This window comes from Crocodylus siamensis, chromosome 2 (assembly GCF_052110815.1).
Source record: "Crocodylus siamensis isolate JL-2025a chromosome 2, ASM5211081v1, whole genome shotgun sequence".
Lineage (NCBI taxonomy): Eukaryota > Metazoa > Chordata > Crocodylia > Crocodylidae > Crocodylus > Crocodylus siamensis.
The window spans coordinates 207,616,080-207,688,168 of NC_143396.1; positions in this window are offsets into that span (position 1 = coordinate 207,616,080).

Genomic DNA, 72,089 nt, shown 5'->3' on the forward strand with positions numbered 1-72,089 from the left:
ATAAGACCCCAGCCAGGTGCCTATCCAGTCTCCTCTTGAAGATTTCCAGGGAAGGTGAGAGCACCACCTCTCTGGGAAGCCTATTCCAGGCTCTGGCCACCATTACAGTGAAGTAGTTCTTCCTAATATCCAACCTAAACCTCTCCTCCCTCAGCCTGTAGCCATTGTTCCTGGTGACTCCAAGGGGGGGCCCTGGTGAACAGACTTTCCCCGAGTCCCTGCTGGTGGCCCTTGATAAAGTTGTAGGCAGCCACAAGATCCCTCCTCAGTCTCCTCTTGTGGAGACTGAAGAGATTCAGGTCCCTCAGCCTCTCCTCATAGGGCTGGCCATGGAGGTCCTCAACCACACAAGTGGCCCTCCTCTGGACCCTCTGCAGGTTCCCCACATCCTTCCTGAAGTGCGGTGCCCAGAACTGGACACAGTACTCCAGCTGCGGCCTGACCAGTGCCGCATAGAGGGGGAGCAAGACCTCTCTGGACCTGTTAGTGATGCCCCTGTTGATGTATGACAGGGTGCGGTTGGCTCTGCCTATTGCTTCATCACATTGGCGACTCACATTCATCCTGGAGTCAATCCTGACTCCAAGATCCCTCTTTGCCTCTGTGCTGCTGAGAGGGTCAGCCCCTAACCTATAACCATAATGCTGGTTCCCTCTCCCCAGGTTCAGCACCCTGCACTTGTCCTTGTTGAACTGCATCCTGTTCAGATCCGCCCATTTCTCTACCCTATCCAGGTCTGCCTGGATGCGGTCCCTGCCTGCCGGTGTATTCACTTTACCCCACAGTTGGGTGTCATCAGCGAACTTGAACAGGGTGCTCTCCACACCCTCATCCAGGTTGCTAATGAAGATGTTGAACAGCACCGGTCCAAGGACCGAGCCCTGGGGGACTCCGCTGCCCACACCCTCCCAGGTCGACATCAACCCATCCACCACCACCACCCTCTGGGTTTGCCCCTGGAGCCAGTTTGCCACCCATGAAACTGTGCATTTGTCAATGCCGCAGTCCCTCCACTTGGCCACCAGAATTGCGTGGGACACTGTACCATTAGTTGGTTGAATGTGTAGCTGGGTCGCAACTTAATCACACCTTAAGAGTGACATATAGAGGGGGCCTAGGAGAGTCCTTCTAGCCCTACTTTTCTATGAACCTATGATCCTGTGACTTAGGAGCTGAAGTCAGAAACAATGCATACATTTAATGAGATATTTTTCTCCCATATACCCACAGCCATGGCTCCATGGTAAGTTTACCATGTCTGGCATTGATGCTCTCAAGCACACTGAATTGTAATAGCTGAACTGCCTCCTAAACCAGGAGCATTGTAGCCACATCCATAGGTATGCTGATTGGTCCTGTCAGTAGGGTTACCATACATCCAGGTTTTCCTGGACATGTCCTCTTGTTTGGCCCCCTGTGCTGTGTCCAGGTGAGTTTTTAAAATGAGCAGATGTCCAGGTTTTTTGCTGTTACCCCTGGTCTCATTGGCTGGCTGTTTGGGAGTGGGAGCAGCAAGCAATGTAATTGCCTGTCAGGGGTCATGTGCTCCCCTCCCCATGGGCCCCGGCAAGCCAGGTAAGGAGACAGTGTGTGTGTGCGTGCGTGTGTGTGCGCGTGCTGCTTGAGGAGCAGGGCTCACGGGGCTGGCGCTGTGGGTCAGGAGTGAGGGGCACCAGCAGGGCTGGAGGGGCAGGGTAACCAGCAGGGTTGTGTGGGGGGGAAGGAGCAGGGGCTGAGGGTCGGGAATGAAGGACACCAGCAGGACTGGGGGGGGGGGGTGTCTGTGAGTCTTTTACCCTGTAGGATCATGCCAACTTTCAGGATCTCAATATTGCACTGTTAGGAGGGTGTGACACAATTGCACATATACAGACACACACATCAATTAGATGCATACACACACACTACCGGCTCAGGCACATACACATCCAAACCAGCCTAGGCACATGCATACCTATCACCAATTCAAATACATACACTATACACATACGCACACTCACCAGTTCACACACATACAAGCCACCTACACATACACACAGGTAAGTTCCTAACTTGGATGGTACAGTGTGCATGTGTGTGCTTGGGGTATCTGGGATACTTGGGGAAAGGTTCAGGTGAGAGAGAGAGAGTTAAAGAGTAGGGAGTGAAAGTTGCCAGAACCGGGATTAGAGCCAGTGTGCTACAGAGAAGCTGGCTGAGGAACTGAGGCTTGGGGTTACTTAAGGGAGACTGGGGCTGGAAACTGAGGCAGACAGCTGAGATATTGGGGGGGGCAGATAAGTGGAGGAGACAGACAGGAAAGAAACTGAGGCAGAAACCTGGTTGCTCAGGGGAAAAGGAAAAGGCAGTGGGGATAAGACAGTGGCAAAGAAACAGGGGGTTTGGAGGCAGACAGGAGCTCAGGACAGGTGTTAGAGATGACAGAGAACCAGAAGCAGGAGAGGGAGAAATGAGACAGAAGTTAGAGGGCTGAGGAGCAGAGATTGGAGCAGGGCCAAACCATAGTAAAGCAAAACCCAACTTAGGGGCCAAATAACAGTTTTATTAAACAGACAACATACTACACAGCCCCATGAAGGTATTGGTACACACACACACACACACACACACACACACACACACACACACACACACACACACACACACTGGTAGCAGGAGAAAGAGACTCAGTGGAAGGGTTTGAGTCCAGGTAGGGAAGAGAAGCAGAGTCCAAGTCCTTGGTTGAAGGGGGGTTGGGGGTGATAAGCTACCTATCCAGGCTGGAAAGGGGTCGTTGTCCAGAGGGGGGTCGCCAGCAGGGCCTCTGGGTGGACAGGTGGTGTGGCACGGTGCTGGTCCAGATGCAAAGGGCATCCCACTGGGTCTGTCTTCACTGCCCCTTTTTATTGGGGAAGACCTTGTGTGACCCTAGTGACAGGAGGCATGCCCAGGCAAGGGTCAGCCCCTGGTGTACTGAGCATGTGTGCTCCATGCAGGCATGTGCAGTTTTGGGTATCTGTAATGGTGGGGTACAATGGTAGAGTTGCTGGTTCTGCAGGGCCTTTTGTCTTTTAAATGCTGCATTCTTGTCTCAGTTCCTGGGTGAGGTCAGTAGTTCCTGGATGAATCAATGCAAGGTGATGGCTTGGTCATTACAGGCCATTCACTAGAGCCTGCTACCATTGTATTTCAGTCATTCCCAATCACTCTCATTCATCCAGGAACCAATTTATTCACTTACAAACACAGGCCTAAACTATACAATATCCATATGAAACAATAAAAATCAATACAAAAATGATAATAATACAATATACAACAGTAAAAATCAATGCAAACCTAATAATTATACAATATAAAACAGTGGATATCCAAAACCAAAAACTTGCTACCAAAATAAAAATGTTAAAGCTTATCCTAAGTCTGAACTCACTTATACTTATCTATAGGGAATAGAGAGGGAGAGTTGGTGGAGGGGAGGGAATGCATATCTATCATATATATATATATCTCCAGAATGTGGGGCACTGGCAGAACTTGGGGGGCAGAGGGCGGCAAGTCAGGAGTATGGGGCACTGGCAGGGCTGGGGGGCAGAGGAGCAGAGTGTGGGGCACCAGCAGGGCTGGGGGACAGGAGGATGTGGGTTGGGAGTGAGGGGGTACTGGCAGGGTTGGGGGAGAAGGGGCTTAGGAGTGAGGGGCAGAGGCAGGGCACAGACATATCACTGCCCCCCGCAATCATATGCCCCTCCCACTTTCCTTCCCCCCCCCAGGTGGCCTCTTTTTTCCTGCTGGCAATATGGTAACCCTACCTGTCACTCACTGCCCACATTGCTTTACAAAGACAGGTGCCTTGCTTTCAGTTTAGGAGGAAGCACAGTAAGCTCACCCTCTAGATGTGGCCTACAGCACTTTGAACATGGGATACAGGTGCTGTTAAAAATTCTACCCATTGCTGCCAGGGCGAGAAAGGGCTCAGGACAACATCAGGGTATTATTAAGCATATGCCTCAAAATATCTAGTTCAAATCTATTTCAGGTCAGCAATAACCCAATATTATTACCCACTCTTAGCATGTGGGATGGCAACTTTTCAATGAAGGTGTCTGCATCATAGAAATCATCAACACAGCTGCCACTAATTGGAAACTAGGAAGTGGCCTGGCAAGTAATTAACTGCTATTGAGGCTAACCTTCTCTTTATATGATTTCTGTGATTAACCTTGTCATTGCCAAGGTAGTAGAGCAGCATGTGCATAAATAATTATCTTCTTTATTTGTGCTATATCTAGTCTATGAATGCAGTAAAGCATATTTCAGAAGCACTCAATCTCAAATAAAATTTAAATAAACTTCCAAACTAAATGTGGGTGACTCCCCCCAATACAGTTGTTGTGCCTCCTTTTATCCAGGCTCTGTGTTAATTCAACCAATCAAGTGTTGCTACATGTGTGGCCATGAAAAATCAGCTATAAGCACTGGGAATGATAGAACAACCAGCTCAAAACCTCTTCATGATGTCCTGATTCAAAGGCAAATAATGGCCTTCCTGTCCTCCCTTCCTCTCCCTTTTGTGACTACTAATCATGTAGGTACACACAGGTGATATATAGAAATGATACAACTAGAAAGAATTAAATTTCAGCTCTGTATCAGTCAATAAATCTTCATCAATTCTAGCTTATGGAGAATGAGTCCATAGGCAAAGTTTTTGAATTTGAATAATAAACACATTTAATAAAATTATAATCTCCACATTCAATGGCTGTGAACAGAGAATGATGTTAGAGTTACTAAGTAAATTATCCATCATGTATTAATCAGTCAACTCTATTCCAAACCCCTTCACACACATTGATAGACTTTAAAAAAGCAACGGCCAGATGTCATTGAAGTTTGCCATTATGGGCTTCCTAAAATGCATCTTGCCCATTGTCATTGTATCCCCTACTCCTTGCTTGGAGGAATATAAATCAGGTACTTGTGCATACATATGGCCACTGAGTACATGAATGATTTTTGCATCTGCAAATAGGGTTCCCATATTTCCAGCATCATAAAAGAGGATACCTGGGAGGGGAAAAGGAGAGGGAGCAGGGGCATATGATTGTGGGGGGCAGGGGTAGTGATATGCCCTGCCCAGCCCTACCATCTCCACTCACTCCCAACACACAGCCTCCTGCCCACCCACCCCCGAGCTGCTGCTGACCCTCACTCTTGATCTGCCCCCCCCTGCCCCCCCAGCCCTGCTGGTACTCCATACTCTGGACCCACAGCCCCTGCCCCCCCCCCGCTTTGCTGCCCAAGTAGTTCCCACATTGTATGCACACACATACACAAACACTCACACACTCTCTGTCTTTCTCTTTCTCTAGCGGGGCCTGCATGGGAAGCATGTGACCCCTGACAGCCAGTCATCTTGCCCACTGCTCTCAGCCCCAAGCAACCAGTCCAGGAGAGGAGCGGAAGAGCAAAAAATCCAGACATTTGCTCTTATTTTAAAAACCCACCCAGGTGCAGCACAGGGAGCCAAAAAAGAGGACATGTCTGGGAAAACCTGGATGTATGGTAATGCTAAAATATAGAGCAATTTAGTACAAACAAATGTAGAAGCTTGTAAGTGTTCCATGAGCAGTTTATAAAGTTTTTTTGAAAATATGACATATCACTTTGTCAGAAGTTGTTCTTATGTGAAGCACTGGATACCAGGTACAATAGGAAAAAGTGCCACTAGCTTCAAAACTTCAAATGAGATGTCAAGCATTGGTGACCAGGATTCATATTTAATATCTGAAATATATTGGGGAATATTTAAATAATCTGTTAAGTATCATTGTGTTTAGTGATAGTGAAATTGTCAGACTTGCTGACACCAATCCATCAGCTATTAAGGCAGTGTCTCAGATCAGTCAGTCAGGTAACTAGTTTTTGCAACCACAGATTATACATGAAAGCCAGGGACAGACATTCAAAAAGCCTGTTCCTGAATTGCTTTAATCTTTGCAGGTTAGTCTAACCTGGCTAGGCTAAATCAGTTTTGTAACCAGACAGACATCCCAGAAATGCAGGCACATGCCTGCAGTGGCTCAGGCTAGAAGCCGGGGGATGCTAGAGCAGCCCTCCTTCCCTTGTTCAGCACTGAACTGAGGGGGTGCATGGCCAGGCCCCAGCAAGATGCTTCGATTAGCTCAACAGAGAATTGATAACAGTGTTTATCACCTCTAACTTAGTGTTTATCACTCCAGTAAGAAAAGAACAGAGGGACATTACCAGCTATCAATTGATTCTGTCTGTTGATTCAGTACAGACCTTAGCCAGCATGTGGTCTGCTAGCCAATACACAGACAGAACTTCAGCAAGGCAGAGGGGAGGGGAGAATTCCTGCTTAGCAGGGAGTGATGAGGGGGAGGGGAGGTGAGAAGCCTGCAGACCCTGCCAGAGCTGCAGCCAGGGAGCAGAGGGGAAGGGCCAGCCCTCCTATGGAGCTGAGAGCCCCGCCCCACCCCGACCAGCCCAGAGAGCATGCTGGGATGCTGGGGGAGTCTGATTTATCATAAATCAGCAAAGGGTTGGGAACAGACATTGCATAAACTGGTTAGAGCCAAATCAATTAAGTCTGATACTACATTCAACCAGGTTAATTTCAAACTAGTTTCAGCCATTCTCAAACTGGTTTATGTGCACTGAACATCTGTTCTGCTACAGGTTTAAACCAGTTTCTGATCACTGAAACCAATTTATATTTAATGTCTGTCCCTAGCTGGCATGAACATTGTCAAGGACCAGTGCTTAAATTATTTTTCAGGCTATTGTTTAAAAGCACAGTTAATACTGCCTGACCATATATTTCTTATGCTGCAGTCAAGACAACCTCATACTGTGACTTCATCAGGTGTTAAGTGCTAACTGTTAGTTAGGTATCCAGGTTGTAGCTGTACTGGTTTAGATGCAAAAGGAATCAAAACTCGTGGTATAGGTGATATCTTTTTATTAGACCAACTAGATGTTTGCAAAAAAAAAAATCTTTATTTGCAAGCTTTTGGGCACAGGCACCCTTCTTCAGGCATAAAAGAAATTATTGTAAAAGTTCTTCTAGGTAGAAATGAAAGTTCATATTTCATAGGAGAGTTGAACTATTAGTTACGGTTTGTATGGGAAATTTTCAAGGTGATGTAGGCCTAAATATCACTTTCTTGTTCATGATTCAGTGAGTAGCATATACTTTTTCTGAATGAGAATTAAAGCCACCGATATTACAGGACAGTATGGGTACCTATTTCTTATTAAGATATAAAATTGTGATGCTGTGGTTCTTAAAGGTCTCTTAGGTCTTGTTTGCAGAGATTATTACTGTAGTGGCTAAGATCCAACCAAGAATTTTTCTGTATCTGCATAATACAGAAAGATCATTTGCCTCCTATTTTAAGAAGTCTATGTGCAAAACTGGCTGTGGCAAAAGGACGAGTAAAAATGGAATTTGGAAAAAAATTCATTTTCCAGATTGTAAAGCCAAATTCACATGTATCAAGGACCTGGTTTCAATAACCCAGGCAGGAGCAAGAACCTCTGTCTTTCAGTATCCACTCTCTGCTACTGTGACACAGACCTATTTGGTGTGCTAAAAGATCATGTGTTAGGCCCATCACAAAATGCTATAAGGTTCCCTTAATAAGGGAGCCCACTGGGGATGCATCAACTAATTCTGAGGGACACATAAAGAGGAAACAGGACGGGGACTGAGGTCATAGGTTAATAATAAGAGATCCAGAAGGGGACATTGAGGAGAGCACACTGGCCAGAGACCCACTGTCCCTTAAATGAATTGAGAGAGCCTGCAGACATTGACCAGTGAAATGCCGCCTGGAGATGTGAGCGGAGGAATGACAGGAAAACAGCCCCACACTCACCCAGGTTCCTCCCAGCCATAGCCTCCTTTCTGGTCTTTTAGATGTCCTGACTTGGCAGAGCCAAGAGGAGAGTGACCAGGAGGTCCCAGGGCTTGGTGGGGACATGGATGGGGAAGGCATAAGAAACAAGGTGCAGGGAGAAGTGCAGTCAAACCCTCAGCAAGAGGCTCTGGAGGAGACAGAAAAGGGACTGCAACCTGGTGCACTTATGGTAGGAGTGGACCAGGGTCTCCCTCTGTTGGCAAAAGGGGAAGGTACTGGAGTGTCTGTAGAACATGCCAGATATGCACCTGTGGTGACAGCCCTGTAAAGGAGTTGCCAGCTGAAGTACCCAGTGTCTCTTGAGATCAGGTTGGAATACAGACTTGTCCAGGGACCAGGGACCCTCACCACTGTCCTCACCTAGGATATCCCACCACTTTTTGTTGGCAAGGGACATGAGGATGGGATGATGTAGCGTGCAGATTATTAGCATGTAAAGGTAGCGGCAATGGGTTGTTCAGAAGTGGACTGTCTTGATATCCCCCATCTTGCTAAAATCATAGTACAAGGAGTGCCATGGGGCCTGCTGAGTGGCCCCATGACTATCTCTGGAGGAGTGGGGAATACTGGTGGGCAGCGACTGCCCTTGCACAGGATACAGGTCAGGGCAGTAGGCAGCAGGGCAGCCTTTACCTCCTGGAGGCAGAGATTAGCCTCCAGGCCCGGAGGAGATCCTGATAGAAATCCAGTGCTCATCTCTAGAAAATAGCCAGGAGCTCCAGGGAGATGGCCAGGGGTTTGAAACAGTGCCAGATCATGGATAGGACCACTTGGTTGATGACCAGCATCTTCCCATGAGGGAGAGACACTGGAGCAGTTCTGCCCACTCAACCCAACCCAAAACACCAAGAGAGGGGGAGTGGAGCATAGGATTTACCATAAGAGACTAAGAGAGTAAACACAGGGCTGCTGCTGGAATATCTAGCAAAAAAGCAGGTGGTATTCACTGGTGGAGGGGCCTCACTGGCACTGTGGGATCCCCTCTCTCTACAGGTGGCCATGGTAGCAGATAGTGGCTGGTGGTGGGTGAGGAAACAGGCCTCCCCTTCTCCTGAGAGGAAAGCAGAGCCAGAGGTCCAGGTGAAGGTGGTGGTAGGGAAAGCAGGAGCCTGAGGCAGCTCAGTAAGCTCCTGCTGTTCCTTGGCCCAGCAGATCCAGCAGTCAGGGGAAAGTGGTGGTACCCTCCTGTGGTCACAGGAAGCTGGGTAAGATGGACTTATGGTCTGGCCTAGTAAATGGCCATGCTTACATTCTTAACTTCATGTTGAGGTATGCAATGTCCATCGCTGGTTCAGAGCTCCATGCACACAAACGTATGTCCCATACCCCCTAATCCCACCTACAGTACATTTCTATGACTTCTGCTGTAGCTGTTTTGAAGAGTGGATTGGTGAGACTATCAGAGTTTGAATGGAAAATCCCTGTTTTATCCTCAGATGTTTGTAGTCTTTCTGATATGTACAGAGGTGCATGTTTTTGTCTCAGACTATATGAGTGCATCCAGATGAGTGCGCACATGAGGTTTGCATCACCTCAGAGCTGTTTGAGGTACCACAAATTGTATGTGGCGCACGTGAAAGCATTTGCTGTGCTGCTAATTTGCAGCATGGTGCCAAAATTTGACACCAGGAGATCCCTGTGTCCAAAAAAGCTGCAGAAAAAAATGTGGTGTGGCGCAGGCAGCAGCACCATGCACTGCCAGAAAAGGAGCCTGGCTGGCCATGCTCTAGCTGCCGGTGCTGGCCCCAGCCTCCCCTACCCCACCCTGGACAATTTGCCTTGCACCAAATCCCGTGTGCAGGGGCATGCATAGTACAAAAAAACAATGGCACAAATTTGTGCCACTGCTATTTTTGCTGTGGCAGACATGCACCCCTGCATGTTGGGACATGCCCTATGAGTATATAACCAAAGACTAAGGGCAGAATTAGACCCTTAGGTTTAGTTATTTTTAGTAGTTTTGGGATGACAGTTTACCCATTTTATCAACACACAAATTAAGTCAACTTTTCAATCCTGTATACACTAAATACATGCAATGATTTACTATATTTGCACATGCAACTCTAGTAGTTGTACAAGCATGTACAGAGGTAATTCCTGTACCTATTCTTTATAAATGGAAAATCAGCTGTTTATACAATGTGGGTACAATGCGTAGAAATTTGGTTGGAACAGCAGCCTAAAAGATTTGATCACTTTTGTAACTTCTTTCAGTTGCATTAATTATCATATTTCTGAATTAGAAGAACCGAAGACTCATATTGAACCATCGATAAGGAGAAAATATTAAATTGAACTATGCTCAGTTTGAGTATTTTATAAATTAATTTTGGCTTTATATATTTATGAGAAACATTCACACAAACTCACAACTGAAGAAGAATATCTTGTAGTCAAAAGCTTGTCTAATTTTATCCCAACTATATAGTTGGTATAAAGTTGGTTCAATCAAAGATACAACATGAAACTGTTCTGAGCTGTTTGGATCATTAGAGTTCCATGCATTCTTTATTATATAAATGATAATGTTAATTATTATCATTTAATAATTATTATAATTATTGTTATAATTATTATTTTTTAAATACACAGGATCCAACCAGGATTGGGTTCTGACTGTATTAAGCAGCCTATAAATGTACAGTGAGAGATTGTTCCTTATCAGAAAGTACCTAAATTCTGAGAGTAGCATGGATGGATCTAAGATTTCGAAAATTAGGGTGCAAGTGGCATTGTGCATCATCACCTAAAGAACAAAATGTATTTTTCTCCAGTTGAAAGAAACTATTGTATATGCTTTACTAATATGCTAGGGACCTGGGGCTGTATTATTCAGTTTAAGATTGAAGCAAAAACAAGTCCATCTTTATTGGAATGGGCACTAATTTGCTATCATGCATCATGTATAAAAAACACAACAAGCTAAGCACAAAGGAATCAAAAGCTGTTGTTCCTTTAGTCTTGTAGTCTAACAAGTTCTAGAAATGTACATCCCTTTTAAGATTCCTAAAACAAAATCTAGCCTCCTTGAGCATTTTGACTGTGCAGTGCTGTAGCAGGGGCGGGGGCAAGCAGGGCAACCGTCCCAGGTGCCAAAGCGAAGGGGCACCAACAGGCACTGCCCAGCCAGCACGCAGCACAGAACAGAGCTGCAAGTGACTTGTTTTGGGGCGGGGGGTATGGGAACAGGGGAAGGGCAGCTCCTGCCACTGTGTGCACTCCCAGGCAAGCATGGAGAGAATGTACCCCACATATCTGTGCGTGGGGTGAGGGCAGGCTTGCCGCTGAGGCCTTTGCCCTGGGTATCAAACTTTGTTGCTATGGCTCTGTGACAGTGCATCCAATATTTCACTGAAAGTTATTTCCACACCTGAGTTAGCATGTCCACACCTAAGTTACTATTTTAGTTAGTGTTAAAAACAGTCTGCAGGGCTGTGAAATAGGAGCCACATTACCAGAAGCAGCTAACTGACAACAGCAGAAAGTCTAAATGAATGATTATTGGAATATCCAAGCCATTGAAAAAGGCAGAGGAGGGTCATTAAAACCTGTAGAACAAAGAGTTTACAAGGAATCCAGTCAATTATAATGAGCCGTGAAAACAAATGTTTCCCTTGCTGATTCCTGCTTAGATCTCTTGAGTGTATTTTAACAACTCCTACAGTAGCAGGGCACTGACAGCCCTTGTCCCCTTGCTTTGTGTGGCAAGCAAAATTGCCTGGCAATTGGTTTGAACTTTGGGTAGACCAGGAATCAAAGGGGGGTTCAAATGCACCACTGCACCCCATCCCACCCCTCAGATCCACCCCTGAAAGGTGGTGAGGAGAAACAGTGATGTTTACAAACCCCAGCACCCCTAAGTAGTCGCCAGGAATAGTGTCTATTGGATTCCACTAACTTTATGTATTAATATACAATGAATCATGTGACAGGGGGAAAATAAATTCTGTTACGTATTGCTTAAGAGTCCAATACTGGAAACTGGGAGCTGTTGACATCTTCAACTCCCTTTGGCTTTATTCTGGATTTACACTGGTATTATTAGGCTAGAATCTAGCTCAAACTAATCTTTTACTCACCAGTCAATGCAGGGTCTCTCTAATGTTCAAAAGGTTTCAAATTACGTTTTATTCCTATTATTTCTCATTTTTATGTGATGCTTCATTTGTTTCCAGAAGGGTCTGAAGGAGGCAGTGCCAGAATACCATGAGGGAAAATAATCCGTAATGATGGTTTTGGTCCCAGAAGAGGTCTGGGGAGATTATAGTTCCAATGCTGCTCCAACAGATGAGAGATAAAAGAAACCATCAAGATGAAAAAGTTAACAGGGAAAAAACAAAAGTGTGAAAAAATACACTACCTGAAAATTTAGAGAGAGAGGAAATGACCAAGGAGGATGGATGGAGTTTGTCTAGGGCAGCGGTTCTGAACCTTTTTCAACTGACATACCCCTTGGTCTCAGAGTGAGACTTCATGTACCCCCTTTCAATGGGAAATTAATTTTTATGTCAAACTACAAGTAATCATGTATTATAAAAACAGCAAGATACTTATACAAAAACTTTTCAAATTGTCAAGATTTTTTTTTAGGCCCTTTGACCTGTGTTAGACAATGTATGAAATACATCTCACGTACTCCCTGATGAGGCTTCACGTACCCCCTGGGGGTACATGTACCCCTGGTTCAGAACTGCTGATCTAAGTATTCTTATTCACAATTACACAGTATGTGTGAGTTTCCCAAATCACTTATAAGTAACCTGCAAAAGATTTTTTAAAATTAGTCTTATGGCTTCTTTGCTTCCTAATGATATATATGATGATATATAAAAAGTCCTAAAAGAAGCTTCCTCCCCACCTTTTTGTGGCCTTTTTACATAAACAAGTTGTACCTGAGCAACTGAACTAGTTGAGAGACTGGCTTAGTTAACTGAGTATATAACCTTCAATTCTGGACACTTTTAAATTGAGTTTACAGTATCTTAGATGTATATAACTCATTCTAACAAGAAATATAGTCATAGTGGCAAAGCTTCTGTTTGCAAACAGTATACAGAAGTATCAGGAATGTCAAGTCAAGGTGAGAGTGGGGAAGTGGAAGCAATTTTACAGGCAGTACTTCCACATGCTAAAAAAGTAAATAATGAAGGGAAAAGTATGTGCCTACTCCATCCTCATGGCCTCACCTTAAAGAAATGTTACCCTCAAGAAAAATATACTTTTTTTAAAATTCACAGATATTAGGTACGGTCATGTTTAATTTTTCTTTTTTAATGAATAAGAGATTAATTACATTTAGACATATTGAGCTCACAGAAACAGCTGGACAAATAATACAGTCCCTGGCTATACACAAATGAAGAGGCAAGTATATATAACACATACAGCACATTGTCTGGAAAACAGCCTTCAAAAGGGCGTAGATGACATGCATGAAGGATTCAAGATGCCTAAGTGAGAGGTGAAAATAAATCAAAAGATCAAACAGAAAAGGAAGGGAAGGAAAAATAAAGAAAAAAACCAACAGGAAGTTATGCCAAATAGGGCTAATATAGTCCATGCCAGTCAGTTCTGATATCTTATTCATTTTTATTAGCATAAACCATTTTTCCTTATGCCAATTTCTTCTCTTTCATTAGAAACAGAAGGACCCTAAATTCAGGAAGGTATTGAAGCATATGTTTAACTGAGTAATCCAGTGAAACTAGATGTTCAAAAGAAGTAAGTCTATTTTGGTTTAAAAGAAAAAGAAGAAAAAAAAGAAAAGGAAAAAAGAAAGCAACTTGACTTAGAGAAAACAGATGAAAGCTGGTATAAATATACATAATAAATGGGGGGAAAGAAGACAGGTATAACAATGGATATAAAGGTAGAAACTTGATAAAGGAAACAAAAGGACACAAAACAAATTCTGTGGCCAGCAGAATTAAGGACAATAAGAAATGTTTAAATATAGTAAGAATGAAAGAATACCTACAATAGTATTAGTCCATTGCTAGATGGCAATGGTAGACTGGTTAACATTAATGATAAAAGGTAGAAGTGTTCCATAAAAATTCTTGATTTATATCTGGAAAAGGCTAGATGTTGTAAGTCATAGCAGATGATGAAATATTTTGCATTCTAGCAAGCTCAGGAGGATACTAAACATTGACTACAAAAGTCAAACATTTTTAAGTTTCAGCATTGTATAACTTTTATTTATAACCAAGGTTTTTAAAAGAACTGGCTAAGGAGCTTTCTGGTCTGCCAGTGTTCATGCTGAACTAAAGTTCCCAGTTCAAGGCCATGGCTAAAAGGGCAACTGTGATTCTTTGACACAGGAGAATATCAAAGAGTAGAGAGATAATATTTTGACTGTATTTGGCACTGGTGTGACCACATTTCAAGACATTTCCACACTTCAGGAAAGATGTCAAAAAGCTGGAGAGGATGGCCCTGGGTTCCTTACAATAACATTTGTACATTTTATCCGGGAACTTCTTAAAGTCCAGTGTTGGGAGCAGGGACCAAAACCAAACAGCTCCTCCCTTAGAATGGCCACCTCACTGAGCAACAATCACACTCTTTCTTACTTGTTCTCTCTCTTATGCCATAAGTCTCTCCTAATTTTTTCCACAGTGATCTAGCTTCAATATTAGAGGGTGGAAAGTACTCCTGTGCCAGCCTCACCTTGAGACTGATGGTTAGGTCCATCTCCTAAGAGGGGGGAGAGATCAGATTGAAACCTCTCAGGCAGAGAAGATTAATCATGGGCTTGTTCTAATTATTATACAAGAAGATAGGTACATTGATGCTTTAAAAGAAAAAAGTCAGGGTGAAGGTGACTAAATCTTGACTAGTTATACTCAGGACTGCAGGGAGGTGCCTACCTTCATTCTAAGTCCACAAGATCTGGGAGTTCAGACACTTTTCTTTAGCATTTTATGTCAACTGGTTTAGGGCTCCCCATGCTCAGCATGCTAAATTAGGTACCAAAGTATTTAAAGGGACAGAGTTCAGGAACCTATTAGATAAAAGTGCCATAAAATCAGCTATTAGATAGAAGTGCCATAAAAGCCCCGCTGAAGCATCTGATCTATACAGACATTGAGCAAGCCGGGTCTAACTAATGCGATGCCTCTCCTGGCCATGCTCTGGGCTTCATGCAGGGGCATACAGAGTTTAAATTATAGCACTGTTGGAGGTGGGGGTTCATCTGTAAACAGACTTTGTTAATTCTTCTCCCCAGCCCCAACTTCTAACTTTAAGGCATGGCTAAGCTGAGAGTCACTCCATGTAATTTCCTTCTTGAATCTTGCCATTACATCCCTGGCTACCACTCTAGTCACCTAAATCCAAAACTTAAATTGTCAAAACACCTCCTTATTTACTGCCTAACTTTAGAAGTGCCTGCTTTCCCTTGGTAAAGTACCCTAGGTCACTCAAAAACTGTCAGCAGTATGTTCACCCAAATCCTGATGTCATCAAGTAGCTTGATGCCTAAACCCTGCTGAGTTTCTAAAAACAGGCATTTCTTAACCCATCTGTCCTGTACAACCTGATCTTCCAAGTATGTTCTGAGACTGGCTATTGGGTTGCACCTCTCAAAAAAACTGATACGGAGTGGATGGTGGTGTCTTCCTCCTCACTAATGGCTAGAACTTACTCGGGATGCAAGATTAAAGATCCCTCCTCTGCCTGATTTGGAGTGGTGATTTGAACCCAGGTTTTCCCCCTCCTACATGAGCATGCTAGAAAGCTAGAATAAGTCCTAAAACATCCTATTGAAGCTCTCCACTTTGTGTAAATTGTCTTGTGAGGAAAATTCATTTGTGTGGTGGTTTTGGATCTCACTTGGGAGTCCAAGATACCTGGTAAGAATAAGGAGAGGCATATCCTTTTTCAATTTTTTTTTCCAAGGAGGGATCCAACCCAGATCTAAGCTTCTAACAACCTTATATTAATGGGACTTAGATCCCATCCCTCAGTCCAACTTTGGCTATCTTAGATGGCTTTTTGCTATGTGTACTGTCTTGTATGAATCTCATTCTCCCCTTGCACTGCATGGGGAACTTAACTCATGGCTGCGAATTCCACTAAGAATTAGATATTGTGATGCTAAGCTGAAGTTCCCTTTTAGGATTTATCCTGAGATAAACACAATGGTTCCTTCTGACCTTATAACATATGTTAAGTGTCTTTTTCAATCTAAGCCAGATGCAAGCTTAGTGATGGGTAAAAAAAAAAAAAGGCAACATGCTACTCCCTGGAGAGCAAGGGCTTGTTGTGGGGTCATTTCTTCCCCTTTTACCGCATTAACAGATGAGCAGATAATGTTTCCTATTACTTTATAAAACTTAGGCTCCCAGATGGTTATGCATGGACATTAGAGGTCCATGAAGTACTTGCTGCTGGCCTGTGAAGAGCTGACTGGTTATATGGTAAGGTACTTGGAGAACCTCACAGTCCACCAGTTGAATTAGGAAGTATTAGTATCTAACTGGAGAAAGGTAAATCAGAGCAACAGCTCCTCCAAGGTATTTAGAAACCTATTTCCCAATAAGACTTATTTTGCATGCTCCTGTTTATTCCTACCACCTGTTCTCTACCTGCTTTATAGGACAAATATTGCCATCATAGAGCATGGAATGCTAACTAGTTCTGTGGATAAGGCTTCAGTACCTACCCCAAGTCATCCAAGAACCCTAAAGTAGAGCAGGTCTCCTTGTTCCAGGCTAGAGCTCTTTCCATTGGACCATCCGTCTTAGCCAAATTTCTCTTTGTCTCCTTTCCCCCTCCAATTAAATTGCGCTAAGGAAAGCCAAAGATATGTAAATGATTTTCTGATATAAAGAAACTTCTAAGGGCTTGGGAGTTGCATCTAGGTTATGTGATTGTGACCAAACAGTGAGGAGATCTGTGTTATCATAAATGGGAAGAGACTTGCCCCACAGGTCAATCGCTCTGTTAAGTTGTGCTGTATACTTTGCAACATCCTTGGAACAGAAAAAAAAACACCAATCCAGATGCTTAATTTCATCTGTGAACACATGATTAAGTTATTTCCTGGGTAAAAGAAGGCAAGCCTTCATTACCATTCTCTCAGTTATTAACATATATTCTTTCTTATTTTTCTCTCATCTCCTTTTGCCTTCTCCTCACAGATCCATCAAAATTGCTCCATTTTCCTTTACATCCCTGCCTCTCAGCCTCCAGTTTTACGGTTGAAGAGTCTATGATAAGCCTCCCATTGGAAACAGTCAGCTAAACGTCAACCAGGACTCCCACTGTGAGATAATCAGTAGAACTCTAATGAGCTGCAGGAGTCACAATTCATGATGAGTAACAAATGGTTTTCTCTCTGGGCAGCCAAAACATGCTGTATCCACAACTAACCTCTGTGCCCCAACTGGGGTTGGAGTATTAACGCCAGGGATAGAACCCAACCCCAGGACTTGCACATAGCTGCTCAGGGAGGTAGCTAGGGTCCTCGCTACTCTTGAGACTTTCCCCAAGATGATCCATTGCTTACTCACATATAACAAATCTGAAGGTAAACGGTGTAGTACATGACAGCATTTAAGATGTTTTGCTTGATAAGCGCTTCAGTGACTAATCTGGTAGTTCACAAAACTACCCCAATTTTTGTTCAGAATCTGCTTTCTGTAAAAACTCAAAGGCAAATATTCACTACAAGAATTTATAAATAGGATTTTTTTCCTCTCCAATGCATTGTGCCCCATGGTAAAGGAAAACACAGAACTATATCATTTGCTATTTTAATCCCTACCCTACAATATACTTACTCAGAACATATGTTATTACATCACTGTGATTTATTACAAGGCAATATTTCTTCATTCTAATCTTATTCTAATTATTCATATTAATCCTAGCTTTAGAGTGAATTTGGTGTTATTTGCCTAAGATGTTCTACATGTGACACTCATGTACTTGTAAGTAATTGCATGTGAAAGAAGATAGCATAAATATGAATGGTATATACAGTATGAAAACTCTAGTTAGAGACCAATATTTAACTTTAACAGAAATAACTTCAACATAACTTTCCCACAGGCAACTGCACACTGGTATTTTTAGCTGGTTGAGGCCAATGTATGTTAAGAATAGCATCCACTGCAGTGGGAAAATTTCTATTATGGGGCAGTCAGAATAACAACTTGCTGATGATACACTCATATAAAATATGTAATTATCTAGCATGCAAAAGAATAAATCTTATAAACTGTTTACAGTGGGAATTGTAAAAGGACAATGACATATTGTTGTCTTCTTTGTGTAACAAGGATAAAGTTTGGCTTATAAAATTGCAAAATCTAATTCAGAGTGTTTATGCAATGCTTCCTGCAAAAGGGCTCTGATAAGGGAAAAGCTGATTTTTAATTTTTTTAAATAATTTTATTTTTAAATTAAAATAGATATTGGGTTTGGGCCAAATGAGAGTAGTACTCATCAAACAGCCTTCAGTTCAAGTGCCCCTGTCACCATTTTGAAGTGTGGGGACAGTGACACTGATACACAAGATGCTGTGGTGCTTTAATTAGAGTAGCTCTCGAAGCCAGAGCATGTGTAAAAGTGCCCATAGAGCTTAATCCTGAAATTAAGCATATAAGCAGTTCCACTGGAGTTACTCCTGTACTTAAAGTCTGCTAGTGATAAGTGGCCTGTAGAGAATGATTCTGGTAGTTTAGAATGGTTGTTTATATTATGCAATGTGAACACCATGGTCATATACATTAGAAGTTTGCAGAGCATAATATATATCACAAAAGAAAGAAAATGATAGGAAATGTCTTAAGGGACTAACCTGAAATTTTAAACTTCAAATGGGATGACTGTAATAAAGTCAAATTTAACAAATGGTGTTTGGTCGACATACGGTAATTCATAAAAAATCTCTGTTGTGGGATCCCTGGGAAAAAATTAATTCTGCGTCTTCTCTGAAGTGTAACTGTTGTATTTCATCAAAGTTGTACTATTAGGCTAATATTATGTTGGATAACTATTGTGTTTCTTCAAAGCCTATGGCAGTGCTATAGATGATGATGGCAGTGCTATAGATGAAGAATGATGCTATAACTAGGATGGTCCAGAAATTATGCAAGAGGCAAGGATATTTTAGGGTGATATCTTTTGTTGGACCAACTCTATAGTTGATATAGGGTTAGGCAAGTTTTTGAATAAGTGGAGTTATTTAATACAAGGCATCAATGTAATATTCACTAGTTTATCATTATACTAATAAGGCAGGGAACTGGAAAACAATGAAAAGTGATATTTTCCTAATTGTCATAGTTCACACAGAACTTGTTTTAATTGATAAGTCCTGTCTGTTCTGCATGCTGTTATTGCACCGCTGTTTTTTTAAAAATTGGAGAAAAACAATATTTTTTCCTACTCTCCTCAGTAACAAAGAAAGCCTTGAATTTCGGATTAGAGGGCACAATTTAAGAGGGGGTCTTTTTTGTGACACAAATCTATAATCATTGATTTTTTTGATGTGGTATATTGCAGCTCTTTATTAAGAATATGATGACAAATAATTAGAGACCGCTAGAGACTGCTAAGCCTAGATTTCAACCGAGCAAAGCTAATCAATATCTAGGTCTGCAATTTCAAGTAATTCATTAGGCCTCAGGAAAAGCCAAAGAATGTATGTGAGAAATGTCTCATCTGGAACCTTTATACAAAATAAATGCATGTGAAGTTTATAATTATTGCAAATTAAGTTTGCTCAAATGAATTTAGTGTGTCTGTTATTCAGCTAGGAGTTCCTACGAACACCACTGCAGCTCCAAATATGATAGTGTTGCTATGATAAGCTGTATGCCTTTTCAGGGCTTTATTCAATAGGTTTTCAGATTAGCAGGGGTTGACAACTGAAGACAGGTTGTCTACCCGCATGTTTGTTCATAACTTTTAAAGATTATAATCTTAATCCCCCTCCCCTCCACACACACCCCCATTTTCATTACTGAAGAACAATAAACTAGAGGCAACATTTTTGGTGCATTCCTGGGCTTTAGTTTTTAAGATGTTTTTAGTATTTCAACTGCACTGTGTTCCCTAGTTTGCTATTTTGGTAAAATAAATTATAAAGACTTAAGACATTAGGTCCTGCCTGATCATCACTAAGTGTATACCAAAACTGATTGTTGTGAGGATGGAAAAAAGATTTCCTTGGGGATCCTTGTCTCAAACCCCTGCTCTGAAAGACCCTGCATCAAGGGTGCTCTAGTCACCAAGTTTGAACCCTCTGGAGCCTGTCATTCCATCAAAGAGGGTGCATCTACATGTGCAATTAATGTGGGAGAATAAACTCTGGAGCTTACTGTTTCAGAGCTTTTAATGTACAGTGCTTGGAGCCTGGTTGGAACAGTCGGAGCTGGCAGGGGACCCAGGAGGTCAGCCTGCCAGCCCAGGACTGCTCTGACTGGGCTCCATGTGAGGAGGCAGCAGGGGGATGCTGCCTGGAGCACAGGGTGCTTCAGCACAGGGGCTGCTTGCCAGCTAATCTCCCACTGAAGCACCCTGTGCCCCAGCCAGCCAAGACAGTGCCTACATGTGTGCTGCTGTGCACAAAAAACTCTGCAGCAGGGTAGTACCAGTATTTTACAAGAACTCCCTGGCTGTAAAGTTACTTTCATGTGCCTTAATAGGGGTGCATGTGTAGACACCAAGACATTTACTGCACAGTTAATTAGTCAACCATGCAGTAAACAGCTCATGTAAACATGCCCAGGGAGCGGCTCTTTTTTTGTCTCATCAACTCTGACCCCAGACCTGAATGCTCTGCCCCTATATCTACCCAACAGCCTGAGAACCTATGCCTATGGCTAAGTTACCCACTTTTGGATTTGTTGCTATCTATTACATAGCAACAAATTGTGTGCCTAACATTTTATTTAAAACATAGTATACACTTCCTTGGACTATCTGTATTCTACATCATTTCAGCACCCTGCAGCATGCTGGTCATGCATTTCAGCACCAAGAGTGTGTTTAGCAAACTTTTGAAAAGAAATGTGAGTACTTATGCAAAATTTACAGTCCTACTGATCCCAAGAGCAGATATACCAGTCAACTGCAGTGCAAGGTGAGAAGTGGCCAGTGGTGTCCCTCAGGGGTCAGCGGTTGGTCCAGTGCTTTCCAACATCTTTATCAATGGTTTGGATGTGGAGGTGAAGAGCTCATTTGCCATATTCGCAGATGACACTAAATTATGTCTAAGTATGTTCACACTTAAAGATAGGCCGCAGATACAGGTGGACCTAGACAGTCTGGCAAGTTGGGCATACTGGAACCAAGATGAAGTTCAACATTGAGAAATGTAGAGTGCATTTCCCTACACACCTACAGGCTTGGCAGCACCAAACTGATCAGTTCCAGGAATGAAAGGGACCTGGGGGTAATAATAGACCACAGTATGAATATGAGCCGGCAATGTGATGCTGTAGCCAGCAGGGGAAATAATATTGTGGCATGCATCAATCAATGCATCTCCATCAAAACCAAGGAAGTGATTCTTCCACTCTGTTCAGCATTGGTGAGACCACAGCTGGAGTACTGCTTCCAGTTCTGGGCACCACACTTTAACAAGGATGTGGTAAAGCTTGAGAGAGTCCAGAGAAGAGTCACCCATGTGATCAGAAACTTGCACAGCAAGCCATATGAGGAAAGTCTGAGGGATCTGGGACTCTTTAGCCTGAAAAAGAGAAGGCTGAGAGGAGACTTGGTAGTAGCTTACCAGAGGAGTACATCAAGGGTTCAGTGAACAACTGTTCACCAGGGCATCCTTAGGGAAAACCAGAAGTAATGGCCACAAACTTCTGGAAGGCCATTTCAGGCTCAACATTAGGCAAAACTTTTTCATAGTTAGGGTGTCTATACTGGGTGGTGCAATCACCTATCCTGGAAATCTTCAAGAGGAGAGTGGACAGTCAGCTTGCTGGGGTCACTTGACCCCACTTGTCTTTCCTTCCTGGTACAGGAGGCTGGACCTGATGATTTTCTGAGGTCCCTTCCAACCTTACAATCTATGAGCATAGACAGATGTCCAAAAGGCACCAGACCTCCAAAGGTTAGTGCTGACTTAGTTAAGGAGCACTTGGAAAGGCTGGATGGGTATCAATTAGCCAGCCCGGATGACTTCCATCCAGGGGTACTAAAGGAATTGGCCAGTGTCCTAGCTGAGCAGCTGGCACAGCTGTTTGAGCACTCATGGCGCTACGGCCAGATCCCTGAAGACTGGCAAAGGGCCAATGTGGTAACTTTAGGCCAATCAGTCTTACCTCTATCCCTGGGAAAATGCTGGGAAAAATCATCAAAGAGTGCATTTGTGAAGGCCCAGCAGGGGAAATGATGCTGAAAGGAAAGTAGCACAGGTTCATCACGTGTAGATCCTGCCTGACAAACCTTATAGTTTTTTATGACCAGATCACACACTGCCTTGACACAGGAGCTGAGGCTGATGTCATCTACCTGAATTTTAGGAAGGCCTTTGACACAGTTTCGCATCCAGTCTCATAGGAGCTAGCAGGCTGTGGAACGGATGCCTACACAGTCAGGTGGGTGGCCAACTGGCTTAGAGACCACACCCAGAGAGAGGTGGTGGACAGGTCATTCTTGGCCTGGAAGGAGGTGGGGTCCCGCAGGGTTCGGTACTTGGACCGGTGTTATTATCTTCATCAGCAATTTGGACTAGGGTGTGGAGAGCACCGTCTCCAAGTTTGCAGATGATACCAAGTTATGGGGCAAAGTTAACACACCAGAGAGCAGGGAGTAGATACAGGATGACCTGGACAGGTTGGATCAATGGGCGGAACAACATAGGATGCAGTTCAATAAAGATAAATGTAAGGTACTCCACTTAGGAAGGAGGAATCCCCAGCATACCTACTGTTCGGGGGATGACCTCCTCAGCAGCTCAGAGGATGAGAGAGATCTTGGAGATCTAGTTGACTCCAAGATGAACATGAGACGGCAGGGTAACGAGGCCATCAACAAGGCCAATCACACCCTGTCATGTATTAGCAGATGCATGACCAACAGATCAAGGGAGGTGATGCTTCCCCTCTTTGTGGCATTGTTCAGACTGTGTTCAGTTTTGGGCACCACACTTCAAGAGGGACACGGAGAATCTGGAGAAGGTTCAAAGGAGGGCCACTCACATGATTAGTGGTCTCCATGAAAGAGCCCATGAGGGGAGGTTGAGAAATCTGGATCTCTTCAACCTTCACAAGAGATGTCTGGGGGGAGACCTTGTAGCCGCCTATAAGTTTATCAAGGTAGGACAACAGGGAATTGGTGATACACTATTTACCAGAATGCCCCAGGGAGTAACTAGGAATAATGGGTGCAAACTAGTGGAGAGTAGATTTAGGTTAGACATTGGGAAGGAATTTTTTACAGTAAGGGTGGCCAGAATCTGGAACGGGCTTCCAAGAGAGGTAGTACTATCACCTAACCTGGAGGTCTTCAAGAGGAGGCTTGATAGTCACCTGGCTGGTGTCATCTGACCTCAGTCCTCTTTCCTGCCAGGGGCAGGGGGTCGGACACAATGATCCTAAGAGTAAAAGGATAATCAGTCTTCTTGCCTACTTGTCCCTGGCCCTTTTTTGCTTAAACCGCCTCTAAGGGCATCCCAATGAGCATGCACATGCGGGAATGTGTTTCCCATGGGGCAAATAGCAGCAGCACATATAGCAGTGGCTGCTTTTGTCCCCCAAATCTTTATCTGGGGTCCTGGGGGTCTCCCAGGGCAGCAGCAGCTCTCAGCTAACCACTTGGTCCCTAGCTGGCAACTAGAGTGTCTGCTGCGCCACTTTTTATATTTACATTTTATAGTAGCAGGTTGACACCTGGTGTCAAAAAACCCCACTGTGTTGCAAATTAGCAGCCCAGTGAAAGGGTGCATGTGTGCCATGTACAGTTTGTGGCACCTCAGATGGATTTGGGGTACTGCAAACCACATGTGTGCATTTGTTGTGACACACTCTAAGGGTCTCATTGTGAAATATGTAGAGTTCATTCTTCCATAAGGATAGATATTCACTGGACATTAGGCTGATACTACCCAAATTATTACTTACTTAAAAGTAACGGAGTTAGAACTGGAAGGGTAGTCTTAACTTTGAATTTCTTGCTTTTTAAGGGTCTTATTCTTATCCTAAATATTATTTTGATTCTGATTGGGGGATGAAATTTATGAACTGAATCCTTGTATTCTTTGAATGCCTATATCAAGGGGAAATTAAGAATCCATGTTGTATACAAATACAGTTTTAGCTGTTGTTAACTGTGACACCACTGAAATGACACAGAATTTGCTGAAGCAGCAGCTGAGAATAAATAGTTCTTTTCTTGATAACAGTCCTAATTAGGAAACACTCTTACTTTCATAATGGTTTGTATAAGTGGAATATGTATATAGACTGAGTCTTTCATCAGTAAAAAGTAGGCAACTGAATAATAATTTAAAATGTTTAAAGTCTGACAGTTTGGCTTCAGTGCTTGGCTGGTGTGACTTGTATAATGTTCAAAATGTAGCTGCTATAGAGTTGAATTGTGTGTAAAGTCTATAAAAAAAGTCACATGGTGAAACTAAAACAAGGACATTAATTACAAATAAGAACAAGTATTGTAATGATAACTACACAGTACAAATATTCAAATCTGTATGTGTGTACCAGGTGTGCATGTACGCTTGAACTTTAGCTTCCAGCCCAAGTTAAAACCCAAGTAACCTTGCCTTTACTGCTGTTTTAGCCTGAGATAGTTCATCTGGGTTAGTCAACCTGAATAAAGAACAAAACTTTTGTACAATGCAGACTTAACTGTAGATTGTAAGATGCTTAGGGAAGAGACATTAAGACTAATTTTCATGTATACAATAGCTCCTTTGTACCACTCTAATAATGTAAGGGGACTATCTTTATGCAAAACCTCCTTCTCTACTAGAATGGTGTAAAGGGGGATTAATATCAATGAAAATCAGGCCCATTCTCTTTTATTTTCCCATTAAGCATATTTATGTTGTTAGATCAACAATGTGCCATAACATTAGATGTTTGAGGATGGAAAGCTATTCCATATTTGACATCATTGCACTTGCTAGACCTTGCTTCCCTAATATTGCTTCCAGCATCACAAGACAGTATATCAATCTCTGAATTCAGAAGTAGACAGGATGGTAGGGCACACAATACATCCAGCTTAGACAGCTCCAGCAAATGACAATCAACAAAGGGAAGAGGATAAACATTGTCCTTTCTAACTATACATGTTATCTATCTGGCATAGATTATCTGGAGGCCATCTGAATAAACTATCAACTGGAACAGGAAACACTGGGACTAGATCTTTCACCTTCCTCTGATTGTCATTTTCCTATTGTTTTCTTTTTTCAGTGACGTCAACAAGCCTTTTCATTGATGTTCCATTTGGCTCTGACTATGCTAGACCCACCCGGAGAAGACAGAAGCTAAGTGTGGACTTTTCTTGAAGTATCAAAATCTCTATGTATACAGTGTTTTATTAGTATTCAAGCACTATTAAAAAAAAAAGATGTGTTGATTTCATAATGCTGCTTAATGTAAGTAAGGATTGAGATACAAATATGGCTACTCCCCCCTTCTCAAACACACATGCACACACACACACTGGCCATGTCTACATGAGATGCTGTTTGCACAGTAGCTCTTTACTACTGTGCAGTAGGGTCGCATGGCACGACATACAATGTAATGTTACTGCGCAGTAGTAATGAACTACTGAGCAGTCAGCATCACCAAAAACCTGTTCAGGGATGCTACTGTGCAGTAACCGTGGTTACTGCGCAGTCATTTAGCACTTGTGCATGCAAGTACAGGAAACCCTCGCTATTCGCGGGTTCAGCATTCGTGGTTTCAAATATTCTGAATGTCAAACCCACATCTTAAATACACTTAAAGGAGCTCCTCAGGAGCTTTGCATTTGCTGCTGCTGGGCTCCTGCCATTGCTGCCACACTCCTGCTGCCACTGTGCCCCCCTCCCAGCCACCGAGGGCACTGCATTCAGTCCTCCCTGCCCCCCACTGCCCTGCACTGTGCAGGGGGGCTCTGCTATGAGCCCTCAGAGGCCCTGATCATCATTGCTACAGCCAGTGAGTGCAGGGTTTGTTTGTTTTTTAAAGTGCTGGGAGGCTGGGGCTGGGCAGGGGATGGGTCCGGGCAGGGCAGCCATGGGGGCTTCTGCTGTGGGCCCCCCCCACCCGGGGAGAGGCAGGCACAGCTGGAGGAGATGTGGGAGAACCTGCAGCCACCTGGCTGTGCCTGCCTCTCCCCAGCAGATCTGAATTTTCAAATTGCTCCCAATCTTTCCCGAACCAATTTGGAGGCTTCAGATTCAATTCAGACCTTTTAATGAGTCCCCTGATTTGATTCAGATTCAGGGATTCTCCTCCAAATCGAATCAGGGACCAAAGCCTCACACAGCCCTACTGTGAAGTAACAACTGCAGAGTCAGGGTCTCATGTAGATGTGGCCACAGACTCTGTCAATGGTGTCATTGATAGGTATATCTACTGCAGGAAAACATAATGAAATAAAAGGTCACTACCTTGTATTTGTAGAGTAGGAAACATACACAATTGGCTACATAGGAACAGATTATGTCTCATCTATGACTTGGTTTGCTACTATCTCTCTCCTTCAGTTCCTCTCATGACTGCCCAGTAGATCAGCCTCAAATAGGAGAAGTGAAGGAGACTCTTACTTAGGCCTAGCCTGTGGTTTGGTGATTTCTTAGGAAGTGAGAGGTGTAGGTTCAGGTCCCTCTTGATTCCAACCTGAAAGCAACTACCATAACCACTAGGCTACTGGACAAGGGTGGGGAGGTATGATTGTTGCTGCCATATTTTACAACTTACAAGAGTTATATACCTTTCTAGGTAAAGAAGAATCTGAAAGTTGCCCAAGTTAGCTGGACAAGTGATACCCATCTAAATGTAGAGTTACATTTAGGCTTCTGTGTTTTGTTTCACCATTGCAAAATTAAGAGGATAATTGTTCTGTTTTCTGTGATTTCTTTAGATTGTAAATTATGTGGGACAGGGAAAGTCTCTTCTGGGACTAAACTTTGCCAAACTCTAAGTTAGTGGTTTTCAGCAGAGGTGCCATGAGACCGTTCCAGGGGTGCCATGGCACAGGGGTGCTGCCATGGCCAGGTAGAACTGCCTTGCATAACCCCAGCAGAGCCAGATTGAGAAGCAGCTGCAGTTGGAGCACATACTCTTCTCAAAGCCTGTCCTGGTCTAACCCCAAACAGTTTTCCTAGAAACAGAGGTGTACTGGGCAGCTGGGACTGTTTCCAGGAGGAGCATGCATGATCAGACCGGGAAAGACTGTGGCCCCAGCCCCAACCTTTTGCACTGACCAGCTGGAGGAATCAAGCTGGGCTGGAAAAGCCCTGTACGTGCCTAAGAAGCCAGGTGCAGGGACACCCGGGTCAGGCAGGACCACTGTCTTTCTTTCCTCCCCTGACCCTTTAGGGGATTTTTGCTCAGGACACAAAACTCATTAGTTATGCTTCTGTTTCTGCCTGCTTTAGGTTTATCAGATAACTCCAATACATGGAAAACCACACAGTAGCACCTCAATGGAAAACCACTGAAGTAAGTAGAGGCAGTACAACAGTGGCCCTAAACTGGGAGACCACAAAATTGCAAAACGTTTTGGAGGGATGCCTTGGCTCCAAAAAGGTTGAGACCCACTGTTTGATCATTTAGGCTCTATTTTTCCAGGCCAGGTATCTGTCTGGATGGATTTTTTGCAAAAATTTAATTCAAAACCACTCTGCTCTTTCCAAGAAAAAGGGTTTAATGTTTTAAAAAACCTCAAATGACCTTTCATTTGGAAGTTCTTATGTACCTAGGGTTTGGAAATTTTACAGGGGGTGGCAGGGACATGCCTTTGGCCATGCCTATGAAAACCTGCTCAGTGATGGACAAGTTATGAGCCCCTGAAAAACTGCATTTCACACATGCTTATTAAATACTGGTTAGAGTTTAACAGCTAAAACCTCTAAAGAGTCCTTCCTGCTATGCATACTCAATACCCATCAGTTTCTCTAGTGTGGGATGGGGTGGAGGAAGCAACTTTGGGCCAGGAAAGGAGAATGAAGCAAAGTGAGCAGCATGGGAAAGAGCACGGGCAAGAAGACTGGGAGTTGTGGGGAAAGGGAAATTGAGACTGATTGGCATGGGAAGTCTGAAGGGATCAATGAGAATATTGTGAATGGGATCAGAAGCCTGAGAAAGCAAATCTAGGAAGCCTAAGGAAGACAATCTGAGTCAGGGGTATTAAACATAAGAGTCTCTGGACTATCACCAGGCTACCAGAAATTATGTGGTGGGATTGGGAACGGCATGGCCTGCTGCAGAATTTGGGGTCTCTGGACTCCAGTGGACCTAGCTGTCATTATCAGAGGACTGAGTGAGAGCTGTGCAGAGATCCTCCAGAACCTGTCACTGCTATCACTGGGTTTACCACAGCTACTGCTGGCCGCGCAGATCTGGCCCAGGAGGAGCCCTGCAGTCTGGATCCAGCCCAGGTTCTAGTTGATGAAAATCAGATCCAGGATGGACTGGTGGAGCAGAGACAGGACAAGAACTCATTATAAAGGATTGGGAAGAAAGCACTGAGGCTGTGGGAAATGGGCAGAGAAATCTGAAGGCTCATTTGGAAACTTAAGTGGACTGAAGAATACTGAATAAGTCTCTGTTACTCAGCTGTCAGAAAATACCTGTGCAACCTACTACTATCCTCCTCTAGTGCTGGACAACTTAGAAGATAGCAACCTGCTACTGTTACCACTAACTCCATTAAAAAATGTCAATAGTCTGTGCATTAAATCTAAAGGTTCCGACTCCTGATTGTCTATGCGGATATACATATGATGGCAAATGATGGATTTTCTTATTTTCAATTTGTTGGGTTTTTTTAATACCTAAGAAATAAAACAGACACACACACACACACACACACACAGTCTTTGACGCATGCATTAAGACAACATTATTACAGTTACAAAATCAGGCATTCAGATGTTAGGAAATGCCAGAGTTCAGGTTGTCCACAGAACCTTAATTTGCTGATCGTGGACATATACGTTATATTATATGCCTCATTCAATATGCAGAATAAACTGGACTTTGGGTAAGAATTACAGTTGTGTAGTAAAGAATGCTCTTGTCTATAGGACATCTAACTCATTTGGTGTAGTGAATAAGGCACAGGCTTGCAGGAAAAAAGGAAGGAAAGTCTCACGGTGCGTGTCTACACAAGATGATTTACTGTGCAGCAGACTAATTTGCTACACATGAAAATGTCACCATCTATACATGCACAGCAGTTAGAGGACAGTAAACTAATTTACTGTGCTGCCGTATAGTCCCATCAGATACAAGTGGTATCCAGCAATGCAATAAAAAACAGCATTTAAACGCATGTGTAGACAATGATGTCAGGATTAGTTTGAGCTGGAGTATATTCAGTCACATTAACTGCGTGTGTAGATGTATCCACAGTTGAATTTCATGCTGGAGAACAGATACCATCCCTGCACTGCAAAGATCCTATATGATATTAAGCATGTCACATAAACCAAACTTTTCACAGGTGGTTACTGATTGTGTATACCTTATTACAACTACAGCTTGAGACCCCAGGGTCTAATCTGTAGAAGTGTTGAACATTCACAGCTGCAAGTGAAGTCACTAGAAATTGTGTCTGAACAAATGAAATGCTGTATTATGCTAACCACTCTGAAAAATCTTGCTGTAGGGACTGTAAGCAGAAAGCTAAACTAGTGGATACTGTTTAATTCATTGTGTCTTGGTTCATTATTGTTAAAATAGAGATAACATAATGTTTTTCAAGGAGTTAGATACAGTGGCAATGAGCTCCATAAAATCTGCTAAGGGCAGTAGCGTAACAGAGGCTGGGCAAGTGGTGCACATGCTCTCAGTGCCACCTAAGGGCAGGGATGCCAGGATGGAGGGCACCTCAGGGCTACTATTTGCCTTCTGCCTGTCTTGCTGCTTGCCTCTGCATTTTGGGAATCATAGTTTTGTAGACCAGCAGTGAAGTTTACTGCTGCTGGTAAGGGAACTGACCATTTTTTCTGCCACATTCAGCATTTTTTTCCCTCTAAAGGTGGCAAAAAAATGGGGTGACAGTTTCCCTACATCAGCAGCAAACTCCACTGACAGCTTAGAGAACTGTGGTTTCCTGTGCACTTCATGACACTGTCTGGCTCTCTGCTCTTGTTCCTGAGCCTCCAGAGAAGGTAGGTGTGGGGAGCACAGCGTGATGACTGGGAGAACGAAGACTGTTCTAGGTGCTTTTTTTCCATGCTATACCTCTGCCTACAGAAATAAAATTGCACAAGGAACCTTACTAAAGCTACCAAGTGCTTCATTTTGCAATGTCTATAAAATTCTTTTAATGTGATCATTGGGGGAAAATTCTGCAGTGCTCATGAATGTAGCAACTGAGCAGCTTTCAAAGCTCTCTCATGACTTATATCTGTCATGTGCTGCTTGTTCACTCATCCTCTCCCCAGGGCAAGAAAGCATCTGCAGTATAGTGTTATGTTTAGGGAGTGGATGGTTTGGTTTTTTTGGTTTTGTTTTTAACATCTAAGTTACTATGCCTTTATGTTAGAGGCAGAGAAAAGCATGTGCCTCTTGTGCATGATGTGGAAGGTATCAACACTAATTGTGGTCTGTGGTTCCTGAGAAAGTTCATTCCAGTCTTGGGCTAGCTGCTGAGTATCTTTCTCCTGCACAGACAACTTTTACCATTATTGTAAGAGCAGAATGGCACTAGAGGAGTGAAATTATAGACCAGTGTCTTCATTGTGGAGGTATCTTGGGCCCAGCTCATAGACTACCTTGTAGATAATGACAGAAACCTTGAACTAGATCTGAAATTCTATGAGAAGGCTACACAAAGAGCAGAGGACAGGCTTATGCTTACAGTAGACTGAATAGCCGAATCGCTGAGGAGATACAATAAATACAGTATTATATACAAATTAGAGTTTCCTCATGCTAAAGGCTTTATGCTCTGGTACAGGAGTTTTCAGCTTTTAATGGATCAGCATACCCCCAGTGGCCAAATACAGAGCAGTGTACCCCCGGCGGCCAGACATGGAGTGGGAGGGGTGGGGGTGGCACACAGATAAACACAAAGCAGCGGCAGCCACCACGTGTGAGCTTCCCCCACCCCCCGCATCCAGCCAGATGGGCGGTGCCTGCGTGGCAGTGCGGGATGGTGCATGGTGGCACTCCATCCATGCATACCCCCCAGGAGTGTGAGTACCCCCAGCTAACAACCCCTGCTCTGGTATATCACATTGCTGTAGTCCAGCCAAAAAAAGGGGGGCAAAAAGTCTAAGTAATTATCATCTGACATGATAGGAAAGAGTCTCCTAGATAAGAAGAAATGACAGAAAGCATTAACTGTAGGTGCTGCTGGGTGAAAGATTAACATGAGTTAGAAATCCAAGAGCACTTGTGGAAACTACAGTTGTGGGTGTATACATCCAACCAAAGGAGACTGAGTTATGGCTACAAACTCTTCAAAATGTATCCCTGACCACCAGCTTCCTTTCTGTCATGACTGTTGTTCTTCATCTACAAATATGACATACAAAAAGATTGGAGTACCTGGGGAAGAGAAGACTGAAAAGAGATATGGTAACAGTCTTTATTGCAAAAGTACTGAGAAAGGTGATCTAGTATTCTCTATGGTCATAGGGGACAGGACAAGAATCAATGACCTTACATTGCAACAAGGGTAATTTAGGTGGGATATTCAGAAGACTGTTCTGACATCAAGGTGGTTGAGCTCTGGAACAGATTAATTAGAGAGGTTTTGGAATCCACATCATTATAAGTTTTTTAAGTACACTTGGCTGGGATGATCCTTCCTTGAGCAAGGGGATTGGACCAGATGATATCCTAAGGCCTCTTCCAGTCTTATTTCTCTATTAGTCTGTCTCTGAACTGTTCATGTCCAACCACCAAGCCCTTTTAATGGCAGGGGTGTGGTTGCGTGTAGCAACCAATATTTTGGTACAGCTGCACTTCATCTGTGTATCGCTTCCAGATGATGCAGATTGTTACCACGTTACAGCTGACTTTTATCCCCCGTCCTTCCCCACCCTTTGGGGGAATAGAGTGGGTAAGGAGTAAAGAATTAAGATAACAAACTTTTTTCTTAACACACAGTCCCTCTACTCCAGACATGTGATGCATTGGTAGAGTAAGAATGGGAAGGTAACACAGCCGTGCTGTACATGCATGTATTCTACGTGCAGAAAAGTTCAGTCCCAGAGGGGACTGAATTTGGCCCCTACCCTTAACATTAAAATTCAGGGTTAGGGGGAAGAAGGCATTTATACTGGTCAAAGAAAGAAAGTATCCCGCATACTTGCATTTTACTGCTGTCAGTAATGGTGTCAGGTTAAGAAAAGCTCTCTAGTATGACGACTGATTTGTAGGATAACTGCATTTTTCTAGGTTTCCTTTGAAACAGCAACAAAACAAAAAAAGAAGCACCAAACCACAATTTTAAAAATAGACTGCTTTAAGATGTCTCCTGAAAGTCACAGGCTGTCCTTATATTGTTCAATTTTTGGAATTCTTCAGGAGTGAGAACAGACTCTGTTGTCAACAGAGTTCTGTTCACAGAAACTAGGCAGGAAAATGAAAGAAGGCTCTCTATTGTTCAACTATGTGGTGTAGGCTGCAAGAATGTGTGGGGAATGCAGTGCCTGCATGTCAGACAGAGAGAAAGGTCTTTGTGTGGAAACACTGAAGCAGAATATCAATCATATAAATAACCATTACCTCATTTTTATTTCTAATCACTGCTATCATATGTTTTTCAATCATATTCCAGTAGCAATAGTGATTATAGATTTCATGGAATGTTGTCTAATCAAACTATCCCAAATGCCATGATCAGCCAAGCTGATCTACTATGAAACACAGAGCAATTTTTAAAGTATCATATATGTGCACTCACATTTTAAAGACTTGTACAAATGTTTCTCAGTGACTTGATCTCTCCTTCATGGCAACATTTATTCAACCATGCTGCTACAATGCACTTTAAATCAGTATTTCTCTCAAATATAGGCCTCTGTTACATGCCATAAGAATTGTACATAATTTGAAATGCACAGAGGTAAAAAAAAGGACAAATCACTGAATTTGAGACATCTCCATGATACTACTTGATGCAAATAATGTGTTTTATATTATAATAGATAACATTGTGTCAGATGCAATGATGTAAGGGCATCATGCCCTGGTATGAAATTCCTCAAAATCTTAAAGCTCATTATAAGTAATAGGCCTGAATAGGGAGCATTTAAGATTAAAATTTATGTTGATCTTTCTCCAACTCAGCTCTTGAAATATAATCTTGCCCAGATCGAAAATGGCATACCTGTCATGACACAAGTAATATTTGACTTCAGATGAAGTATAGCATCTTACAGCCTGGTGCCATTCTATGTTACTTAAGGTATCTCCATTTTTCAGATGCTATGATTTTGTTTTGCTTGTCAGTGATAGGAAGAGATTTACGGGATAAAAAAAGCAAATGAGACTGGGATGAGTTTCTAGACAGTATTTGGTTACACTATGCCATGTCCTACATGAGTAGTGTTCTTAAAGAATATGTTGGAATAGAATTGTAGAGGGGTTAGCCATGATGTCCTGATCCCATGGGCTTTAATGCAAATCCCTGTAGATTTGATCTTGCACAGCACACGTGAAGGGTGTTGAAAGCATAAAATAAGCAGTGGCAAACAGTTCATAAAGAGCAATGGAATCCAATATTGCACGACTGAATTCATGGGGAATTTTACCTAAGGACTGGGACCTTGTTTAGAGCGTTGGTTGTTAGTACTGAAGTCACTCGTAACAATGACCAAAAAAAGCTTCATGTTATGTGCATGCTAGTATAGTAAGTAACTTTAGTAGCTATCATTTACAGAATCAGGTCAAAAGGGGAAGCCATTATTGCCTTACCATTAGGCAGGATGAAGTTCACTCTTCAGACTCAACTTCTCTGCTCATCATACATCCCATTCCATTTTTACATTAAGTATGTATGTGTGTGTATATATATGTGTGTGTTCTTTCCCCTTTGGCTCCCTAGTGCTCCAGGTTCAGGAAGAAAGGAAATGGAAGATGCTCACAGCTATGTCTGCTCCATAGTTTGGAGATTAGGGACCTTTGCTAAGGCATAAGGGATGTGGATTAAAGCCCTCTGAATCTGAACCTGGATTTGTTATGTCCTAAGCAAATGACCTAGTCACTAAGGAGCCTTATACTGTGAATGCCTCTTTTCCTACACTCACAGCTGTCATTCAGTCCTTCCCTCTTGACTAATGTTGCCTCAATCTCTCCTGCCTCTCAGTCACACCGCTGTTCTCCAGACCACATCAAGAAGTCAACTGATAAGGCTGTCATCCTTAACATCACTCTAGTTATATCACCCTTCTTTTACTGTCCCCTCTTTTCTAGCACATCAAGCCCAGTCTTCTTCCTGACAAACACCTTCCTTCTCCAGAAAGGCTGCACTCAATATGCCATTTTCTACCTCTGTGCTTTCTTCTGCACTGTTACTTAGGCTTGGAATGGCCTACCTGAAGAGGTCCTGTCTATTGAGCCATATTGCCTCTCTGAATGTCTATACAAGACTGCTCAAACAAACTCATCTCTCTATGCCTCAGTTTATCAGTACTCGACAACAATAAAATCACGTTCTCAGCTCATGTGAATTGACTTATCTTTAAATAATTCAGTGGAATTCTATTGATTTACACTGAGGATCTGTGCCACTATTCCAAAAATGAATCACATTATGATTATTAGGATCACTACACTATTATGTTAGCATTACATGATTCATTTAAGAAACTTGAAATACTTATAATAATTTGCACTTAATACTTCCATGCACTGTAAATAGTTATCTTACTTACTTAAAAGTAAACTTTGCTTGCTTGCATATTATTGTTTCTGTGTCTAATCAAAATTTGGCCAAAAATTACAATATGACCAAGACACACACATATACAGAATCCATGCAGGATAAGCTGTTATGGCTAAAACTTGTCAAAATGGGTATTTATTTTCCTGGGAAGTTTTCAACAATTTTTGTCATTTTAACCCATGAACTTATTATTATTTTTATGGCCAAAAAAATCCATGAATTTCCTTTTTAGTTTGATAAAATCATATTTTGTTAGATATTTGGGAATAAAATTCCCCAAATGTTTATTGAAGCTAATTTAAAAAACAAACAAGAAAAAACCCTCAAAATTTTATATCAAGAGCTAATTATTAACAACTCATTTTGTTATTTCAGTTATTTTGTTGTTGGTAGTGTTAATGATAAATGGAAATTTCAATCAAATATGCACATATTCAGTCTGGCTTAAAGGCTTTTTTATTTTAGACTAAATGTTTTGAAAGACTTTAGCTATATACATCCTCCTTTCTTCATTATAACTGCATACAGAAAGCAATTCAGTGGGGTTCCAAACTACAACTACCAAAAATCTCTGATGACGAATATTTCCTAGCTGCAGTTCATGCTACCTTGAAAAGAACATGACTACTGTTTTCCAAGCCCAAATTAAGGTTACATAAAGGTTACAAGGAAGGTTATATGTGAACATCCAGAAGATCTTAACATTGACATAACATTTATGGTGTTAGTGATGGGAAACATTACTAAATGAATCAATAATAAATAAGTAAGTAAGTAAGCCATAGTAATACCTGTAGTTTCATCTTAGTTTTAATATTTTCTAGTTCACCGTATTTTTTTGTTCAGGGGTTTGTTGATCTCCCAAAGCAGAACCAATGTTTCCTATTTTAATTACAGCATCTTCTGATCATCCCACTCTCTCAGTAGGCAGCACTGACTGGCTTCCAGAAAGAAGAAACATCCTGTGCCCACAGAGGCACAGTCAGAGTCTCCAATCATGTGGCAAAGAGCTCTGGTCTAGTGGTGAGAGCTTGTGACTGGGAGTCAAAACTCCCTGATACTGAGTTAATTTTGAGACTTTGGACAAGTGACTTAAGCTTTCTGTGTGCCAGATAAAACTGAAAATTATAACCCACATTCCAGTGATGCTGTGAAGTGAATTAACCATTGTTTTAGGTGCCTTGATATCCTCAGAAAAAAAGCTGTAAAAACCTAAAGATGATGGAGGGCTGAAGACATTTCTGCTTTTCTAGGAGCATCTAGACTCTTTAATCCTTAGCAGTCTCATACAAACATTTTGAGGGGTAGGGATGGGGAATGAGGAAGCCCTTTGAAAAGAACATTCTTATCTCAAAAGAAGTCTTACTTCCCTTCTTTCTGCTGCTCATGCCTATTCCATCAAATAAGGCCTTTCATCTGTCTGCCCCCTGCCCCAACTACTAGTACTCTTACACACTTGTCTTCAGCCATCAGCCCTCTGCTTCCCACATTCTTCACTACCCTGTGTGTGACACCTCCTCACTCTGAGCTGTATTAAGCAACATTTGCACTGGTGTTGCCAGCAACATAGTGAACATTATCCTCTGCCTGCTTGACCTCAATGGCTGTTAGAGTCCAACTCCTCCAGATGCTTTCTTGCTCGAGGGAACAGCTAGCACCTGGAAGGAGGCTCCGGTAAGTCACGTGAATATGGAACGCAAGACATGAGAAGGACTCTGGGCAGGGTAGATGAGTTGGGTCATCATGACTATTTCTCCCAAACCATTCTAACTTGGCCTCAATTTCCAGCGGTTAGAGTGTATTCCTACTCCCTGCTCTGGTGCCCCCAGTGGACCCTACTAATAGCATAAAGTATTAACCATGTTCTAATGGCTAATGTATAGCATGTTTAATATGAAAAAGTGAGATACTATATATGCAACTGTTCTGAAGAACTCACAGGGCCAAGTTTTCAAAATAACTCAGTGTTCATTTAAGAACCTAATAATAGTTAGATTTTTCAAAAGTGTTCGGCACAATGATTCTCAAACAGGGTACTGCTGAGGTGTGCCATGCAAGGTGAGCACTGTTAAGTGTGAAAACATTGTGATCTGTTGGGATCTTTCTGAGTTCTTTGCAACAGAAGAATTCCTCTACTATTTTTCTTTAATCAAAAAACAAGTGAAAATGAAGAGGTGGCACTTTCTGAGGGGTGCCCTGAGTCTGAAAAGGCTGAGGACCACTGGTTCAGCATGTAGCCTGTGACACCTCCTGGGCATGTGTACATGAGCTGCTTTACTGTGCAGCAGAGTAATTTGCTATTCAGTAAAGCAGCAGCATCTACACATTCGTGGCAATTGGGCACAGTAGATTAATTTACTGCACTGCCAGATAGTTCTGTCATACACAAGTGGTATCTGGCAACACAGTAAATTACTGCACTTAAACAGGTATAGATGATGACATCAGGATAAATTTACTCCAGCATGTGTAGATGCACCCCATGACACCTATTTGCCAGACCACTGTTTGATAGTTCTTGCTCTAATTTTACATCCTATGATTGATTCAAATCCTATAGGCATCTTAAGAACCTCTCAAAGTGCCATTAATGCCTCATGAACAGATCCTATTTGCAAGCACTTCTGCACTTCCATCACTTTGTTTTCTTTCCCATCCTTTATTTGACAGAGTTTACATGAAAAACTAAGATCACTGCATTTTGAGAGGTCTCTGGTGATGGCTGCTTGTTTCTATCTAGTGGGATCATGCCTATCATCTACATCGCTACAGAAGATATACATTTCTAGAAACAGAGGATTCAAAGTAACTGCCCTATGCTGAAATGCTGCTGGCAAGTTGTCTTGCGCTTCAGATAGAAACAAGAGTGTTGGGAGCTTTAGGCATTATTTAAATATTATATATGGTGACGTCCATAATTCAGCATATTCTGTGGTGAAACCTAGCTGAAACAATTGCTGCATAAATGTTGTTATTCCATATTCTGAGCCAGACTCTAGAGGTTTGCTTTATTTATATCACATGTGGCTGAGAGAAATAATTCTATGAAGCCTCACACAGTATATTTTCTTTTTGTGTTGCCAAAATAACCTAAAGAAATCAATGAGTGAAGACTTTTCTCTGTTGCTGAAGATTTTCTTTTAACCATTCAAACATCAGGAACATTTATTAATCTGTGCTGAAACTACAGATACAACCTGTTAGCAAAAGATAGTGGCATTTTTTATTATGCAATAGTTTAAGAAACTTGGTTCTTTAGTCTTACCTAATATCTTGTTACTGAGGATCTAATAGCCTTACAGATTAAAAATTAAATTACAAACTAAAGAGTTAAACTTCCATTTATTCACATAGGTAATTATTGACTTCAGTAAGAAATGAGAGTAGTAAGTACTTGCATCTGTTGTTCAGGTTCTGGTCTCAGAAGAGTATCCATTATTGTAATCACTGCATGGTTGCATTAGTGGGCTTATATTTAGGATCTGAATTTACAAGATACTGAAGAACACAGTTTCTGTCATTTGAATGTGAGGGCACTCAACAGCCTTGAAGGATTTAAGTCCCAAGCAAATACTGTAAAGCAGGGGTTTTCAAACTCTGTGATACCATGACCATGAGTGCTGGATGGCAGTAGTGGGGGACAGGGAGCTCGCACATGACAGCCACCACCGCCATCCACCACTCTGTACCACTACTGCAAACCGCTGCCCTGCACTGTTGCACATACCCCTGGAAAATTTGCAGCCCTGCTTTAAGTTGCTCATCACCCACCAGGAGGTTGTGACCCAGTTTGAGAACTCCTGCTATAAAGGAACTAATGAAGTGCTAAGTCCATGAAGATGCTTTCCTCAGGAAAGAAAAATGATAAAAGGCCATATATTCTCTCTTTTTTTATCTCTCTCTGTCTATAAATAGCTATCTCTGAATTCAATAGTAAAAAATAATTGTCATTAATTATTTAATATAGATGAATCTGTAGAGAAAAAAATCTTTGCAGGATTTATTTTGCAAACAGTTGAAGAAACATAGCATACATCTAAACTAGTGGCAGTCCCACCGGTGAGGCAATAAACCCTGCCTACCTGCTCCCACACTACATACAGCAACCCTGGAAATGAGGTGTTGAGGATGTCCTACCATGCTTGAGCACACTTTGGAAATCCAAGCCTTGAGTAAAGTGGCAGGGATGCCCCTATTTTACCTCTCCCACCTTATTTCCAAGATTGGTGTATACAGAATAGGGATGGACAGACAGCATTTATTGCTTGGCAACAAGACTGAGTTTTCTATGGCCTCAGTGTAGACAAACACAGAGAATCCTGTCTGCTATAGTTGGTGGTCCCAATCCTAAATAACACAGAGGAAAGGGGAGGATGAATGTCAGGCTAACTGCCTAGCCTCATAAACACCTTTATTAAGCAAAAGTCTGGATCAAAATTTTAAATTTTGGTTCCTTGGTACCTCCAATATACATCCCTGCCAGAAACTGGGGAAAAAATGCATTTCTCAGTTAGTGTAAAAAGCTAGTGAGATTCACAGGTAAGAAATATCCAACCAACCACATGTTTTTGCTTTTACAAACTTTCAGGATACTTTCCACTTACTAAGCAAATATAGTGAATAAAAAGGTATGTGAATATGATATAGTGGGTACATCTACACAAGATGCTTGAAGGCACATTGGCTTATATTTAAGGTGCGCTGGGGTGCACATCTACACATGCATGCTTTTACTGTGTTTTTTAAATGGTGAATTTAGGCTGTTTGTGCCTAAATCTGATACCTGCAAATGCAGGAGTCAAATTTAGGAGCAAATAGTTAAAGCACATTAAAAAACATGTAGATACGTTAAAGTGTGTTATCACTGTGTGTGTGGATGGACTTGGGACTAACTTTAGTCCCAAGTCTGTCCACACACAGAGAGTTAATGTGCTTTAATGCCTGCATGTGTAGACACCTGTCTAAACCTGCTTAATGTGCATTAAGCTAATGTATGTTAAATTTAGGCACACTTAAATGCACGTGTAGACACACCCAGTTTGCACAAATGACTCTGAATTTCTGTACGTATGAATCTTTGAAAATGCAAAGCAGGAACTGCAATTTGAGAAGCCATATTTAAAATAGTTAAAGCCTTTAGCTGCACAGGAGACAAGCCATGGAGGGTCAGGCACTCTGGAACCGCTAAGCCTAATTATGATCTAGGCCTTCCAGTATCTGCTGCTCTATCCCTCCAACAATTGTTCTGTACTGGCCTCCTGTGGCACCTCTGCCCCTTCACTCCCACATGTACACATACAGAAATTGCTGATCATGGTCAGGAAGTCCCCTGACATTACAGTATGTGGGAAAGTCTTCTAGGATGAACGACAACAGCTAAAGAACTCAGGCCAGAGTGTAAAGGCCAGAGAAGCATGAGAGAGCTTTGAAAGCACATTAATTTTTTCTGAACAAGGGAGAAAGAATTCTTCCCAAAGAGTTTCCCCACAGTTCAAGCCCTTGAGATAAGGAGACTTTTTGATAGGGTAAAAGAGGAGAAAGACTGAGAAATATGGAAAAATTAGCCAGCAAAATGGATGTAACATTACTATAACATGTTACCATAATGTTATTGACAGCCGCTGTAGTACAGAAAAAGTTGTGAAAAATAAGGAAGGATTCACTTAGACAGTTTCTGAGCCTCAGTTAAAAATACATTGACACAAAAACGGAGTGAGATAAATGTATAATGAATGTGAACCCTGCTCTAAGAACTTGAGCACCAATCAGCCAGGCATTCCTCATTTCTGCTTCTGGATCTGACACTATCATTACATCTGTTGCAGCTCCAACACTGTGAATATGCATAAAATATAATGATAAAAACTCATCTGAATACTGTTGTAAGCAGATGTATTAGATGTTTGTAAAATACTTTGACGATCATGGTGCATTTGTTAGTAAAATGGAAAGTAGCTGTTTTTAATGTATATTTATGCCTTCTATAAACATCTCTTTTAAAATAAAACACTAAACAAAAATGAGGAACCAAAGAAAAATGCCTCCCCATCAAAACACAGACCATGTAAGAACTACCCTTTAGCAGATGGTAAGCCAGGCTGTCTTCCTGGATGGCCTATATTATAGTTTCTATGCTAACAGGAGACACTATGTACATACAGTTTGATTCAGGAAGTGTGTTTTTGAAGGCCATTGAACTCCAAGAATGTTCCCAGTATATCACAGTTACAGAAACACCTGCTCTCAATAACCCTGTGTGGATTTCTTGTAAAAATTTTCAGAGTTTAAAGTTACCCATTTCTAAAAGAGATGAATCTGAAACAAAACTCCAAATCTAAACATCACCACACTTAATGATTCCAGCACCTGAAATCCGAAGTAGCTTCTGCATCCAGACCTGAATTTTTGCAGATAGCTGCACAATCTTTACACCAAGAACCCATGAAATGATTATACTGTGGGATATGGAACTGCACACTTGCATGTCTCATTACATTTCAATGCATGTCCATTGCTTTGCATAGTCACCTGTATTCACTGAGCAGCTCTAGGCTCTGGTGTGTTTGAAATCTTGGGATTTGGATTCTGTGGTTTAAATCTATTCTGTGATTTCAAGATCTCTGTGGGAAGACCTGCAACTGGGATGTAAATCATGCAAAACCTGTTGAATGATTGGGTTTTCATTTTGAGGTAGCACCTGAAGGTAGGAGAGGCTATTCACAATGAGCATATGCACGAGAACAACACAAAGTATTTCTAATATTGGGAACACACTATCCATTAAGATTTCAGTCAATCTCTCTCTCCATTTCTCTCCCTTGTAAGAAGATGAATACACTCAATGAAGATATAAAGTTTTGGAACTTAGGTGAGTAAGTGTGAATGGTGTCAAGGTAGACATCCTTGTGTACATACTCTACAAATGGGTCTTTGAACAGCCACAGTGTGGAGACAGACCATGGATATCCACACTGTGGAAGAGGGCTATGCATCTTGCAAGTGGCTGGGGACCGCATATCCTATGGGTGACAGTAACAGGTACCACACACTGCATCTGGATCCATGGGTTCCCAAAGCCACACACCACATGCTTCTTCCTGCACTGCATGTCCCTCCATGCACCACACACCCAAGAGATCCACCGCACCTTAAGCTCCCCAGTCACAAGCTCCCCTGCTGCATCGCACCTCTCAGGTACCCCAGGTGGCAGACTGCACCAGCCAGCCAGCCAGTGGCAGAGTTCAGCCACCGTGGCAGCACCAGCTGCTGTGGTGTGGATCACAATGGTTGGATCAGCCGTCACTGTGGTTGCAACTATTTTTGCACATTCCCTTAGATATGCAGCTCTCCCCAGCACTATGGGCTGCACTACACTGCCCCACCCCTGGGATTGGGAAGGGGAAGCTGTTGTCAAAAAAAGCCCAGAGACCCCTGCTACTTCTGCAAACCAATGGGGAAGCAACAGCTGGGTGGGAGCCCAGGGTCCTCCATTAAACCCCTTGAGGACCACAAAGCCCACAGGCTGCCAGATGGACAGAAAATAGATCCAGCTTCTCTTCATATGAAAGAATCACCTGGCACTTGCCACATATCAAAACAATTATTTATAAAAAACACACCAAATGCAAGGTCTCTGACCAAAAATTCACCAATATGACTGCCAGGGAAAAAAATAAATCTCATCAGAAAACAGAAAAATTTCAATTTTTTAATGCAAGTAAGTTTGTCACTTTTTTGTCATACCTGTGTTATCTTAGGCTGAAATCTTGGACTGTTAGGGAATTTACACATGCAATTCTAAATCTCCAAGTGATTTTAGAAAATCTTAGCTTTAAAGCACTGACTGTGGCCTCATTTCCTAAAGGTCTGTTCAAGATTTCTAGGAAAATGAGAGAACAATATAACTGAATCTGCAAGATAATTTCTTTGTGGGTGGATCCTTTGGGCCTTTGTACATGCCACGGAATTGCCCTTTAAAGTGGCTGAAATGCCCTTTGGCACTGCTTTAATGGCATTGCTGTTTGCATGTTCACTAGTGAATTCCACTTTAAGGCATTGCTGTTTGCACACTTGGCAACGTATTCTACTTTAAATTACTGATGTGCTCGGGGCTTAGCGGGCCCCATGCGGCTCAGGTGCTGTGAGACCCAGCAGCAGCCCATGTAGGCAGGCTCCACTGAAGAAAAAAAAGCAGTGAGCCTGATCTTTTTCTTTTTTTCTCACCAGAGCCTGCCTGAGCTGTGCGGGGGGCCCAGTGCTTCCCTCCATGGCTGCAGGGAGGGGGCGGGGGGATGGTGCTTCCCTCTGTGGCTGCAGCACCCCCTGGGACCACCCAGGCTGGGTGCCAGTGGGCGGATGCCACTGGGGGGGGCCCCACACAGCTCAAGGACACCTTGACCCACTGGCAACTTGCCCCCCTGCCCCGCCACTGAAGAGGCAGGTAAGGATCAGGCCCCGCTCTTGTGTACATGCCACGGGGGTTTAGATTGGTTTAATTCTCCCTAAATTGAAGTGGTGTTTTAAAAAACCCACTGTTTCAATTTAGGGAGAACTAAACCAAATGAAACCCCCATAGCATGTAGAAGCAGCCTTTGAGATGGAACTGGGTGACTATTATCAGCTCTGATTGGCTCCTGTCTTTTCCTTCAAAAATCTCTGCAATTCTCTCCCTCACTACTTCATCTAGTTTTGGCTCTTACGTTGCTTCCACCCTGTTCAAGAGTTTAGGATATTCATCAACTTACAAGCTTGGGAATAGAACCAGTTCCTTCTCTTCTGTACAAGACATATATAATTTCTCACTGATATTGTACTTTGTAACTTAATTAGTGGTGGACAAATGTTAATTAATTAAACCTCACTATAAAGTAAAAGAGCATGTTGCTTCATTGACTATCACCAAGTCTTATTTTGCCTTACAGAGATGTTGAACAACACACTAGCAGCATTAAGATTTAAATTTCAGGAGCTCTTGTTCCTAGACCTGTGCTCTGTCCACATGCCTTTTACTGTCTCTCTGTGAAATACTGCTTTCTGCCTTTTCTCAGAGCAGAAAACTTTCTAAGCCAACATCTTAAAAATACAAAATCTAACACTGAGAAAACTAGTCAGGCCCCCAAGGGGAAAATCTCTAGTGCTATCTGTAAAAGAAACTGAAACCTCCAACAGCTCCAGGTACTATTCCATCTTTCCCATGAACAATTCTCCTGCAAATATGAGCAGCCAGTGCCAATAAATACCTTTCCCTCTGTAATGCAGTGTGAGGCCCAGAGCTGGAAATGAACACATCCTTGGAGCAAGTATGTCTGATTTGAGCTTAGCAGAGGTGAAAGGCAGTCGAACCAATCAGGGATGACTTATGAGCACCAAGGGAGGAAGTCAGTCAGCCATGAGCAAATTTTTTGCTGTCTAGATGTTACTAATGAAACACTATAAAAGTGGAAACAAAGGTTGGAGAATTGGAAAGTGTGTCTCAGGGTTGTTTTTCATTGTTTCAATTCATTACTTGATATCTGAAACTTTGCCTTTACAAACAGAATACAGTGTTCTATGTTTAATATCTGCATTTAATATCTAAGCCCCACAAGGAGCTGAGGGCCTCCTGAGAGGTGAGAACAATCCAGTTTTGGTGTGAAGTCACTAGGACCTAAAGGCGCTCTGCATTTTGTAAGATCAAGCTCAATAACACATCTGAAATTCTGATGAAAATAAACTGGAAAACCCAGCTTCACCATGCCTTCTTTATTGATTTACTGCCTACATTTGAAAGGAGTGTCCAGCCTATTCAAACCCCATTGACAACCAATGGAGGTGAGAAGACTTAGCATCTCCCAAAAGTATTCAGCACCTTTCCAGATTTATTCCTTTACTTATCTCAATCAGGTGCGGAAGGTACATATTTTGGGTGTGTCTACACATTCATTAATGTGCAGTGGCTACTGCACATTTAATTTAGTTTTTGTATAACCAAGTACTAAATAAATGCACAGTAAGCAATAGCACCAGTAAATGCCTTTTTAGTGATGCTATTGCTCAGTAGCTTAATAATACTGTGCAGTAGTGTATTAGCACTATCTGTGCTGTGATGCATTTCTGCATGGTGTTATTAGGTTACTGTGCAGTTAGCATCTTACACAGACATACCCACAGATGCCAAAAATGTCATATATCCAGTCCAAGCCTAGATGGAACATCAAAAAAGCATGCCAGTTTCTATAACCAGCAACACAAAAGGAAGCAACATGTCTACCTTGGCTTCCACAACCAAAACAGCTGTACATAAGCATGGAGGTCACCCCAATGCACTGTAATTGCAATGTGTCAGAGCAAACTCAATTAACTGAGTCAGCTGGAGTGTGGTAATTACTGAGCTCCAGCAGCCTTCTACTGCATCAGTGTCCCTATGCTTAAAAATGGCCATGGGGGCATTCAAACTAAAGTTCATTGAAAGAGATGCTGTGGTGCTTTAATTCAAGAAGCTCCTGGAGCTGCTGTAATTAAAGCACTGCCCCCCCGGAGCATGTATAAAAGTGCCCCCAGTTCCCAATTTATAGCTGGAGCAGTTAAGGGTAGCTTGAAGTGTGAACTGAGTGCAAAGCTCAGACTCACACATCTGATTCACAGCTGAACACTTTAACTGCTCCACAGCCACATCCTTCACATGCTGTACATATCAGTGAGATCTGCAGCTGATACAAATCATCATAGAGCCATTGACTTCAGCTGAGCTATCATAATTTGCACACCCAGTGGGCATGTCTACACAAGACACTGACTGGGCAGTAGCTGATATGCTATAAATGCTCACATTGTTTTCTTCACAGTTTGTTTTTTGCCCATGTTCTCTTACCGGCATTAAAAATGATGGCATTGATTCAATTGCCAGCCAGCCATTAAGCTTTGTCGTGACCTAAGGCAAGTAACTCAGTTTCCTCCATGTGTAAATAGGAATTAGCATACATACTTATCTTTCTTAACAAAGTTCTTTGAAACTAGCTTATTAATTACTATTAATATTTATTACTGCACATATTCCTGTAAAAACAGATACTTCTGTAACTTTTATCACTGAAATATAGTCAGTCCTCTCGCAATCTATTTCTTTGGCACAGATTATTTGCTATAATAAGAAATAAACCAACAAGAAGTATATGGTTGGAAAATTGTGCTTTTATGTTTTCCATATTCGTTATTTTTTGCCTCATATCACAGTTCAGTTCAATGTGATCTGACACTGCTGAGGTACTCAACCCCCCACTCCTCCAAAGCAGTGTTTATTATAGAAACCCACAAACTTAACCTAACCTAGAGCAGCTCTTCCAGCAATGATATAATTACAGTAGTTATTGTTGCAATAAACCAGATGTTCCTGTATCAGTATAAAAGTATTCCTCCCTGCCCCCCCAAAGTTTCATTTGTTATATTGCCTTTTTCAGTTCTCACATCAGCTGTTCAGAAGACTTCTTCCTGGATGAATATAATTTACAGATTCTTGAAGAACAACATCTGATAGATTAAGGGTGCATACACAAATGACATTTATCATGCAATTGGGCCCCTGAAGGTGCTCTACCACTGTGACTTAACACATGTGCATGGTTGTAGAGCACTTTTAAAATGGCAAAAATTAACGCTGGTCAAACGAGGCATTAGATTAAGGAGCTCAAAAGCAGAGTGATTTAGGGAACTTGTGTTCCCTCCAGGGTTAATTTTTCACGTGTGCTACCAGCCCAGCCCAACCCCCAGACTGTCAGGGGGAAGAGGAGGGAGCTGCCAGCTTCTTTGAATGGCCAGAGTGGGGGGGGAACAAAGCCCCCCCTCATTTTGTGAGCCACCCCCAGCCACCTCAGCTGGGGTACTGGGGGAGCCAGAACAAGCCCACGAGGCAAGAGGGCTCCATTCACTTTCCCCCTGCCCAAGCTCTGGCCATTCAAAGCAGCCAGAAGCAGCCAGCACAGAGCTCCTGGCTGCTGAATAGCCAAAGCTAAAGGGAAGGTGTGGGAGGGAAGGGGAAATGGAGCCCCTTCACCACACAGGCCTAGCTCATCTCCCCACCGGTACCTCAGCTGGGGTAGCTGGGAATGGCCTGGGAGGCAGGTGTAAACAGGGTGGGGGCCTGATCTTTACCTGCCTCTTCGGCAGTGGGGCAAGCTGCCAGCAGACCGAGCCGTCCCTGAGCTGTGGGGACCCCCCGAATGGCATTGCTGTTTGCACTTTGCCACCCTTACGGTCCACTGTTTTAAAAAAAAAAATATTGTGAGTTAATTTTATTCTTTTGAAATATAGACAGTTTTGGAAAAGAGAGTCCTCTTTTTAAGGACTGTATGCAAATTTCCTAATTTTAACTCAACTTTCTACCCTATTTTAAAGCCAGTACCTCCAGGTGAGGATAGTTCAGTCTCCTTGCCCTATTAACCCTTAGTCTGCTTCCTGAAGCGGCTAAGGTACTGGTTTTTGATATCAACAGTTGTCCATTAGAAGTGGATTGACACAATTTATTGCACATATTCTGAGTATTGAACAGAGCCTTTTATTTTTTGTTTAGATGTAGTGAAATTAATGGAAATACATGAACAATGAATTTACCCAGTGAAATCATCTACTAAATTTATACTTTATAAAATGTATGTTTCCCATAGAAGAGATTTCACATGACTCTGAAACATCATGCAAATTTTCACTGATGTGGTGGAGGCCTGATTGTTGGCCTGATTTTCTAGAAATCTTTGAAAAGGATCCATAAAATATTTGAGGAAACCCAAGAGGTACCCACACATTTGGAAGGAGATTATAAGGCAGCACAATTATACAGCTACAGTTAGCTCCCCACTTTAAAAAGAAACTGTATCAATTTCATACTTTTTGCCTTTCTAATGAAAAGATGTTAGAGTTAAAATAAATAAAAAAATAAATAAATTACATGTTCACGGATCCCTGACATCCTTTCCACCACGGATGTTAGAAGGCCCTTATGTTTCCCTTAAAGGCTGTATTATTACCACTGAATACTTCCACTACCCACACTTTAGTCATTGCAACCTTTCCTCACCCACTTACTATTACAAGTGTGCAAAATACACATTTCAAAGAGCCAAGCTTTGCTATAATTATCAAGTATTATCAAGATTGAAATACTTGAAATTTACCTTTTGAGCCCTTTTGACCCAATTCAAGCCAATTTGAGCCCAGTTTATAACAAATCTGTTAGCAAAGTTAATGTTTTGAAACTTATTGACAGAGTTGCATGTTATTGAATTTTGCTTAACTGACCCTTTCATAGGAATAAGTAGTAGGATTAGGAGTACTAATAACACTATCCAAAAGATGATAGGCCTTTTTTAAACATAGTCTCTGTCTGAAAAATCTAAAATACCACACATGAGTTCTTTTAACTTCAAAATGTTATCCCCCCATAACCAAATTTGCCTCATATATTGCCCATCGCATTCCTGTGTTTAGCACGTTATGCTTCTCACTGCCTCACAGACTGCACTGGATCCAGCCCAGACTGACTCTACACACTGAATTGGGCCTGCTGGCCAACCCCACATGCCAGGTCTGGTCTGCAGGGCCAAGTGCATTGAGCAATATGGATTTAACTCATTATTAAAAGAGCTATTCCACAAAAATCAGAGAATCGGGGAGTTGAAAGGGATCACAAAGGTCACGTAGTCTGGTAGCAGTGGATCCAGGAATGGGGTAAGGGTAGAGGAGGAGAGAGTGCAGCCATGTCCCTATTTGTCTATGCCATTCATAGACAGTGAACTCTGAGCTCTCCTCCTGGTCAGTGTGGGCTCCTGCTGGAGCTCCCCATATGCAGTGAGCTTTATGAGCTCACCAGTTGATTGGCACAAGTTCCAGTGCCCAGGGGGTACGTATTGCTGCTGTTTGCCTTTCTGCCCTTCCCTGCCCCAATCCTACTGAATTCAGTGGCAAAGGAAAAGAGGGGACAAGCAGTGCCAGTGCTCAGCCCCTGGACTCTAGAGCCACCTGAAAACAGGATCCCACTCCGATCAGCTGGTGACCTTACACAGCTCACTGTATATGAGATGCTCCAGCTGGAACCCACAGGGATCAGGTGATAAGCTTTGAGTTCACCGTGCGTGCATGGCACAACCAAATGGGGCACAATCATATGGGTGCACCCACCCTGAATCCACCCCTGTAGTCTGGCCCTGTGTACAGGTTTGGGACTCACAGTTCCCAAAACCTCCCAGCCAGATGCCCATCTAGCCCTTTCTTGAAAACCTCTGTTGAAGGAGATACCACAAGTTCCCTGGAAGTTTTCAAGATTTGCTAAATTTGATGTGGGTTCACATTTAGATTTTGCATCTCTAAAGGATCTGAAGTTTTGGTTTAGGCCCATCTCCAAATGAGACCAAAATAAACTATGCTGCTTGGATCAAATCCCACTCTTGTTGAAATCAAAATTGCAATGAGATAAGCAATACAAATGAATTTTGAACAGACATATCATCAGAAGGCAGTATAACATCTTAGCCAGCTGGGATCATGCCATCAGTACTTTTGGCTAACTTTAATTTTACAAGGAAGCTCAGATTATTTAAAGGTTGTGTGCTAAACCCACAGCTATTAAGGTCTAAACTGTACTACTAATAAAAAGATCATTATAATTTCCAGTTCACCACACAGCAAAGCTATCTTTAATTACCATTGCAGTCTGATTATTTGTGTTTTCTACAGGGAACAAGTCAGCATATAAATAGTGCAGATGCTTCATAAAATGATTGTTGAACACAAGCCCCTAAAGGCTTCTGGTAATTCACAAAGTATGAATTCAGCCAAACTCCCTAGGTATTTTCAGTGAATATTACTATCATTTTCAGATTAATTAAACTGTTTAAATTGCTGAAATATGCATATTAATTCAAATAATATAAAAATGAAAATGAAAGTGGCTTGAAAAAACTAGTATAAATCCCAACTATCTGCACTGATTCAGTGGACTCACTGGAATAAATGTGAGTTGAATTACCCTGGACTGACATCATCAAAGTCATTCTGATCTTAAGGCCTTGTTGAAGTATTGAAGGCCTACTGAATAAAGCTAAGTGCCCCCAAGATCCCTGGAATTCAGTGGAAAAGGCCTTTCCAAACAGGAATAAGCAATGATAATTAAGCATAAGCAAAGTATTTTTGTTGATATTAGAACATCAGTATATCTTTATACCTAACAAATGTTAATCATTACCTTCAATGTGCCCACTATTAATTGCACATATGGAAAAATTGTAATCTCCTTTTGCAGAAGGCCTGATTCTATGAAAATCTGAACATCCTGAATTCAAATTGACATTTGCATTTTGTACCTAGAGGGATAAGACGGGGCATGTAAAGTTTCTTGTTTTTTGGGCAAGAATTATATTTTTACATCAGTATGGCCAGATAAAATTCATCCTAGAGTACTCAAGGAATTAGCTGAGGTAATTGCAGAGCAACTGGCTATTTTAAGAATATCTTTGAGAACTCATGGAGGTCTGACAGGTCCTAGACAGCTGGAAAAAGGAAAATAGTCTCCAGTTTTAAAAAAGGGAAGGAGGAGGATCCAAGGAATTACCAATAGCTATACCTGGAAAGATTATGGAGCATATCAAAAAATTTATTTTAAGCACCTGAAGGATAGTGAGGTGATAAAGAACATCCAACATGGATTTGTCAGGAATAAGTCATGATTCAGCAACATGACTTCCTTCTAAGACAAAGTAATGGGTTTTGTGGTTTCAGGGAGAACAGGGGATGTGATATACCTTACATTAGCATGGCTTTTGACACTATCTCCCATGACATTCTCATTAGTAAACAGTCTGGATGGAAGTACTGTAAGGTAGATACATAACAAGTTGGATCATAATGCTCAGAGTCATAAACAATGGCTTGATGTCTAATTAGGAGGATGTATCCTGGGTTCGTTCTTGATTAATGATTTGGACCATTGGATTGAGTGCACAGTTAGCAAATTTGCCGATAACACCAAGATGGATCAAATTGCAGATGCTTTGGAGAATATGATTAAGATTCAAAATGACCTTGCTAAAGTGGAAAAATGGTCCAAAGTTAACTGAATGAAATTCAAAAAGGAAAAGTGCAAAATTCTGCACTTAACATGGAACAATCAAATGCACACTCAAAATATAGGGAACAAGTAACTAGACTGCAATCTCCCATGGTTAAAATGGGCATATAACTGGTTGGATCATCATACTCAGAGAGTGTTCATTAACGGCTCAGCATCTAACTGGGAGGAGGTATCAAGCGGGGTTCCACAAGGGTCTGTCCTTGCTCTGGTACTGTGTTATATCTTTACTAATGACTTGGAGAATGGTACTGAGTGCATAGTAAGCAAATTTGAAGATGACACCAAACTGGATAGAGATGCAGACACTGTAGAAGATAGGATTAAGATTCAGAATGACCTTGACAAACTAGAAAAATGGTCCAAAATTAATCAAATGAAATTCAATATGGACAAGTGCAAAGTACTCCCTTATGAATGGAACCATCGAATGTACAAACTGCTTGGAAGGAGCCCAGAGTAGAACAACAAAAACCAGAAACTCCAGTGAATTTGTTTCATTAATAACAAAGACAGGAACCTGTTATAGTACTAACACTAAAGGATTGGTAGTCATTTCTCTCATAAAACCTGCTTTGTTGGGTTTCAGTATTTGTGTCAGTTCATACCATGCTATGCTGAAACTTAGAATAAAAGTTATTAGCCCAGATTAATTTTTAAATTCTTGGAATTAACGTATATCTCTTTCTCCCTTGCTATGTTGCTATATAAATTCTTTATAATTTAAAGAGTGTTTGGAATTGATTTTATACATTTTGCCAAACCTCATACCACATGCACCCTGATTTTAAATTTGTGGAGAATAAAAGAGAATGATGAAAAGACACACTATTTCAGTTTTTTAAATAATCTATTTAGACAATATTCTAAATCATAACTGTTTGTTGCAAAGAATGAACTATATTAATACATTTAATGTCACTAAAAATAAGAGGAATCAAAGCACAATTAGATACAATAATTATGCTCAAACAAATGCATTTGATCTGAAGGCCTCATTTTAAAAATAACTAAAAGCTAAAATTAAAGTCAACAGTAAAATTCCAGTTGCTGAAAACCAAATTATTATCTTTCTATCCAAGGAATGAGTGAATAGGTGCTATAGATTAAGTGGAACAGGAAATTAAGTTAAATAAATTTCTGCTACTTTGCATCGATAATAGAAATAAGTAATGCTGAATAAAGACCAGTTATTTGATTTTAAAATATGCTAGCAAAAGTCTCTAGTAACAGAGTAGTCCCAACTCTCCCAACTCAAGTAAGTCTTCCATTCTGGTAGTAAGAATCTTGTTTGAATGAAAACTGTGGGATTTGCTTCTGTGATTGCTATCTGATTGTTCAAACTCTTCTGTAGAAATGGCAAGTTCAGTTTATTGTGTAAGAAAGAGCTTTAACCTCTTTGTTTTCACTCTGTGCTGAATATGGTTCCTCAAGTTTACTATAATTATACATACTTTTAGTAGGGTTGAAGTATTGTTACAGCCATGATGGTCCAGGAAATAGTGAGAAGACAGTTTTTCTTGGCAGTATCATTTATTGGACTAACTGTATAGTTGGGAGAATTGTTAGACAAGTTTTTGGGTACAAAGAGCCCTTCTTCAAATATAATTTGTCCAGTACAAACAGAAAACCTTGCTTCTTGCATGCATAGTTGGTAAGATTCAACTATCAGGATTTTCAAATAAATGTTAAAAATCAACCTTTAAGAGTTTCCCATGTCTGACCTCTTTTGGATTCTTTGTGCTAAGAAATGGCTCATTTGTTATATTTTAAAACTTTGAAGATAGCTGAAAGCCAATGTCAAGATGCTATTGATCATACACTTACAGAATATATAGGTAGCAATTTATCAAATTTATAATTTAGTGTTATACTGTTTCCTATTAACCTTTTTCCACATAATCAGAATAGCCAAAACATGCAGCTCTGCAGAAAGCCCTGCAGGCAGCCTGACAGCAGCCCGGGATGGCAGACTCTGCCCAAGAAAAGTAGCGAGCCTGATTCTGCACCCCCTGACCCCTGGAGCCTGCCTGCTTGAGCTACATGAGGGTCTGCTGTTTTCCACCATGGCTGTTGTGCCCCCAGAGACCCTCCAAGCTGGGTGTCTGTGGGCAGGTGCTGCCTCAGCGGGGCCGCTGCTGCTGTGGAGGGAAGCACCAGCCCCCTCTGCAGCCCAGGGACCGCTCTACCCACCGGCAGCTCACCCTCCCCTTCCTGCCACCAGAGAGGCAGGTAAGTATAGGGTGTGTGCACCGGGGTTTAAAGGACCCTAAACTGAAATGGCGGGTTTAGAAATCCACTGCTTCAATTTAGGGCCCCTGTTTCATCTACATACACCCTTAGAGGTTAGTTCAGAGGAGAAACTGGCAATGGAGTTACATATTTTTGATGAAATTCTGGGTTTTGTTGTTGTGGTGGTTTTACTTACAAGACTGTACGGAGTTCTGTATTCATAGAAACATAGAAAATTAGGGTTGCAAGGGACCTCAGGAGGTCATCTAGTCCAACCCCCAGCTCAAAGCAGAACCATCCCCAAATAGATCATTCCAGCCAAAGCTTCGTCTACCTGGGTTTTGAAAACCTCCAAGGATGCAGCTTCCACCACCTCTCTGGGTAACCTGTTCCAATGTTTTACTACCCTCCTAGTGAGAAAATTCTTCCTATCATTTAACCTAAACTTCCCTTGCTGCAACTTGAAACCATTTCTCCTTGATCTGTTGTCTGCCACCATTGCCTACTTGTACATGCCATGGGAGTTTACTTTTCCCTAAATTGAAGCAGTGGGTTTTTAAAAACCCCACTTCAATTTAAACCAAAGTAAACACCTGTGGCATGTACACAAGGGTTGGGCCCAATCCTTGCCTGCCTCTCCAGTGGCAGGGGGGGAAGAGGGTAAGCTGCTGGCAGGCCAAGTGGTTCTTGAGTTGTGGGGGTGGGGGTGGTGCTTCCCTCTGTGGCGATGCCCCCCAGGCAGCACCCACCTGCAGGCACCTGGCCTGGACAGTCCTGGGGGATACTGCAGCTGCGAAGGGAAGCACTGGGCCCCCGTGCAACTCAGGCAGGCAGGCAAGCTCTGGGGAGGAAAAAAATAAAATAAAAAAAATCAGGCTCGCTGAATTTTTTTCTTTTCTTCAGTGGAGCCTGCCTGCACAGGCTGCTGCCAAGCTGCCTGTACAGGTGGCCTGCACAGCCCCTGAGCTGCATGGGGCCTGATGCTTCCCTCCATGGCTACTAAGGTAGCAAACTAAAACACCTCGGGTAAGTTTTATTTTGCTACGTCCCGAAGTCATTTAACTTGCAATATGCCTCCAACAATGTAAACAGTGGTGCCATTAAAGTGGTGAAAAAGGGCATCTAAGCTGCTTTAAAGGCCAACTCTGTGGTGTGTAGAAAGGCCCACTGAGAACAGTCTAACTCAGGAGTGGGCAAAATACAGCCCATAGGCCAGATCTGGCCTGCGAGTCCATTCCATCCGGCCCATGCCCCTAAAAAGATGTAGAAAAGTAATATTTCTCTGTCCCTGGCTCCTGTAAAAAATGACAGGAACCAAGGGCAGTAGGACCCAGGGGATGCCCAGTGGGCTCCAACAACAGCGGGCCTGCCCAGCACCTCCCTCCAGCTGGAAGCCCCAACCGTCTAGGCTGGGAGCACGTGGCTGCTCCAGTGCGGGAAGCTCAGGTAAGTGCGGGGGGGACACCGGGCAAGGAAGGAGTGTGGGGGGGGAAGCAATCCCTCCCCACCCACACCTGGGTCCCGCACTGCAGCTGCTTGCAGCCTGCATGGGGCTGCCTGTGCCTGCTCCGGACAGTCCCATGCAGGCTGCAAGCACCTGCAGCATGGGGCACCGGGTGTGGGGTGAGGGAGGGGCCACTTCCCCCCCAACACTCAGCTTTTCCTTGGGCTCCTTCCCTGTGTGGAGAAAAGCAGCCCCTTGCCTGCCCCATGGCTGGCGTCCTGCGCTGCAGGCACTCACAGCCCACGCAGGGCTGTCCGGAGCAGACACAGGCAGCCCCAGGGAGGCTGTGAGTAGCTGCAGCATGGGGCACTGGGCATGGGGCGAGGAGGAGTTGCTTTCTGCCCCCACAGGCTGGCAGTGGGGTGGGTTACAAGATGGTGCTGAGCGCAGGGAAAAGTGGCCCCTTGCCCACCCCATGGCCAGCACCCCGCACTGCAGCCACCTGTAGCCTGCAGGAAGCTTCCTGTACCTGCTCCAGACAGCCCTGCATGGGCTGCGAGTGCCTGCAGCATGGGGCGCTGGCCATGGGGCAGGTGAGGGGCCGCTTTTCCCTGTGCTCAGCACCAGCTTCTCCCCTGCTGGAGAGCAGGGGGTCGGGGCTGTGCACTGCCCCCCACCTGTACCGCAGGGCTGGGGCGCACTGGGTGTGAGCATGTGGGGAGCCAGTGGGAGCACAGGGCCCGCACTGGTGTCCCAGGGCCGGTGCCAGTGGAGCCCAAAGCAGGATGGCAGGAGTATGGTGTCCCAGCTGGCAGAGGCTCTATGGAGCCGGGCCAGCTCCCCCCTCCCTGCTGGTGCAGTCTAGCCTGGCTCCACAAACCCCTGCTGGCCTGTGCCCCACTTTGGGCCCCACCTGTGCTGGCCCTGGGACATTGGTCCCAAGACCTTCGTCCCAAGATGATGACCAGGGGGCAGGGCACCTGTCAAGGGTTGGGGCACCTGTCAAGGGGCACGGCACCTGTCAAGATGTGGCCTCACCAGTGCTGAATAAATGAGAATAATCACTTCCCTTGACCTACTGGCATGCCATTAGACTTCTTGCCAACAAAGGCACACTGCTGGCTCATATTCAGATTATTGTCCGCTGTAACCCCCAGGTCCTGTGCAGACCAGCTGCCCAGCCAGTCAGCCCCCAGCCTGTACTGGTGTATGGGACTGTTCTGTCCTAAGTGCAGGACTTTCTGCTTGTCCTTGTTGAACCTCATGAGATTTCTTTTGGCCCAATCCTCCAATTTGTCCGAATCTTCCAAGACACTCTGAATCCTAGTCCTACCCTCCAGCATATCTACTACCCCCCTCAGCTTGGTATCATCTGAAAACTTGCTGAGGGTGCACTATATGCCATCCTCCAAGTCACTGATGAAAACATTGAATAAAACCAACCGCGGGGCACTCCACTTGATATTAGCTGCCAACTAGACATTGAGCCATTGATTACTACTCTCTAAGCCTGATGCTTCAGACAGTTTTCTATCCACTTTACAGTCCATTCATCCAGCGCAGACTTCCTTAGCTTGCCTATGAGAATGCTGTGGGAGACTGTATCAAAAGCTTTGCTAAAATCAAGGTACAATGGAGGCTCATCATAAGCGCATTTAACTTATACAAATTCAACTATACGCACTCGGCTGCTGGAGCTGGCTGCCGGTGCCAGCCAGGGCATGGCACGTCGTGCGGCACCGTGTGGTACTGCCTGCAAGTGCTGGCATGGCTGGGGGACAGCAGCTCGCTCATATTCAGCTGGCTGCCCTGGCGGGACGAGGCAGCAGAGGATGAGAGGGGCAAGGAGTGCATGTGGAAGGTGCCCGACAGCATCGAGGACATGCAGAGCAGCAGCGGCAGGTTTTCCCCTGCTGCCGCCTCCCCGTAGTAGGTGCAGCTTTTTCACTGCATGCCTTGTCTGGGCCCTGTGGCGGTTGCGGCTGCTCAGTGCCGAAGCCCGGCAGGAAGGGCGATTTAAGGGTAATTTTGACTATATGCAATTTTTGCCTTACACATTGACTTAAGAACTGTAGATGCAACTCCACTGTACACCACATCCACTGGTCTCCCCACATCCACAGAGTGAGTCACTTCATCATAAAAGGCAATCAAGTTGGTCAGGCATGACTTGCCCCTGGTGAATCCATGCTGACTGTTCCTAATCACCTTCTTCTCCTCCAACTGCTTAGAAATGGATTCCTTGAGGATCTGCCTCATAACTTTTCCAGGGACTGAGGTGAGGCTAACTGGTCTGTAGTTCTCTGGATCCTCTTTTTTTCCCTTTCTTAAATATGGGCATTATGTTTGTCCTTTTCTATTCATCCGGGACCTCTCCTGATTGCCATGAGTTTTCAAAGATGATGGACAATGGCTCTGCAATCACATCAGCCAACTTCCACAGCACCCTCAGGTGCATCCCATCCGGGTCCATTGACTTCTACATGTCCAGCTTTTATAAGTAGTCCTTAACCTGTTCTTTCACCACTGAGGGCAGCTCACCTCCTCCCTAAAGTGTGCTGCCCAGTGCAGTAGTCTGGGAGCTGGCCTTGCAAAAAGGGTATTGAGCACTTCAGCTAGGTTGCCTCTCCCATTCAGTAAGGGTACCCCCTCTCCAACTGAAGGACTTACACCTTCCCTTATCCTCCTCTTTCTACCGACATACTTGTAGAAACCCTTCTTGTTACACTTCACAGACCCTGCTAGCTGTAAGTCCACTTTGGCCTTCCTGGCTTTATCCCTGCATGCCCAAGCAATGCTCTTATATACTTCCCTAATTATCTGGACAAGTTTCCACTTCTACTAAGCTTTCTTTTTGTGATTGAGTTTACTGAAGACTTCCCTGCTAACCCAAGCTGGTCTTCTGCCATACTTGTGTGCGTAGGCAATGCGTAGGGGGGTCATGTGCCCCCTCCCCGAGATTGACCACCTCCAAAGTCACCTCTGGCTTCAGGGTGGAGAGTGGGCTGCCAGGCCAAAAAGCTGCAAAAGGCAGCTCAGGTCTTCCCGCAGAGAGTGGCATGGGCCAACAACCCCAGTGAGGGAGGATGCCTCACCCAAGCCCACCATAGGAGACAAGCCTAACTCTCCACAAGCTGTGGGAGTCATGAGTTACCCAGGAATGGTGGGCGGCTAAAGGGGAGCCCCTGATGGGAAGGGATGATTCGCCCTTGGAAACCAAAAGGAAACTAGGCGTCCTGATTGCCAAGGGGAGGGCATACATTTACTGGCCATTCCTAGTCTGATGACTTAGGAGAAGATAAAGCTGTTCTTTTAGGTAATGGGATCCTTTCCTGGGTGCCATCTCTTCTTTGGGCACAGTTGCTGTGCCATTGGTTGGAGTCTGCTTACTTATGTTGTTGAGATTTGGTTTGTAACCCTGAACCTTTATTGTTGTATTATGAGAGGGTTGTACACTATACTGTATCTGAATGTATTGTACAGTATTGGTCATCTTTATATATGGGTACTTCATTTGATGTAATTTTATTGTGCATGTTTAATTATTGTCCATTCACTGCCAGGTGTTTCAGATGTTGAATTGTTAAATAACTTGTGGTTTTTTTCCATTAAGTGCCCCTTCACCTGCTGCCTGGGGGCCCTGTCAAGGGTCAGGGACTGCATACTAACTGAAAAGCCACCAAGAACTAGGCCTGTGCTTGAGTTAAGGATTTGTAAGAATTTTCTCGGAGTAAATTTATATCTGTAAGTATTATATGTATATATGTATGTATACAAGGTTATGGTTAGAATTTCAATATTATATTGCATCATTAAACCTGTAAATAGTTAAATATCACTAAGTGTCATTCTAGGGTAAGGAGGTGAGCTGGCCTGCAGCTAGGCAGCTATGCTCCCACAGCATACACACACTCATTGACGTCCCTTCAATTGGAGAGGGGGTACCCTCCACATACCATTCAGGTTACCCTTCCTAGTTTTTCTGCACATTGGGATGGTTTGTTCCTACACTCTCAGTAAGGCTCTCCTGGACTCCTTTGCCCCTCAGTCTGGCTTCCCAAGAAATCCTGCCTATAAGTTCCTTGAATGAGTAAAGGTCTGCTTTTCTCAAGTCCAGGTTCCTTACTCTGCTGCTCTTCTTCCTTCCTTTCCTCAGGATCCTGAACTCAATCATCTTGTGGTCACTGTTGCCCAAGCTGCCATCTGCTACTACATTCCCCACCAATTCTTCTCCTGTTTGTGAGCAGCAGGTCAAGAAGAGCACGGCCCCTAGTTGGGCACTCCAGCACTTGAACCAAGAAGTTGTCCCTAACACTCTTAAAAAACTTCCTGCATTGACTTCACACTGTTGTATTGCCCTCCTAGCAGATGGCAGGGTGATTGAAGTCCCCCATGAGAACCAGGCCCTGTGACCGGGAAACTTCTGCTAGCTGTTTGAAAAAAGCCTCATCCAGCACTTCCTCCTGGCCTGGTGGTCTATAGCAGACCCCAACCACAACATCACCCTTGTTGCTCTCCCCTTTGACCCTAACCCAGTAACTCTCAACAGGCCTACCCAATTTCATACTGAAGCTCTGAGCAATCACATGGCTCTTTTCCATAAAAGTGCAGCTCCTCCTCTTCTTCCCTGCCTGTCCTTCCTGAACAGTTTTCACCCATGCGTGACAGTGCTCCAGTCATGCAATCTATCCCACCAAGTCTCTGTTAGTCTAGTCACATCACAGTTCTCCGATTCTGTAAGGACTTCCAATTCTTCCTGCTTGTTTCCCAGTCTCTGTGTACAGGCACCTGAGGTAACTAGCTGATTGTCCTGATTTCTCAGGAAGTATGAGAGCACCTCCCGTGTTGCCCACTCCTGCTTGCTTTTCCTCCAGGTCTCCTGCTTCCCCACTTACCTCAGGGCTTTGTATTCCTCATACAAACTCACCTCATGATATCTCTGACTTGTATAAATAGCTATATTAGTCAAAATTTGTAGCACAGATAATAAGTATTTTTAGAAATTAGAGCCTGATCTAAACACCACTTCAATCAATGATTTCGTGTCTGCAAACAATTTAAAATCTGATAAAATTGCAGTCTGTTCACAGGCTATTGATTGATAGAAAAAGAGATAATATTAATCTTTATAACAGAATCAGGTCCCAAGGGGTGGCTCCTGCCCTGCTCTGGCTCCTTGGATACCCTCCCTTTCCTCGGGCCTACCACAACTTCAATGGAATTATTTTGTTTATGAAAAAGGATGCTACTCCAGGATCCCAAAGCGAGCCTTTGTCTATTATCAGTTAGTGGGTCTCTCCTGAACCCAGCCAGTCCCTGTCCTGCTCATCAGGCACAAGGTGGTGCCCTCTCAGCCTGTGTATGCTTTAGTGCACCATTTGCCTTAAAAGATAAATCTGTGGCCTCCTTCTACCCTTACAGCCATGCCCATGCCTCACAGATTTTCCCAGTTCCCATTCTAGTGGAGCACCATGTCCCAATATACTATTAGGTCTCCTCAAGTCTCCATGCCCGTGTCAGGGCCTCAGCCTTCCTGTCTGAGATCCCCTTTCTCTAGCTGGGCCTCTAGCCTAGACCCACTGCACTGGACCTGTCTTCTGGGCTCCAGCCATTGTCTCATCCCTCTCAGGCTTTGGTGCCCAGGCCCTGGTTCCTACTCCTCCCAGCTTTAGGCCACCTCTCTCACATGCTTTAACCCTTCTGGCTTTGGCCTGCCTATGTTTTGGGCCTGGCCCTGATAGGGCCCAAAAACACCCACATGCCCCTCAGTCACCACTGTAGCTTCTGCCCATGCTCCTGTCAGGACTCAAGACCTCATGTGCTTTCAGGTCCTTTGTGGCTTGTTCCCCTGACCCTGGCAGACTCAAGCCCTCATGTGACTTCTCACAACCTCTGTAGCCTCTGCATTGCCTCTTATAGCCATACCTGGTCTGCTGGTAAAAAAACTTAAATGAAAAATACAAGCCCACTGGCTACAGGTAAAACTACCCCCATGCTGGGTCATACTTTTCCCAAAAGCCACAAGTCTTAACCTGCAGCTTCCAGGGCAGCTTCAGTGCCACCTTGCCCCAGGGCTCTTCTCCCTACTGCCTCCAGGGCCAGACATTCTGCCTGGTCTCAGGCACTGGCTTTATGTGTCTCCTAAGCCCTGCCTCTTCCTGTGAGGTGACTCTTCAGCCACCTACAGGGGTTTCCATTTTGGGCCAGATGACCAGCCTGCCTTCAGGGCAGCTTAGAGCTGCTTTTCTTGCTGCCTTAGCAGCGTCCTTGCTGCTCAAGTAGGGCTTTGTCCAATTGGCCTATAGCTGAGCAGCTAGCCCTGCAATAGTCATTCATAGCCTATGGATCCCTGGCTACCTGTTCCTCTGTAGCCAGCCCATAATGGACAATGTCTCTCCCACCTGAGGATCTCCCTGCTGCTACTTTTCCCTTAAAGAAATGGGAGCTTCTGTCTCCCTGTTACAATCATGTTACGATTTTTTATATCGTAGTTGTAATATACATGTGCTCTGTTAGTGTAGACAGTTCCCCATATACTACTGAGAATCATCAATAGCACCCAAAACAGAAATTTTCCACGAAAAATAGAACTGTTTTTAGCACGTTGTTAAAATGCAAGAATGTAACACAACATAGACAAAAAGCATGTGTTTTTCTATATCAAAATGTCTGTTTTTTTGTTGTGATGATAGAGATACACCATCAGAGGTAAATACATGACTCAGTACTATGAACATAGGGGACATGTGGGGTAGTGCAGGGGGTATGTGCCCCCCAGACTTCTGTGCTGATGGCAGATGGGCTGTAGCCTGGCAGAAGTCAGGACCTGGCAGCAGCGGGAGCAGTGATGAAGGTGCAATTTCTGTGCTGACAGTGGGGCACAGGGCTACAGCCTGGCCAGATCCTTTGCCCAGTAGCAGCAGAGGTGGGGGGGAGGGGTGCCCCCCCATATCCCACCGTGAAATCCCCATTAACCAAGTTCACACTGGGTTGTCTATGGCTGTGAAATTGATCAAGTTAGGAATAATACAAGTCAAACTTAGCACTTACAGATAAACTTCAATCAAGAATCTCAAGGCACTTTAGGAAACTATACTGGATCTGTCTTTCTGGCTTCCAATGATGGTACAGTAAAATGATGCATGGTACAGATATTTTCCCACTAATTAGGTTGTCCTTCATTCAAACATTCTAAGCCGAAGCCATTTCTCACATTTGGATAAAGCACAAATATTTAAAACATTTACATAATTCAAATCTGATTTAAAAAATTGACCTCCATTACATGAAATTCAAAAACTTTGTATTTACTATGTATGGTTAGAGAATGCACCTGTTACCAAAAACAGCTCCTTATTTCATCTGTAAATGAAAGAATGTAATTGACAATACTTACCCAGTAAGTAGAAGTCCCTGTGTTAGTTAATGATCTCTTTAGCATATAGTTACCCCACCATATTACAAAGTTACTAGTGGTATTACTGAAAGCCATTAATAACTGCACCTAAAATGCACAGGTAAGTATATATTTCCCTTTGCAGTGAGTGCTTTATACAAGTACACCATCAGAAACATTTCAAAAAGCAAAAGGAATAACCACTTTAGTTCTCAAAGGTAATATTGAGAAAGTATTAATAACTTACAGAAGTACTAATCTGCTTACAGTACAGTGGAGGAATCTTTTTTTCCAAAAATAATTGAGACACATAGACTTAACAAGGATGTCTATGTAAAAAGACTCTGAAAAATAAACAGATATTTTGTTAACAAAAGGAAAAAATATCAAAGTAAAATAAGTGATATGTTACTGAAGATGATCATCATTCTGATCCAGAAAACTGTTGATTATACAATTATTATTATTATTAATGCTTGCATTACTTAAATAATCCCTACAGAAAAGGAAAAAAATGAAAGAATCTTGAATGCTTGTTTGTTTATCGAAAGATCTAAGCTGATACCTCTTTTATTAAAGCTATATCTTTTCTTTCCCTGATTGCCTTGTTATCCAATGTCTCTTCCAATATAATCCATTTCAGATTATAGTTTCATTGGAAAATACTGAAGATCATTAATATCAATAAGTACTTCTTTATCCCATCCACTTGTATTGACTTTAATTAAATTTCAGCAATTTGACTAATATCCAACTATAGTAATTTCCATTAATTAAGCCATGATTGCAATTAATTTAAATTGCTTCCAACAAATGTTTGATTAATGTCTATAATCTACATTTAATTTCCACTGATTTCCAACAGGCTACTGTTGAGCACAATTACCACCAGAAAAAACAGGTTTACCATAAGCTTCACTGCATCTCCGTTAACACCAATGAACAAATCTACAAACCAGTTATTCAAATAAGTGATACTTATTATGAATCAGTAGGAAGCAGTACTACATTGAAGTTGCAGAGCAAATCAATGGCTACCAAACAACTCAAGTGATTGTAGCTGAAGCAGCCTGAACAACATTGTTTAACTGTCAGCCAACTTCTGTTCTTTTAATATTTCCATTTTCAATATATTTTGAAGTTTTCCTAAAAGCTAGTAAATGAAAATTGAAAGAACTATAACATCAAAACTGAAGGTAACACAAAGAAGTGACAAAAAATGTGGAAGGAAAAAAAAGTGTCTCATGCCATCAACTAATGTATATCACAACTTAATGGCTGAATATACTTTCAGTGACACACTCCATGTAACAAATAAGTCACAGGTGGCACTGTTCGGAATTTTAGGGTTAAAACAATTTTTCTGTCAGAAAATCATAAAACTCCTAAATTAGAAAAAATCATAAACCCATAGATTATCATGACTATCAAGTTAGAAAAAAATGAGAAAAGATACATTAAATAAAGTCAAAATGATACTACCTTTTCAGAATAAAGCACTGAACATTTTCTGTTTCTAATTTATTTTTGGTTATGATTTTATGGAAAAACCTCTTTATATAATATAAAATAATGGAATGTAAAATTAAATAATATATTAGAGTATATTTAATATACTACAATTCTGCATAATGTAAAACTGATATAATATAAAATGATAAAATATCAATATATAAAAGTAAAACCCTCAAATGAAACATTTCAATAGAAGCAAAATAATTTTCAGTTATTATGCTTCATTAGAGATAAATTCATGGCATTCCTTGAATAATGAACTTCCATTAATAATGGAATTCAGCTAGACACATACTAGGCATGTGTACCAAATTTTCAATAACATTAGTTACCAAATTGAGCACTCAAAAATTAGGAAATGGCAGATTTCTGTTTGTCTCTACAACCCCAGTTCAACCCTGTACACTGAATGAGTTAGGGGTTGTGCAAAGAAAACAGTATGTGATAAGGCAGTTAAAGACTATAGCATAATGCCTATGTGCTAAAAGGCAGATTTAGCAATGCACAGGCAACTGTAAATCTGACATTTCCCATCTTTCTTAACTTTTTAATGTAATCCTTGTATGCACTTTCCTTGAATATTTTTTAAAGAATAAACAAATACTAGTATGTACAACAGTAACAACTCAGTTTGCTCCCCAAACGGTCACTATTACAGTACAAGCTATTACCCCTTGAGCTAGCAGACTAACTATGTTGATGAACAGCAGGAAAAGGCTATTATGCAAGAACAGGTCATGGGCCATGTGCACACGAAGTGTTGGGTCATGTTCATTCCCCATCTGATTGTCTCCGCCTTTATCATGTACACATGCATTTTGAATTGCACTTAACTCAAATTAGCCTCACCCCCATTGCTGTGGTGGGGAGAAGGGGCAGGATTGTTATCTCAGATATTTCACAGGTACTCTTTCTTGCTACGGTGTCAGATATCAACTTCCAAATCTATGAGCCACCCTCTGCTTTTATCACCCAATGTGCAGATTCTATCTTCCCCATCTGGGCATTTGTAAATATTGCATTTGTAAAATTGTAGCTTTCAATTAAGTGCTGTGCTATTTATTGGACAATGCATTCACACAGGTGGCTATCCAAGATGTTCCTCTTGTGAAATGTTGCTTTGAAGCATCTGTATCTGTATCTCAGTCTGTTCAGCTTGGCCCATGCCAAGGTCATGCCCACTGGGGGGACTTGTTTGGTGATGATATAAAACTCTATTGGAATAGTCTGACCTTTTCCAGTGGTCAGCCACTATGTTGGTGCCCATAGGTTTGGTTCAGCATCCTCAGTCTCTTCCAGGAGCTTGTGGGCTTCATGTATAAATGGTTTATGACTTTTAAGCCTCTTAAGCCTGCATCTACTCAGGTCTTCAGTTAACAGTTGATGGATCAGGTGATTTTCATTATCTCTTGCCTCTATTTCCATCACTTTGTCTAATGCCTGAGAATACAGGGAGCACATCTGTGTGTGTGTAAGTTGTGCAGCCTGTTATGAGTCTCAGCACACTATTAAGTACACTGTCAAACTTTTTTGTGCCCTAGCAAAATATTGTGCTTCTGTATGGTCCAGTCAGACAGTTAGTCAGTGTGTGCATAACTGCCAAGCCATATGATAGCATCCTCAGTGGCCATGTGCAGTTCCTGTAGTCAACCGCTGAATTTAGTCAGAGGATACTCATTGACAATATGTGATATGGTGTGTTGTTTTACCACAGCTACAGTTTGGGTTGTCACAAAGACCCAATGGTGGAAATTGGCCACTCACAGACCTTGTCCTATCCAGAACCTACTCAGCAAGACCCACTGACAGTGTGGCAGGCAGGTGGATTTAAGAGATTGCCATATAGTGGCAGGCTTGGATTGGCATAAATCTTCTCCAGTAGCTTACTAGTTGCAACTTCCCCTTGGATATGAGGGAGAATAATGTTACTCAGGACTGGGAGTAATGGTAGAGGGGTTGATCAAAGAGTTCCTGAGATGATGTTCATCATTGAATGTAGCTAGCTGCACATGATTGAGTTTGGTGTGTGGCAACTGATTCCAGACTGGTGCTCAGTACTCTGCTGTAGAGTACAAGATGGCAAGAGCTGACATCCTTAGAGTTGAAGCCATGGGCCACCTGAGTCAGGGGGGGTACGTGCCGCCCCCCAGCATCCAGTCAGCAACCAGAGAGGGGTCCCTCTGTGGCTGATCATGCTGACTGGGGGGGAGGGAGCGGGGTCCCCTGCGGCCAATTGCATGAGCTGGGAAGCAAGAGCAGTGCTCCTGGAAGTGCCAGTGGTGCTTCGGGAAGTGCCAGTGGTGTTCCCGGAAGTGCCAGCAGTGCTTCACCTAGTGCCCCTACTCCCTGGCTGGTACTCGCAGGGGGGGCACTGGCCCTCCCATCTGCCCCCCTTGCCTGTTGTCTAAGCGGGGAGTGCTGCCTTTCAGGGGGTGCACCAGTGCTCTCAGGAGCTACACATGCACCCCTGTCCACCCGCTATGTGTCGCCACTGGTTGAGGCTCTTGGATCCCAAAATGACCCAGCAAGCTTATTAAAGAGAATGAATGTCTTAACTTTCATTGCTGTCTTTTTCAAATGTTTATGATACCTGAGTGTCTGGTTAAGCATCACACCCAAGTAGATAGGTTGCGCTTTGTGCCTCACCCAAGTTCTGGGTGGAGAGCTGAATGATCCTTAGGGGTAAAAACAGATGCCAGATTCCTCCCAGAACAACACCTTTTATCCTGGGATTCTACAGATGTACAAGGCCGTTGCTCCACCTTAAGTACCTATGAAGTACAGTGTTAAGCTCTTTACGGTGTCCAGACAACTTCTGGACAATACTTGATAGTTCTTACAAAAATAGTTGTACAACCTTTGAACAAAGTGTTAAGCAACCTAAATAGGGCTTCCCAGCCCTCTTGTTATAATATTCAAACTTATATTAATCTTGGGTGCATCTACACAAAACAATAGAAGTGCAGTAGACTTATTCTACTGCACATTACTGCGTTATGGCAAAAGCCATGGTAATACGCTAATGTGCAGTAGAATAGGTCTACTATGCATTAGCATCATCTAAAAGATGTGTGTCAGTGCTATTAACAGGTAATAACAGGTACTAACCTTAATGCAGCATAATTACAGTGCATAATGAATGTGTAGACATACCCACTGAGTAGCACCTAAATAATCTAACTGAAGTCAAACTATTTAATTAGTATTAAAATAATGCTCAATATGATAAGAACTTCTAAGAATAAAATCCTAAATATAAATTACTCACTCTTGACTTCAATTAAGAAAAAATCTTATCAAATCAGTCTAATTCCACTATACTTCTGGCTGCAAAAACCCAGGAAAATAGATAACCTTTCCTTGTCATTGTGAATCAACACATTTGGTCTCTGATGGATCAAGGAAGGGAAAGATTCCCAGCACTGAAGTTTTGTCATGAAAAATGTGCTAACACACTTTTTCTAAAGGAAGGGGTGTTGGCTCCAATGCTTCTATTTATCACAACAGTGGTGGTAATGGGGAAACAGATGGTTTGTCAGCTGACTAAGACCTCGAAAAAGATTTTAGCATGAGTTGATTAGATGAGAACACTATAGCCCTGACCACAGTTTGCCTTGCTCAGTTTACCTTGTTATAGAACTATAGTGCCTTATCACCACTGACTTGTCGCAGGACAGCAAATACACACTATTGATCCTGGCATTCAAACAACACAAAATACCTGTATTGCAATGAAAACTCAACCTAAAATGCACCGGTGTAATATTCCACCAGTATGACATACTACTCAGTATGTCAGCTGCTGCATTTTGGACTCTTTTGGTGTAACCTCATATAGATCATTTTACTGCAGTCTAATCTCAAGGAGGCAAAGGCTTGGGCAACAGTAACAAGTTTGCATCTGAAATAAGAGCGATATTCTTTAAACCAAGCCCAGATGCTCTTGGCTAAGAGCAAAATCCAGCATCCAGGAACCACTGAGAATCTAACACTACCTCCGCACTGCAAACCTGCATAACAAGAAGCTGGAACACACCCTGAGTTGGAGAGTTGATACAGTTAAGAACTAAGGTAAGAACTGCACAAAAGAAACCATTTGCAGTATGCAGCCAAAATAAACCTTATCATTCTGACCAAAGCTATCTATTAACTGTTTACATATATACAAACCTTAGTCTTAATAGATACAATCTCTGTAGTTCCTTCTGATTGTTTTTCATTCAGTCAACATTACCTCAGTCTTGTCTGGGCTGAGCCTTAGGCAGTTAGCACTCATTCAGGATACAGTCATCATCAGTCTGTTGTAAGACCCTCTGCTCAATCACGATTGGGAAACACAAAGTAAGGTGTTATCATCCTCATACTGAAGGCACACACCTGCCTGCTGACTTTCCCAGGGCCTCTAAAGTTTTCAAATTTTGCATATTGGCTTAAGCTTCAATTCTATCCAAAAGAGTACACAAACACCAACAGACTGAAGAAGGGTGCTTGGGCCTGGATGATTGTAAAGAACAATTTTTTCCAACTACTTAGTTGGTCTAATGAAAGATATCACATTTACCCAAAAAATGTTGTCTGCCATGGCCTCTAAGTGCACATTTCATGGATAGCCTATAACACACCAAAACAATGACCTTTACTCCAACTACAATTGCTACAACAATCCTTCACATTGATTCTATGTCATAATAAGGAAGCAAAGCAGGAGGGAAAATCAACTTATTTTAATTCATTTTGGTTGTTCTCCTTTAAGGACCACATAATCTCTTCATATTCTTAGGATCCTGGGTATCTTACTGCTTCTGTTAGAGATTCCATGAAGGGGCAGGACTCCAAGAGAGTCCACAAATGTCATCTTGCACCAGGTGAGAGCTGCACTTTCCTTTTTTTTTAATTTACCAAGTGCAGGGGATTTACCAAGTGCAAATTTACCAAGTGCAGGCCCCAGCAGAAACAGAATGTCGTCATCTATGGCCCTCATCTGTGCTGATCCTGATGCTGGTGCACTGGTTATGAGGCCTCTGAAGAGGGGGCAGGAGTGTACCAGTTCTGGAGCACATTGCTAATGATAGCAGCAGAAAGAATTGCTGACCTTCTTAAGAGTAACTAAAACCAATGCAAAGTTCCACGAGTCTAGAAAAGGGTACAAGACAAGCAATAAAATAGTAAGCTTGAAAAATAGCTATGCAGTAGTTTTACCACCTGAGAAAAGTTACAGAGTTGAGATGTAGTTGACAAGTTAAAGAAAATTTGGTCATGTCCATGGGTGCTGCTGGTTATATTGTACCCTGCTTAGGATTTCCTGGAAGTATGCACATATTTTGAACAGATATCCTCATGATTAAAAAAATGAACCTTTCTAACAGGTCAAGTTTCTGAGTCTCTGGAAAGGATCAATTATTGTCTGGCACCAACCAGGACATAACTCTTGTCTACATGTTAAGACTGCCTCTATCAGCCTGCCTGCATTCCAGCTCAAGTTCTTGGTCCTTCCAGGTACGGACTCATCCAGTTCATAAATCCTGCAGGTTTCTAGGCCCTAACCTTGATGCTTTGAATCCACATGGAAGCGTGGGCATTTCCAGTAGCAACTCTTGCTGCTACCATAATGGTTAGCAACATACTTGATAACTGGTCCTCTCTTGCCTCCTTCAGAGTGGTGTGGTTGAAGAGATACACTGCTTGTGATTTTGACTGGCTGCTGAAAAGTTTTCAATTCCTCTTCACAGCTCATACTGTATTTCTTTCATGTTCAAATTGCTCAAGAAAACTGCCTCAGGGCAGGTATTTTCAGAAGACGTACAGTGTTATTAACAGTTTAGGGAACAATCCCATTGTACAACAAACTTGAAATGCAGCTTGCTGGCTGGATTCATGATGCAAAATAGGTTCAAATGACTCCATCATGTTGCACTGAATATTTCCTACCTACTGGCCATGGCTACATGAGATACTAACTGTGCAGTAGCCTAATAACACTGTGCAGTAGTGCATCGGTGCACAGACAGTGCTAATATGCTACTGCACAGTATTATTAGGCTATTGCACAGTAACATCACTAAAATGGTATTTGCCGGCACTACTGCACAGCAACTCTGGCTACTGCATATTTATTTAGTTCTTGATTATACAAGCACTAAATTAAATATGCAGTAACCACTGCACATTAATGAATGTGTAGACATGCCCGCTGCTAGTAATGCTCTTACCACTGGCACTTCAGGAGCGTTGTTTATATTCTAGACCAGTAGTCGCTAAACTTTTTTGATTGTGCACCCCTATCAGTAAAAAATTTTTGAGCATGCACCTCCAATATATGTATATTTATATAAATAGAAATAGAAGTTCTAATATTTTCTTTCTGCACCCCAATGGATCATCTTGTACACCCCCTGGGTGCGTGCACCCCACTTTGGAGACCACTGCTCTAGACCCAAATCTTTACCTTAAATAATGACCTCCTGTTTGTCAGTTCCTGCTTCCCGTTAGTTTTTCACACTCCTGCATCCACTGGAACTTGAGTTTTTGTAATTCTTCACATCACTGAGACCTGGAGCAGTGTAACTTAAATATTTGTCATTCCAGGTAGTATGGGGGTTGGAAGCAAGCCTTTACATTCTCATGCAAAGACTGCTGTGGCAGCAGCTCAGGCTGCTTCTGCCTTGGCACAAACTCCCCAAATGTGGGCTGCAGTCATGGCAGCAGTGGGGAGTTCCTGATGGCTGCCCTTCTGGCTGCCGTTCTGAATCAGCTTCTCGGGCCCATGCCCCGCTTGCCATCTTCCAGAGGTTGTTAACCGTGTGTGTGTGTGTACCCCTAGGGATACTTGGAAAAGTCCTGGGGGGTACACATGGGACAGAGCGCCACCACCCACCACCCCACGCCACCTCCTCCTAGAAACAGGGCTGGGAGGGGGACGGGGAGGGCAAGGTACACCCCTCTGTGGGCCATACAGGTGCCACCCAGTTGGCTGGATGAGGGAAGTGGGGAGCTCGCATGTGGTGTCCACCACCATTATCCACCACGCTGAGCTATCGACCATGTGCTGCTTTCCCATGGCCAGTTGCACATGTGGATCCGTGGGCTGCTGATGGGTGGCATGAGATTGGCCAGGTGTGAGGCCTGTCAGTAGCCCATGGAGCTGCATGTGTGACCGGCCACAAGAAAGCGGGGTGTGGTGGCACGAAGCGGTGGGTGGTGGGTGGCAGTGGCAGCCACCGCGTGCAAGCTCTCCCCTCCCACTCCATGTCTGGCCGCTGCCAGCAGAAGGCATACACTTCTTTAAAAAGGTTGAAAACCCCTGAAATCAGTAGGAAAATCACTTGGGTTCAGTTTCCTCCTGTGCCTGAAAGGGTTCAAATCCATAACAGGCTTGCATGTCTTATTGACAGTGCCTTAATCACCAGGCTACAAACTGTTATGGGATGGTGAAGACAAGAAGAATTCCTACCCCCATGCACTACAGAACAATTTGATTAGCACATACTTCAGACAAGTGAGAAAAAAACTTCTAAATCCTGCGTGAATATTCCAACCACTAAAGTTATAAAGGGATACCAGCTTCTCCTCTTCTGGATTTGTTTTTTTTAAAATAATATCCATTACTGCATTGCATGTAGAGAGCATGCTGTGAGCAACCTATTGGCTTGAGGTCATCAGGAAAGTCAGAGAGATGACTGCTGAGGTTATGGACCCTTGTTGGCTCCAAGCCTGAGCTAGGCACCAAGTTGTTCAGCACTGAGTCAAGACTGAGGTGCTCCTAGACATGCAAAGAAACATATCTGAAAAACTTATAAGGTAACAAAAGTAGGATACCTATCTAGTTTAAATGCTTCCAGAGTTAAAGGGCAACTAAGCAGAGACTTTCAGGAATGCACTTTTGAATTTAAGCACCCAAATACTGCTTAAGTTCCCCTGTAAGTGCCTAAATCCATTGTGGGGATCCTTTTGAGACTTTCCCAAATCTGGGAATTTGTGTTGAGAATAAACCCTCCTCAGTCATGTCCTATGTATCTGAAAAGGGGTGTCCTGTAAGATATTTAAATACTTTCCCTATTCCATATAGGCCAGAAAAATCAAGACTAAATTCCAACAAAAAAATGACATGTCAAAATATCAGCTCAAACAGAAGGCCCCAGCTGTTCAAACTCTGCTAACCCACAATGATTATTTCTAACACAATGAAGCTAAATCTTGATTCCGGCTTGATCAAGGAACTAGAAACCATAGTTCTCAGTTATTCTAGTGGGGTTTGTTAATTTTTTGTGAGAAAAAAACAGGTCCACAAGCATGGAGACTGTGTATTTGGTATTATTCCCATGGCTTGTAAGAAACCACCACAGAAGCATTTAGTAGTCAGATAATCAGGGTCAGTCTCAAACCCACATATTTCACAGAAAAAGTGCTGTCAAATTAAAA